The sequence below is a fragment of the Brachyhypopomus gauderio genome, chromosome 5 (genome assembly GCF_052324685.1).
Source record: "Brachyhypopomus gauderio isolate BG-103 chromosome 5, BGAUD_0.2, whole genome shotgun sequence".
NCBI classification, from domain to species: domain Eukaryota; kingdom Metazoa; phylum Chordata; class Actinopteri; order Gymnotiformes; family Hypopomidae; genus Brachyhypopomus; species Brachyhypopomus gauderio.
In genome coordinates this window covers 16,035,181-16,107,269 of record NC_135215.1, presented here as the reverse complement: position 1 = coordinate 16,107,269, position 72,089 = coordinate 16,035,181, and the positions used below count along the sequence as shown (strand labels likewise).

The 72,089-nt window shown below is 41.4% G+C and overlaps 4 protein-coding genes across 7 annotated transcripts; all 4 read left to right on the top strand.

The window, feature by feature from the left end:
- The first annotated feature begins 16,193 nt into the window (after positions 1-16,193).
- On the top strand, positions 16,194-22,056 carry LOC143514627 (sperm acrosome membrane-associated protein 4-like). The gene is made up of 3 exons (XM_077006046.1): positions 16,194-16,353; positions 20,004-20,111; positions 20,619-22,056. The coding sequence occupies exons 1-3, from the start codon at positions 16,302-16,304 to the stop codon at positions 20,834-20,836; spliced, it is 378 nt and encodes a 125-aa protein (XP_076862161.1). The 5' UTR covers positions 16,194-16,301; the 3' UTR covers positions 20,837-22,056.
- A 718-nt stretch (positions 22,057-22,774) lies between these two features.
- Positions 22,775-26,386, top strand: LOC143514626 (uncharacterized). Its single transcript, XM_077006044.1, has 3 exons — positions 22,775-23,102; positions 24,815-24,925; positions 25,719-26,386. Exons 1-3 carry the CDS (start codon positions 23,051-23,053, stop codon positions 25,961-25,963), a joined length of 408 nt encoding a protein of 135 aa, XP_076862159.1. The 5' UTR covers positions 22,775-23,050; the 3' UTR covers positions 25,964-26,386.
- Positions 26,387-35,151: 8,765 nt separating this feature from the next.
- Positions 35,152-44,422, top strand: LOC143514625 (uncharacterized). Of its 2 annotated transcripts, none has more exons than XM_077006042.1 (3): positions 35,152-35,373; positions 43,507-43,617; positions 43,910-44,422. In XM_077006042.1, exons 1-3 carry the CDS (start codon positions 35,322-35,324, stop codon positions 44,122-44,124), a joined length of 378 nt encoding a protein of 125 aa, XP_076862157.1. In that variant the 5' UTR covers positions 35,152-35,321; the 3' UTR covers positions 44,125-44,422. The 2 variants fall into 2 exon arrangements, with proteins under 2 accessions (XP_076862157.1, XP_076862158.1); XM_077006043.1 differs by lacking the exon at positions 35,152-35,373 and adding an exon at positions 36,430-36,811.
- A 19,402-nt stretch (positions 44,423-63,824) lies between these two features.
- Positions 63,825-71,758, top strand: clic1 (chloride intracellular channel 1). Of its 3 annotated transcripts, none has more exons than XM_077006066.1 (7): positions 63,825-64,141; positions 64,393-64,473; positions 65,555-65,664; positions 66,071-66,196; positions 66,412-66,518; positions 67,837-68,018; positions 68,240-71,758. In XM_077006066.1, the coding sequence occupies exons 2-7, from the start codon at positions 64,432-64,434 to the stop codon at positions 68,399-68,401; spliced, it is 729 nt and encodes a 242-aa protein (XP_076862181.1). In that variant the 5' UTR covers positions 63,825-64,141; positions 64,393-64,431; the 3' UTR covers positions 68,402-71,758. The 3 variants fall into 3 exon arrangements, with proteins under 3 accessions (XP_076862181.1, XP_076862180.1, XP_076862179.1); XM_077006065.1 differs by having other exon boundaries at positions 63,825-64,318; XM_077006064.1 differs by having other exon boundaries at positions 63,826-64,473.
- Positions 71,759-72,089: the final 331 nt, after the last annotated feature.

Here is a 72,089-nt window from a genome sequence, read left to right as displayed (position 1 = left end):
CACCTGGTAGGTAATGACTGAGAGTTAAGGAAGTGTGAAGTATGTGTTGACTTCTTGAAGGTAGGTTCAAGTGGCGAGCATTTATTAAGACAAGTTATATAAACAAAAAATACAAAGAAAGTTAAAAGCATTAGCCCATCTATAATCAGCACTGGTTAGTAATAAGGATCTAGAAACCATAGGGCCATGGAATACCTGATCTAGCAGTGTGCCCTTTGGAGTTAATCCACCTGTGTCTTACAGATGATAGTGTGTATTCACTCTTGCACACAAAGGGTTATTCGAGTAATGATAAAGAACAGCAGATCATACTGCTCTAAAGATTTTTTCAATTAATATTTTTTTGTAGGAGAAGACTTTAATTTCAGTCCTGGGGACTCACTGCTCTTCATGTTTTCTGGTATTTGCTGCCCCAACACACATGAACCAGTGTTTTTGTAAATGAAACTATGTTTATTTTTTATACTTACTTTGTCCTTTTTTAGTTTGCTTATGAATTGTTCCTCAATACCACGGTCCTGCAGGAACAGCAACAAGGGGTCCTCCTTCTCCATTTTCTGAGCTCCTTACAGAACAATTATTGAAATTACAATCAATTAAACTGTTTAACAATAACAATAGTATCAATAACAACAACAGTAATAATAATAACCATAATAATTATTATTATATAAATAATATTATTATAAGAAGGATAATAATAAAATAAATAAGCTATGCAGACGATTCATTCTCACACAAATAACAACTGACAAAACAGCCATGCCAGCTTTGCTTTCTGTCTGCTACATAGGAGGCTGGTGTGAGGAGTGAGTCTTGTATAAAAATTATTAAATTACCGTTAATATAAAAAATGTTTTATGCAAAGGTGTCCTACATTTTTCTAAAATAAAACTGCTTTATTATTACACACGAACAATGTAATATAGCTGTATTAAAAAATCTAACAAATCTACAAATCAGACAATGCCTAAAAATGCATTACTATTTCAGTTCAAATAAGAACTCAAGCCCTCCAAGACATATCATAAAAGTGCCCATAAATATTAATAAAAGACTAATAGACAATAATGTGTTAGTGAAATATAAAACAAATCAGGAATGTTAATTTGTGTATGCTTTTATCTAAATATATGATCAATTATCAAAGTCATAAATTTTAAGTTTTCTTTTTACCCTAAGAGCAGTGCTGCAGAGTTGTTATTTAGTTAAGAAAATGTGCTTTTGAACACATTATTAACTATTTGGCTATTTGTGTGAGGTCAATGTGTTGCTGTGTTTAGAGTTTTGACAATGTATCACAAGTATTGGGAAATGCACGTTAGCAGTCTGCATTTCACAATGCAAACAACTTTGTTAAAACACAGCAAACCTGGTTCAGTATCCAATCATTCTTTCAAACACTAGCACATATTCTCTTTTCGAGATGAACATAGTCAATCACTGCACAACCACTGTAAAAAAAAATAACATTTGATGGCAATACAGAAACAGTATTACTGTGACGTTCGTGGGTCGGCGAAGGACGAGACACAGAATCCTTCCTTTATGACTGACGTCACTTTTAATTCAGACAATGATTGCGCAATAGCGCACAGATAACAGAAACTCTCACACAGCAACGTGTAGACTTTAGACAACGACGAGCACAGGACACTAAATAGACAAACCACATTAGCCCCACGTGATCACGAGACGATTCACAGGTGAGACTTATCACACGACAAAACCCTAACCACATATATACACTGACGCAGGCAAAGCACGTGGACAACGTTGACACACGCCCAAAAGGGACAATTACATGTAATATTTTACCCTCTCCCAGCAAACAACAGACATTTTACAGTAACATCTGTTGTTTCCTTAGTGAGTTCATTTTTACTGTAATCTGCTTCATTTGGACTTTTTTCAAATGTACATTTTTGGCAACATACTGTCTACACAATGAGTGATATTTACTGTTAGGTACTATATGGAATGTAGATTAGACAAAAAAAGGAGTCAGTAACAGTTTTGCAGTAAAGGGTATATTTTACTGTATTAGGGACATTACTGTAAATTGTGGCCTAACCCAAAAAATAATTATCGTAATTGTAAACATAATTAGTCATGGTCCCACACATACAAAAAAAGCCACACAAGGGGGAAAAACAGAATACAAAACTGAACAGTCTTGTTAGGTCTAATCTAAACGGCCTTCGGCAGTTGGCCACATGTTTTCATCCACATCACATCTGATGTTGGCCCTTGCCATGGACCTGGGAAAGAAAAGCTTGGTCTGCCTTATTCACCCCTGGCAGTCTTCAGCTGAAATGTCTCTGCAGCCAGGATCCATTGCATTCAGGAGGGACATTTGGACATGGGGCCGATGATCATACACCTTCCACTTCCAGACTGAAAAAAGTTCCTTAGTGGGGTTGAGGAAAGGCGAGTAGGGCGGGAGGAAAAGGCACATCACTCTTTGTGATGACATGAGAATGACAAAATGCTACATCACAATTGTCCTCGTGTTTCCTCTCACCTGTTCCCTTTCTGCTTCTGGAACAAGTAGTTGGTAGAGTTCATTCAAAAACGAAAGAAGGAGGTCACTGTTATAGGGACCAATCTGGCATTTGTGAAGGACCAAACCAGCACTTGAGATTGCAGGACAAATTGTTATATTTGCTCCTCTCTGTCCCGGTACATTACTGTACTTCATTTTATACTTTTTATAAATATATATATATTTTATACTATACTTCATTTATCTATATGTGCAAAAAATGTGTACAACAGTAATAACTTTTCAGCTGCCTTTGTTTTTGCAGAACTTGGCATTTTATACGATATTTAAGGTTTTAAACCTTAGGTTTTCATTTTTGGCATGCTGTGTACAAGCAATTGTAAATAAGACAAAAACGATCCAGAATTTTGTTATTGGATAACCTTGTGTGTATAGAAAATTTAAGCATTATAAAAACATGTAAAATGACTGCATTTTGTGCCATAACAACCTGAATTGAACTAATAGTATAGCCACTGAAACTGATGTTGTGTTCACTGTGTTTGGAGTTTTGAAAATGTGACTACAGATTGGACAAACGCACGTTAGCAGTCGTCAAAAACTGTAAATAGTAATAATAATAATAACTTAAATATGATAATATAGGAGAAATACATTTATTTTTTATTGTAGGTAGATGTTTTTGACTTGATTATCTTTTAAGTAGCTCGCAAGCTGAAAAGGTGTGGGCACCCCTGCTGTAAAGCATACTTTTCAGTCATGATGTAGTTCTACAATGTGGCCAGCAGGAGGCAGGTGTGTACCTCAGAATGTCTTTTTAGTCATGCTTTAAGTAACACCTACACCTAGCAACAGTGCACTTTCATGTTTGCAGATATTAAAATGTTAAATATATTTACTGATTTATTGGTTTGCTTTCTTGAACGCTTAAATGGTGTGTGTATATAACAAGTGCATTATCATGTCAAAGGTCTCTTATGTAAAGTGGGTGTTTACATGGTAAAGCCTATAATTGCTAACTGTATGTGTCTCTGGTCATCTTAGCATCCACCCCCACTCCACCTGCACTGCATTCATTGTTTATACAGAAGTATTAAAGCCATAGCGTTGCCCCTGGTATTACTCAGGTCTTCTTCTGCATCTGTCTGACATCTGACGACTTCCCCAGGGAAGGGTTAGATGACAGTGCCCACATATGGTGTCCATACGTGGCCACATTATAGTACCTTTACCCTACCAATTCCACACATCAAATCAGCATTCCTATAAAACTGTTCATAAGATTATAAATGCATGGAGCGTGATGGCAATTGGTAATATGGCAACGGGTCTCTGAAAAGACCTAGTCATTATTATTGCTGTTAAAATGACTGCGTGTGTGTGTGTGTGTGTAGTCATGTCTCCTTATGACTATAATTAGTCCACAGTTGCCCAGTGCTGTGTCAATTCTATGATCAGGTTACAACAGCTCCTTAATGCTTTAATTGTCTGCCTCTCTCTGTCATTCTCTTTGCCCCTAGGGTCCTCTATGTTGTTGAATGAATGAATGAATGTTCGATTTATATAGCGCCTTTCAGAATACCCAAGGCGCTTTACAATTTAACACAGGTACAAGTCACAGACAACCAATCACACACACACACCGGCGAGAAGCGGCAGCCGATTGCGCACAGCGTATTCTCTACCGGAAGCCACAGCCCCCTGGGGGACTGAATGGGGTGCAGGAAGGGGAGAGAGGACAGACCCTAGTGGCAGAGCACCATCCACCACTGGGCATACAAGCACACACACTCAGACCACAACTTGTTTTTATTGAACAGAGAGAGACACAGACACACACTCAGGGAGAATTTGTCAGCACCCCAGTGCTGAGAGGCAAACGTGCTAACCACCAAGCCACCGTGTTGCCCATGTTGTTGTGTTTCTGTCTTTAGGGTCCTAAATGTCTTTGTGTTTCTGTCTCTAGGATCCTCAATATCTTTGTGTTTCTGTCTATAGGGTCCTCTATATCTTTGTATTTTTGTCTCTAGGGTCCTCTATATCTTTGTTTTTCAGTTTCTAGGGTCCTCAATATCGTGGTGTTTCTGTCTATAGGGTCCTCTATATCTTTGTATTTCTGTCTCTAGGGTCCTCAATATCTTTGTGTTTCTGTCTCTAGGGCCCTAAATGTCTTTGTGTTTCTGTCTCTAGGGTCCTCAATATCTTTGTGTTTCTGTCTCTAGGGTCCTCTATATCTTTGTGTTTCTGTCTCTAGGGTCCTCAATGTCTTTGTGTTTCTGTCTCTAAGTTGGTCCCTTGAATTCCATAACTTTGCATTTACTTCTATCTATCTTTTGTGTCACTCTGACTCTCTTTCTGCCATTGTCTCTCTCTCTATAGGAGTTTCCTGTGGTTTCAATTGGTTCGATCGTGACCTTAGGAGCACGAGACAGTGCTGACCTGTAACAACTGAGCTTCAGTGAGTCAGTTTGTTCACTTTCTCTCCCACTTCATAGAGCACGGTCCTCACGGTCCTCTGGTAAATAAGCACACACTTGCACAAATATTTGACTTTTAGGTGTGTAGATTAGATTGGTGTATGCAGGTTTAGGTGTGAATGAGTGTGTGAAAGAGTGTGTGTGTGTGTGTGTGTGTGTGTGTGTGTGTGTGTGTGTGTGTGTGTGTGTGTGTGTGTGCGTGTGTGTGTGTGTGTGTGTGTGTGTGTGTGTGTACAAAGAAGTAAGACAAACTTACCTCCTTCAACATTCATACAATTATGTTTAGTATGTCCTGCTCTAAACCCCTGAGTTGGACTGCGACCCTCTGATTCAAACTGCAAACCCCTAAGTCAAACCAAACCAAGTGCTTCTGATTTCAATTAATTTTGGCCAAAAAGAGAGATTTTAAAATGTATTAAATATAGAATATTTTGATATAATTTTATTTATAAAATAATAAAATATATTTTATTTTAAGGAGAATTAATATTTTAATTTTTATTTCTTTGTTTTCAGAAAACTACTTTCAACCACACCCAGAAAATAGTGTGTGTGTGTGTGTGTGTGTGTGTGTGTGTGTGTGTGTGTGTGTGTTTATAGATTAATTAAGTGGCAGGGACAATACAGGGAGATCAGAGAGGCAGAGGCAGCAATGGGTGTCAAGTATATAGATGTAGGAGTGTCTGAAAACATGATTCAGGAAACCTTAAAAAATAATTACACACACACACATCAGGTTTGATTTCATAGAAAACCTTTGTTACAAGTCTTTAACCACCCTTCCAGTCTCATCTGACCAGAGCAGCAGAGTGTATGTATGGTAAACAGTTATGATGTATTTCACTGGCACAAAAACACAAAGGACTGGTCAGTTGATAAGGATTGGTCAGTTGATACTCTATACAGAACTTTATCCATTCCAGTTTAGCTGGACTAGTGCCTCCTGTCTCAGTTTAACAGATTTGTGTCTTTCATAAGCAGTAATAAACAGAAATAAATAATATTTAAGTATACAGCATCATTATTATTTGGTTTTTGTCTAGTGGTTGACTCATAAACTCCTAAATATAAAATCTATATTTATGTTATTTTTTATGAACATAGCTCTTACATTTAAATCTTGATACACTGTGTTACAGTAATATAAATGCTTGTGTGGCTGTATGTCTAGTAAAACATCATGCCATCTTAGTCACAAGATAAATCTCTCTACTCCTATTCCAGTTTTTCATGTTTGTGTGTGTGTGTGTGTGTGTGTGTGTGTGTGTGTGTGTGTGTGTGTGTGTGTGTGTGGGTGCAATGCCATTTAGTGTCATATTTTGGTTTGATACCTCAAGTTGTCTTTGCATATAAGCTCTAATCACAATGGAAGGAGCCCCACAGATGTATTTGTGTCCAAGCGTTTTACTGTTTCCAGCTAGACATTAAGATTTGTCCCATTTTAATCAGGTAGAGCAGGCAGGTCATTTATGGGGACATTTCCCACAAACATTTGTACTCGAACTGTGAAAAATACAGTAGTCACTGTGGATAAGAGGTTTTTTTCTCTGCTGCTACTGTCTTTGGTGAGTTAAATTAATCTTCTCATCCAAAGCTTTTCATTGCATTGTTGACCTGTGTTAACCTGCATATGACAAATAAAGAATTCAAAAAAAGTGTCTGCCAACGCCATAAATGTCATTTCAGAGCCATGGCCACATTCATTTGCTTGTGTGAGTACTGCGAGGGAACTGATTTAATCTAGTCTGAAACTCACACCTTACTTTACTGCCCAAATCCACATACAGCAGACCAAGCAGATTTGTGCTGCATGGCGTATAATGAGTGAGTGAATGTGTGAACCCAGACTGTGGTAGAGAGAGTAAAACACTGCACACCAAACACACAATGAACACATGCACTCCAAACACATGCACTCCAAACACATGCACGGCCACACACCGAACACATGCACACGGAACACATATACACCAAAACATGCATACATTTGACCTTTTACCTTTTACTTGACTCAAAGACAAACAGGCTCATATTTTTTCTATTTTATAAATATGAGATTATCTGACAAGTTATAGTGGAAAATAATTATTTTTTTAGTATGTATCAGTCAGGATTTTTGAATAAAACAGAGCACAGACACACACACACACACACACACACACACACACACACACACCAGAGCACATTTAATGTCTCATAGTCATGTGAAATGCTTCTGTGCCACTCCCTAAATCATGGAGTTCAGTTTTTCCATGTCTGTTATTATTTTTATCTGGATGGTTTTTCTCATTTTTGTTGTGTTTTCTCACCTTGATTTTCTCTCTCTTTTCGCACCTTCTCTTCTTTCTGTCTCATTCTCTTTCCAGCTCTACTAGAAATGCATCCATTCACACACAGCCTCTACAATATCCAAAAAGAGATTTCAGCTGATTCACAGCAATTTGTATTTTGTCTCTTTCCCACTGCAGAAAGTCTGACACAGTGGAGTTCAATCTGCTGAAACAGTGTATGTGTTTGTGTGACAAACAGTGAATGTATTTAACTCAGGCCAAAACAACCTCCTCCCCATCACTGTCTCCTGAAAACAGCCTCCCCCTCTCCCTCTCTCTCTCTCTCTCTCTCTCTCTCTCCCTCTCTCTCTCTCTCTCTCTCATTCTTTCTCTGACCTCAAAAATACTGCTTGGTGTATGACTCATTTCAAAACATTTTAACCATTTATATACCAACCACAACACACACACACACACACACACACACACACACACACACATTAATGAACTGTTCTGCTTAGGTGGAAAGTGGCAAGGTTTCTGGCTCCACACCCTGTTTGCTGTATTCAACGTGCTTGTTAAAAACCCTATAGGTACTTTGTCAGAGCATGTGTAACTGTGTCTTGGTACTAATGCGATCAGTCTGACAGTGTCAGTGTCAGAAAAGATGATTCATTTATCTTTCATCTGCAAGTGTACAATAAAATATTTTTTTATAATACTGCATTCTTCATATTCCGACGAGCATACTTCATATGAGTTTTCTGTATGGGCACAGGACTACAGACCAGTAAATTACCACAGAACCCCTCCTTTTATCAATATAACAGTTCTCACATCTGAAAACAGCATCAATATCAGCTTACAACAAACTCCACTCACTTTACGACTACTTATAACTGCCTGCACAACCAGAGACACAACTAGATGATCCATGCTGACACTTCAAAGGAGGGGTTTCTACTACTCCACTGGTGTGTATGTAAGAAGTGGTGTCAGATATCTAGGGTAGAAGATAAATATGTAATCTCACACATTCACCTATTCTTATAAATATGTATAGGTTATGTGTGTATGACACTCTCTGGTTTATTCCTTCATCTCTCAGGCATCAAATTAAGTGCATCAGTACTTCTGGTTGGGTGACTTGGAACAAGTAGGAAGGTTTAAAATAATGGTTACATCAGTTGACAGTTGAAATGACTGGATAAAGGTGGAAAAACACAGGGGAGTGCTTCATGAGGGGAGTGTTTTGTATGAACAGAGGGGAGTGCTTTGTGTGAACACAGAGGGGAGTGTTTCATATGAACAGAGGGGAGTGCTTCATGAGGGGAGTGTTTTGTATGAACAGAGGGGAGTGCTTCATGAGGGGGGTTTTTTGTATGAACAGAGGGGAGTGCTTCGTGTGAACACAGAGGGTAGTGTTTCATATGAACAGAGGGGAGTGCTTCATGAGGGGAGTGTTTTGTATGAACAGAGGGGAGTGCTTCATGAAGGGAGTGTTTTGTGTGAACAGAGGGGAGTGCTTCATAAGGGGAGTTTTTTGTATGAACAGAGGGGAGTGCTTCATGAGGGGAGTGTTTTGTATGAACAGAGGGGAGTGCTTCTTGAAGGGAGTGTTTTGTGTGAACAGAGGGGAGTGCTTCGTAAGGGGAGTTTTTTGTATGAACAGAGGGGAGTGCTTTGTGTCAACACAGAGGGGAGTGTTTCATATGAACAGAGGGGAGTGCTTCATGAGGGGAGTGTTTTGTATGAACAGAGGGGAGTGCTTCGTGTGAACACAGAGGGGAGTGTTTCATATGAACAGAGGGGAGTGCTTCATGAGGGGAGAGTTTTGTATGAACAGAGGGGAGTGCTTCATGAAGGGAGTGTTTTGTGTGAACAGAGGGGAGTGCTTCATAAGGGGAGTTTTTTGTATGAACAGAGGGGAGTGCTTCATGAGGGGAGTGTTTTGTATGAACAGAGGGGAGTGCTTCTTGAAGGGAGTGTTTTGTGTGAACAGAGGGGAGTGCTTCATGAGGGGAGTTTTTTGTGTGAACAGAGAAAGGAGTGTTTTGTGTGAACAGAGAGGGAGTGTTTTGTGTGAACAGAGGAGAGTGCTTCATGAGGGGAGTGTTTTGTATGAACAGAGGGGAGTGCTTCATGAGGGGAGTGTTTTGTATGAACAGAGGGGAGTGCTTCTTGAAGGGAGTGTTTTGTGTGAACAGAGGGGAGTGCTTCGTAAGGGGAGTTTTTTGTATGAACAGAGGGGAGTGCTTCGTGTGAACACAGAGGGGAGTGTTTCATATGAACAGAGGGGAGTGCTTCATGTGGGGAGAGTTTTGTATGAACAGAGGGGAGTGCTTCATGAAGGGAGTGTTTTGTGTGAACAGAGGGGAGTGCTTCATAAGGGGAGTTTTTTGTATGAACAGAGGGGAGTGCTTCATGAGGGGAGTGTTTTGTATGAACAGAGGGGAGTGCTTCATGAGGGGAGTTTTTTGTATGAACAGAGAAAGGAGTGTTTTGTGTGAACAGAGAGGGAGTGTTTTGTGTGAACAGAGGGGAGTGCTTCATGAGGGGAGTGTTTTGTATGAACAGAGGGGAGTGCTTCATGAGGGGAGTGTTTTGTATGAACAGAGGGGAGTGCTTCATGAAGGGAGTGTTTTGTGTGAACAGAGGGGAGTGCTTCGTGTGAACACAGAGGGGAGTGTTTCATATGAACAGAGGGGAGTGCTTCATGAGGGGAGTGTTTTGTATGAACAGAGGGGAGTGCTTCATGAGGGGAGTTTTTTGTATGAACAGAGAAAGGAGTGTTTTGTGTGAACAGAGAGGGAGTGTTTTGTGTGAACAGAGGGGAGTGCTTCATGAGGGGAGTGTTTTGTGTGAACAGAGGGGAGTGCTTCGTGTGAACACAGAGGGGAGTGTTTCATATGAACAGAGGGGAGTGCTTCATGAGGAGAGTGTTTTGTGTGAACAGAGAGGGAGTGCTTCAAGAGAGAAGTGTTTCTTGTGACATATGGACACCACAGTGTCTTCAGTACATATATATCAGCCCGTTTCATTTTTTCAATGCCATTTTCAAGCATTTCCAGAGTTCTTACTGAACACATCTGTACTGAAAATATCACAGTTATATTTTTATTTAAAACTGAAAATAATGGCTTCTGTAATTCAGTAAAGTTCAGTATGTGCCAGAAATTCCAACCCCACCGCAACCCATCATTATATTATTAGAGTTGTTATTGTGTTCTGGGTGTTTTGTAATCATGTCTTTAGTTCAGGGTGTGTGCCTACATTTATTCACATCATATTGAGTGTGCAGAAAAACTCCTCCCATTACCTATCAGGAGGAAAGAAGAAATTACGTTTCTGCTTCTTGTATGAGAAAAGACCTTTTTAGTACAAGAGAACTTTATTCTTTTAATTTAAATGAACACTGACTTGTATGTCAAAACACAGTGTGGTTTATATTTCATGCACCAGGCCATCTGTCCCATCTATCCCATGTGACCAAGGTGACAGGTGACAGGTGAGAGGTGACAGGTGACTCCTCACCTTTTGTGTGTGCTTCATTTAGCTATTTTTACTCTGGAAATCCTTATATGTAAACTCAAAACTGGCATTACCACAAAAGGTTTTCTGAAATGCAAACATTCTTACCATGTCGGCCAATCTGACTGAGTATAATCACAGTATTCCATGCAATGGAGAATTATTATGAACAATTAGGCAATTATTATCACAACATGAGACCGGATGTCCTGTGGAACTGGAGATCCTCATTACCATGAACGAGATCTTTCACATAGAGCACAATGATTCATGCTGAAAAGAACTATGAATATATGTTAATAGTGTTATTATTTATTTAACACCTACAGTGTCTGTTTAAAGATAAGGCACCAGATTCATATAGCGTGATGGTAACTGAGCCATGCAAAATGTATGACATGGTGTTTAATCCCTTATCATAAAACGTCCATGGTGTTACACCACTGTACACTGCAGTTTACAGTGGAGGAGGATCGGAGTGGTGTTTCCACTTGATTTCAGAGCTTCACCACCTTTGCTGAGCACAGCTTGGATGGCTGCCTTCCTACCCCTGCTGAACTGTTGAAATGTTTTCCACAGCCTCCAAACTCCTCCCATGTCCTGGTTTTTTGCTGCCAAAACCACAGTCGTTTTTTTCTCACCAGGAACCCTCAGCTGCATCAGGACTTCCCTGGAAATCCTGGACAGCCTTTATCTTCTGCATAATGGTATCCCTACTGCATTTGTGCACTCACGCAAACAAGGCGCACGCAAACAAAACAACTCCATGTGCCATTCTGCCTCTGGGACATCCAAGAAGGTCACTCTGAGTTGAGAGTTGACACTGATCTGGAGTCCTCTGCCAGTCTTTTCCAGAAGACCCTCAGTACATTTGTACAGTACCCTATTATTAATCCTGTTGGAGTAAGAAGGGTTAACCTGTCAGAGCACCCCATAACCCATAACCTGTCAGAGCAATCCAAACACTGCATAGATAAATAAATATTTCTGAGTCCTCATTTAAAAACACCATGCAGCAGAAAAGGGCCAAACACCATGATCCTCCACTGGAGGTGTTTCAGTCCACATATTCCATCCACATTTTATATTCACGTTTTCAAAATGTGTGAAACTCCAAGAAAAAATGCAAAAATTGTTGTGTTAGCTATAGAAACCTTCCACATTTTGGAATTCCAAAATCGATCAATAGTTATAAGGGCAAACTGTTCACATCAAATGTAATACAAAGATTTTGAGATTGAATTGTCATATCCAACATCCCCCTCAATCATTAGGTGTACAGGCTGACACTGCTGCCCCCCCCACAGGACAGCCAACATACCAGTTCAGGTTTTTTTGTTTTTCTTGGGAAATTTTCAGGGCACTCAGCAGACTGCCTATCGTTGTCTGGTTAAAGCAACCATGCTGTGATGACTGTCTGAGTGAATGTATATACAATGCTAGCAGAACAGAAGGGGACCCCAATTAGTTCCTCGTGCTGTTTTTCTTCTCTCTACTCTCTTTCTCTCTCACCTCCTCTAAATTAAAGGGAGTGGAGATCCCCAAAGATGATTCATTCAACTCGATCATCTGTATGATACCCCCAGATCACACAACCCTCGTCTCCTCCACACCGTCCAGACGGGACGGAAGACCTTCAGATCACTGCCGGAGGGATTCAGAGGTCATGAGAGACCTCCATGCAATTGTGGGAGCCAAGTATGGGAAAAAGATTTGCTTCTATCAGTTTCTGATGTATCTTCATGAAATTGCTAATGGACAAAAGCATCCAATGGAAGAATAAGAGAAGGGGAATTTTCCCAGTGTCCTCAAGGAAGTTCTAGCCAGGCGCTGAGAAATTACGGCAAGGCTGGTGATGTCCGCTTTCTAAGTCACCTTCCAATAATCTCCTTCCATTGTTTGTTGCATTCTTGTTTCATTAACTGTGTGCAAGCTTTTATTTCTGGTATTGTCATAGCACCTCCCTCATATGTCCGCAGGTTTTGTTGTAGCAACACAGAGGAGTGACACAAACAAGTGGAAGCACAGTGGATCTTTCACATCAAGTTGGTTGCTTATAGGTCAAAACTTGCCTCATAATGTTAATACCTTTTGATTTACCCCTGATGCCTTTCAAACTATGGCAGTTAAAGTCCGTGAGGACACCTACATAGAAGGGCTGGGGTTTCCTAACTCCATTATTAGTAATGCTTATTGACTGCATAACTCCACCTGGGGTTTGAACCCTGCCACACAAAATGTGGGTTTGCTGGGGCATTTTGTGCAGGAAAGCTTGCACGAATAAGGGAACGTTCACCCAGCACTGGTTGGAGACTCTCCTTGTATGTGTTATTCCTGAAGTGTTAAAGGAGAGTGTTTAAATGTTTTACAATGGCAAACTCTTTCTGTAATGTTAACACTTTTGTCTCCAAATGGTACTGTAGCTGGTTCATGTACTCACTTTGTGTGTTGTACAGATATAATAATAATAATAATAATAATAATAATAATAATAATAATAATAATAATAATAATAATAATCTTTATTTGTATAGCACCTTTCACACATACAAGCAACTCAAAGTGCTTTACAGTATAAATGGATGGCATCATGTCATCGTGTCCTCTTTTGGCAACATCACACATGCTATCCGGTGTATCATGGTGACGTGGCGTGAACACTGTGAGCGAGGGAGGAGAGGCCGAGAGAACGATGCAGACGAATAACATTTATTAAACAAAGACAAACAGACATAGACAGTGAATACAGTGGCAAATACTAACAATGAGGGCCCAAATATGAGGGTTTAAGTAATCGTACATGAAGAGGGGGAGGAGAAGAGGTGAAACAGGCTAACAGAGGGTATGCTAACAAGGGGGTGTGGCAACACAACGACAACAACAACACTGTGGACCAACACACAACAACCATTAAAAAAAACAAATTATTTACAAATTCCCCACTGGGGTCCTCAGTTTGGCCATATATGCTTATTTATATATACTCTGCTGTTACATGAATAAAGTGTACATGCTTCTCGGTGTAACTCGGTGTCTGTCATATTGGGAAGTGGTGTTGCCCAGGGCCTTAAAGAAGGAAGAGGCAGGCAAATGAGGCAAGATGCTGAAACTATATGGGCAGAAGAAGGAAAATGCAAATACAAGTGTTCATTTGAAATTTGTTTGAGCAATTGTGGTCAGACTTTTATTGACATTTCAGCACAGTTCTCAGTACAGTTTAAAAAATATCCTACTGTCTACTGAAATGGGTCAGAATGTTGGCTTCAGTTTCTTTCATTTTACTGGTTAATTTTCATATATTCAAAAAGAGAAACCTTGGATTATTATTGATGTTCAGAATCAGTGACAATAACACAGGTTTGGCTGTGGTGAAAACATTTATATTGTTATAGGCTATTCATCCATTCAAGAACAGAACCATTTCGGTTTTGTTAGTCAGTGTCTTCTCCTCCCAGGCAGTTTTGTCCCCTAACACATTTCATCCTGCTCGACCCAACACTATCTAGGGACATACGAAGGATTTTAAGCTTTCAATTACATGCACAAGATCATTATGGCCAGACAAGGAGGAGTTCACTGGTAAATCTGTGAATACACTAATAGATTAATTTGCAATATTGTGTTTGCTGTTGGTAGCAGGCTGACATGCTTATATTGTGGTTTAAGCTACTTCATGCATAATGAAGGTCTGAGAGACAGTCGCTCTGAGATGTGGTGAGGAGGTTTGCTATCTCAATACAAACACAGTAAGGTCTCTAAAGTATGGTTACATCAGTGAGTAGGTCCTACCACGTTCTGAGGGTTTCCCATACCATTTATTATGTATGCCTTATGCTTTTTCTTTCCTTCCAAAAGGATATTAGATAAAAAATTGATAATAATAATTATTATTATTATTGTTATTCTTATTTTTATTATTATTCATAATTTTATATAATAATAATAATAAACATATTCCTGTGACATTCATTGGCAAAGCTAAAATCCCTCAGGTGCATTCCTAAGCAACCGATCACTACTCCATACATATGCTATAATTTGTGAATGCTTCTGTGCATGCTAGGGCACGTTTCACTTAGCAAGAAGGACTTTGTTGGGTTTGCATGTATCTGTGCTAGGACGTGTGCAGGTTTAACCCTGAGGCTGGGGAGCGGCCACTGAACCTTCAGCTCTCCTTACTCAGGCCTCCTTGTGTATTTTTATTCTGATACACTTGAATCGGCTCATGAAATAATCAAGGCCTGTGTGAGTTGAGTCAGGTGCGTCAATAGCATGGGACCTGCTCTGTGATGGAGGAGCACTGTGTTTGTACAGACTGTTTGTGAAAGCTTGCCTGCCTGGCACTGGGATATCTGAATATAATGGATGGCAGTTCGGACTCCCATGTGATATTCTCACACTTGGTTACAGGAAGCGAACAAAACAAAAGGACAACAAATTATTACTTCATTTGACCAGGAAATTATCGCCACTATGATTCTGAATCCCCCCTGCACCTACATCAACCCTGGGACTTGAAGTACATCCATCCTGATCAAAGAACATCCATTCTGACAGCCACCCAACTATTTATGTTTATCTCAACACTGAGTAAGAAATAGAAACTAGTGCCCTTTACAATTTAGACAGTTTTTAAAACCTGTTGAAGAGGCTCAGTAGTGATATTATTACTGTGGAGTAGCAGAGAGCAAACACAGACATGTAGGTGGAGAGAACATGAGATGTTTACTCATCTATAACACACGCAAGGTACAACACGTTTATTTCTATAAGACTTATTATACCCTGTAGAAATTCAAAGGGATTCTCCCAGACATGGAAGAAGAATAAAGCTTGGAGATCATCTAAATTTAAGTTATAAATCTGGCTGATTTAAATAGAAAACAAACTTTAAAGAAACACAATAGAGGTTTAAAAGTGTTCAAATTATTTAGTAACTGGCTGACTGATTGACTTTACTGCCCGCTAAAACAGAGATTAGAGTCCATTAGTATGCTAACATTATGAGCTAACATGCTGTGCCTCTCTATCGCTATTGCCAAAAATAATAAAATTGCCAAAAAGAATAATCAGTGTAGTGATGAAGCAGTAGTGGTGAAGCAGTAGTGGTGAAGCATTAGTGATGAAGCTGTAGTGATGAAGCTGTAGTGATGAAACAGTAGGAACAAAGCTGTAGTGGTGAAGCTGTAGTGGTGAAGCTGTGATGAAGCAGTATTAATGAAGCAGTATTGATTAATATTATTATCTTTTACAAGTGTCCGTCAGTACTGTAATACTGTATTGTATTGTATTGTGTACTGTAATATTTTACACAATCTTTTGTCACGAAGACTCGTGTACAGCACGAATACTTTGCACAGTGAACTTCCTCGTTCTTTAAAGTAACGGACAGTGACGCCCAAACGTGGGTGGGCCAATGTATAAAACTAGCGGATCACTCCCTGTCAACTTACTTTGGACATTAACGGGGTAAGACCAGAGGAACAAATTAACCTCGGAAAATCTACCGTGGCAAAAATGAATAGAGTTCTTCTTGGTATCTTTACAGTGGCGCTGGGTTTCGCAGTGGGTGAGTGACGAAAATGTTTAACTGTTTTATTTACTGTTGTGTCATATTATTTATTATAATCAAATATTATATTAACATTACAAACTTGTTTAACAAAGTCTAACAAGTTACAATGTGTAGTTTCACACTTTACCGCATTGCATACACAATAAAAGTCCGAAGAGCTACTCGACTGCTTTGGTTTGCAACAGTTTATTTGTTGATACCTGACAGGGTGAGTTTCTTTCGAGAGAGAAAGTGTTAATGTTCCATTGGGAACCACGACATCTAAACGTCTCGGAATAATGAAGAAAAATGTTGAATGCTTTCCAGGTTGTTTTAAAGTGAGGATTTTTCTCCTGATCAAAATCGCATGGTTGCTTATCTACAACAGAATTAGAAGGATTAGACTACGCCCTACATACCTTTTTTGTTTAGACGGTCTACATAACTGTATTCCGTTAGTCCACATACTCCTCAACACTGCGAGCATTTAAATGTGTTTAAGAATGTGGCTCGACATTAATAGGAGACACCCTATGATTCATCAACTCATTACCCAGCTGAAAACAGCGTCTCTCTCTCTCTCTCTCTCTCTCTCTCTCGTTGTTGTTCGCTCCTATGTTAAGTCTGTTCTAAAATAGGCCCCTAAAATAGGCCCTAGCCACTAGATCGGCGCGCGCCCTTCTTAAGTGTCCGTCCTGTTGAACTTGTTCTATATTGCGAGGCGCAGTAACAGTAGCTTAGGACAGTAGCTTAGCTTGTTTGTCTAAAACATTCGCAGGCGAAGACTTTTTTACGTTCTCAAATCTAAAGGCGATTAAAGCAAACTCCATTCATAGTGTAACACAAATTTAAGAATAACAGGTACTGTCGAGACCCACCCAGTTCACAATCTTAAAGTAAGCTTGTCTGGGCAGGTCCACGCACGAATAGCAAATTCATGACACAGGTATACATACTGCCGCATACGTCTAGAGCTATGCTTTAGAGATAGTTCTAAGAAAAATTCTAATAGTATAATTACAGTGAACATAAACATTACCAACTGCGCATATGAATAGTCATTAAGAAGAGTTTTAGAATTCTATAAAGTTGCAAAAATATTCAGGAGCCACAGGATGCTTTTTAGTTAATTTAAACACGGGCTTCATGCAAATGATTACTTGTGGCTGGAAAGTGTCTTAGAGGTGTCAGACAAGTTCCTTTTATTAACACAATTTCTGCTTTCTTAGCGTGTCCTTCAGCCGCGTCAACACGCACAATAATAAAACGTAGTTGCGTTTCATGTCCACCAGGTGTCAGCAGAGCTCTAGGCACAGGTGTCTATGTCCACATCAGCTTCTGCTGATCAGCGTTCTTCACACAGGGGTGTTCTGAACATTATTCAGCTAATACTGAATAATACTCCCGTGTATTAAAGTAACACCAGTAATTGTTCCATGTTTGTCTCAACTTGTCTTATCGTGTGTGTACTGCAATACTGTCCATGTCTGGGCCTTATAAACAGACTGTTTCTCTAGGCAGCAAATCCCATTAGTCAGATTTTGAGTTCTGTTGTATTACACAAGCATGGTGTTTTTCAACCTGTTTATCATATAGAAGCAAACTGCTCTCTTAGTGTATTACTGCACATCTCATAGAACAGGGTTTCACCAGCTGCTAATGTCTTAACACGCACAAATACACATGAACACACACTCACACTGTTCAGTTGTTTAATGTTCATTAACCTGAACTTTAACCTCCATTTTATTTCCAGGATGTGGTGCTCCAGATTAACTATGGTACAAATTCAATCAGGGTGTTACCAACAATCGTTAAGAACCAGTAGGACCAGGTTACACTCATGGAAGCAGAATAATGTAAACTTGTGTGTCACTTATTTAGTACCAGGCTTGTTGGATGTTAATGCTGAAAACCTTATTAAGTTAATCGGAACCCATTAAACTGACTATGTAATATTACTCGGGTAACAGTTTTTACTTCTTGAGAGCTCAGATCAGTTAGGTGTGTTATTGTATCTTTGGTGGTTGTTTTGTTGTCAGTTCATCATAAGCATCGGCGCCACTCATGTGATATGAGTCTCATGGGAGGGTTTTTGACTCCAGTAAATTTTGCTTGTGCGATCATGTGAAGACACTCGTCTTCATGACACCACAGAATGTGTGCATGCTTGAGTCACTTCACGTCATTCATCAGTAACATATTTACGCCATTGAGTCCTCTGTAAATAGCACACGGGTTTTGTCCTCAAACACACAAACTGTGTGTGCAGTGTGTTCTTTTTAGTTCTCCCACGCTTTGAGGAGATGTGTCAGCACTGGGAGTTTCCCAGGTGTGACCGAGCCAACTCTAGCAATACTGTTGCTACTCCATCAATGATGACTAGTTACTGCAAAGATGGTCACCTGCAGTTTTATGATTTGTCTAAGAGCAACCATGATTTTAAGGTGTATGTATAAATGATGAACCTCTCAGCACTGGCTCGTAGTTTTAGGCAGATGGGTGGCCACTCAGGTTAGCAGAAACAATGTGGCCACTGAAGTTTGAGAAACACCAGTCTAACTGGTTCCAGGGTCTCCACCCTAGAACAGAGCCTTGTTATTGTCTCCTGGAGGAGGGTTCTCTCATCCCACCCCAACCATCACCACTGCTGGACAGATCAAATAAAATCATTATAAAGTGCACTTTACCTGATAAAGCTCCAGCCGATATCTACAAACAACCAGGCTAGTTTTAATGTTGTTTGTAAATACTGGTTCACAATCATGTTTCTTTTGCATCTTACCTCAAAACCCAATTTAAATAAAAGAATGTGGAGACATTCGTGCCATTATCCAGGTGCTGACCACATAGGCACAGTTTATCAAAACCATTGCAGGCCTAAGAATATGTCATGATGCCATTTAATGATGTCCTATATGCTGTAATGATTTGGGAAGCCAAGCTATGGTTAGTGAGTTGTTAAACGTGTAATGATCTTATGAAGACAGAAGATTAGGAACAACATCTAATTACCTCAAAATAACCTTTGCTTACCGGTTAAGAAAAATAATGAATTTAAATGAATTATTATCTGTGGAAATTGCTCTGTACCCAATGTGTATCTCTGAAAGATGGGACATTGCAAATTTTGAAGAACTGATAAGAATGTCTCCTGTGCTGAACTGAAAGACAAAGTTGACAGTCATGTTACAGATGAATTCAAGGAATCTTAAATCACATTGCAACACAAATCTATTGTAATTAAATTTGCATTTAGTTCTGGGATCAAACTTTCCAGCACATTCCACAGTCACCACAAAGTGCCATGATGTACATGTAATTTTGAATATCTCTAATTACTACCTTATACTGCAGTTACCAGGAATTGTCTTTGTATTTATATAATCATCTCATGCATAGTCACATGGCAGCCAACAGGAGAAGCACCACACACACACACACACACACACACAACCTTTGTGTACATGCATATGTGCTCACATATTAACTAATATGTCAAGAATTCAAACTATGAAAACCCTTGCAAGTTATGAGCACACACATGCACAGAAACACAAACACAAAATGTATGCACACACTAACATGGCTCTCATAAGTTGAATTCTTGAGATAATATTGTTAAACCTCACCATTTTCTCTCTTTCTCTCTCTCTCTCTCACAGCTCAGAGTCTGCAATGCTATGACTGTGATGGCGTGTGGGGTCTTTGTATCACCAGTATAAAGACATGCGGTACTAATCAATTGTGCTACAGTGGTGTGGGCACAGCAGGTGAGGAAACCTGGGGCTCTCCTGGCCTGCACAGATGGTCCTCTCTCGATTCAGTCAGTTCCAGCCAATTATGTTCTCATTTGATTTATGATCTGGTAAATGTATGCAGATATGCAGTAGATACCTCACTGAACACACTTCACACCCAGTCTTGAAGAAAGACACATTATGTGAAGGCAGCCAGTCATCGTTAACTTTGGCCTAGAATATCACACATTACTGCCTGGACACAAAGAGCAGTATGGAGTTAACTTTGATATTTCACCCACTACAGATCTTTTCCCCTGAATGAATAACAGCTACATGAACTAAAACCCTGAAATTTAAATTAATCAAGTTAAACATGCTGATATGAAATGTGTACCTTGGCCAAGAAAAATGTGATTTTGATTGGCTGGCAGCTGTCTATTCTTTTCTTATATAGGGACTGACATAACAATGTAAGCATATACTGTATGTATGTATATATAGATGTGAGACAAATGTGCTTTTTTCCCCTCATTACAGTTGGATTCATTAAAGTCACAACGAAGGGCTGCTTAGAACAAAGTCTGTGTAACCAGACAACTGATACGCAAATACCTACTATAAGCAACTCAACCGTGTACAAGGTGACCAAGACATGCTGCTCTATTGACCTGTGCAACGCTGCTCCTGGCCTGCACACACTGTCCCTGCTACTATTGTCTCTTCTCTCTGTCTTCTTAGCTAAGGTTTTGGTGTGAGGACAACACACACACACACAAACACACACACACACACACACACACACACACACACACACACACACACACACACACACACACACACACACACACACGCACGAATAATCAAGCCATTGTATTTAATTAGCATGCATTTGTTTATAACACCGACATTCACTAGTGCAGTGGTTCCCAAACTTTTTCTGCCATGCCCCCCTTTAGTAGATGAGAATATTTTTGCCCCCCCCCCCCCCCCCCCCTACACACACCCCCCCCATTTTGACACATGTGCACATGTTTTACTTCCAAGCTCCACGCCCCCCCCCCCCCCTGCAATAGCTCCGCGCCCCACCTAGGGGGCGCGCCCCCCACTTTGGGAACCACTGTACTAGTGTAAAGCAGGGAGCTATTCTGACAGGATATACCAGTGAGTTAGGAATCCTTCTGCTTTCTCTAGTGTTCATATATTTTACACACACACACACACACACACACACACACACATTACCCCTCTCATATAAACACAGCCCTTTTTTGCATACAGATATGTAATGTTGTTTACTTTCAAGCAACACTGTTCTTTCCTCAGTTTAAATGCTCATTCATACACATACTGACTTGGTGGGTTTTATTTCCTTCCACTGAGCAGTGAAGAAACTAATGTATTTAGTGTAAATGCAAATGTTCATCTGGATCCATATGATGCTCTCCATCCAACCACACTATATTTCACTGGTCACTCAGCTGACTCTCCTATAATCAGCTAGAGGACTCAGCACTCTGGGGTTAAATCGCCCTGCTTAGACTTCCCCATCAGGAAGGTTGGCCTTTGTTTCATATCATTTTGGGCTATAGATTATCTTTTACGTCTGTTTTTACTTGGGTAATGAGGCTGTAGTAATTGACGAGAATCATACTGCTCTTTTTTTGAACCAAGATGTTTTCCAAAAGCTTTACGTGTCATCACTTACAAATGTTTATTTTGTTGTTGTTGTTGTTGTTCATACGCTAAGCAGACTACTTGCAAATATGTATTTCTACACAGTTCTAACCACATTGTAAGTTGTCTGTTTATTGTTGCTTGTTACAGCCATTTGAATGATTTATTTAGAGGCCAAAGCTTTGTAGAAACATGTAGTGTTGTTGGTTTGTTTACTTTTTTGATTGGCTTCTTTGATGAACTGGAATCATTACAGCCCTATGTTTCATGCATAATATCTAATAAATATCTGTAAACTTTACTGGTAAAAGGAACAAGGAAATGCTTGAAATGATGTTGGCTGTGTACTTCCTACAACCAGATCAGCTGATCAGGGTTTTATGATTTCTTCCATAGCTAATAGTTAAAGGTCACATGATCACATGGGAACTTCACTGTAACAGTATATTTGTGTTGTGGACAGTGAGGACAGTCTCAGTTGGGGCCATTGCACTGTACCACACTGCTGAACGGTCATTCAGCTCATCAGCTACTAACTAGCGCAAGATACAGTTAATGTGCTGGGGTTGAATAAATCAACACTGCAGTGCTGTGGCTCCTGGGGTCATATTCACCTGGAGCACCACCCAGTTCCCACAGCATAATGCAACATGAAACGATTAAAAGATATTCCAGTGATCGCATGTGGTGAAAATAATAATGTAATGAATATACGGAATGAACCAAATAAAGTGGACTTCAAAGCAAACACCACGTTTACGCCCTGTTTCCTGGGTGCACCGGCTGCAGCGTCGTTTGGACATACAACGCTGCAGGTTCACGTGTGTCAGAGCAAATATTTATAAAGCTCATATGTGGAAGCTGTGTCATTGAAAAAACAATCAGCGAGCACCTCGATGTGAGTACAGTGACTAAACCTGCCAGAGGGGAAATATGTACATACACACCCTGTATGTGTGTGTGTGTGTATGTGTGTGTGTGTGTGTGTGTGTGTGTGTGTGTGTGTGTGTGTGTGTGTAGCACACACTATCTGACTCCTCTGGTTTCAAAGATGAGATAATAGTACTGAATAGTGGCCTGTCCATCAAAAACCTCCCAGACAACATTACTTTTCTGAGTACCATTTAGAAGTCCACCTCTTAGCCAACCCCTTATATCCATCAACTCCTTCCAGCATAAATCTCCGGGGGCCCATAGTTTCTCAGCTTCCTAAGCTGCTGAAAGATCTTGCAACACCTGAGAGAATTTTTTATCCTTCTATTATTCTCTTTTGATTCTATACATCAATCTTCAGGATGAAGACGGTTCTAACTGCTACGATTGCACTGATTGGATTTTTTGCCCTGGGTAAGTCACAATGGCAGGCCAGCACTGAGGTTCTCTTTCCATCTTATGTTAATACGTTTTATGCATATGAAAGTTTTTAAACAGACAATTACATTTTGTGATTGTTTTATGTGAAATTATGTTTTACACAGAACAAAAGCCATGTGTACTCTTTAGATTAGATTAGACAGAGCCAATGCATTCTTTAGATTAGATTAGATTAGATTAAACTTTGTCATTGAGCAGAGTACAAGTAGCCAATGAAACACAGGTAGCATTTAACCAGAAGCAAGAATATAATTTACATAAAGTGCAAGTAACCAAAACCGTGGCTACAATATGAACAAGGGCAATAGAATATTAAAATATTCTATCTTGCACAAGTATAATATAATATTTAATAGTTTATATAATAATAATTATATAGTTATAATTATATAATTATATAGTATATAGTATTTCACCTTAAGATCCACCTAGAAAATAGTTTTTTTGTAACACACTGAAGTCTATGAAAGGTTTCAGACACCACTTTGACACTGATCTGTGCGACATCCACACGGATCCTGGATCAGTGGGCTAAGGCAGAGAAAATCATTTAGAATTATTTCAACCATTTCTTATATAAAATAATTTAGCAGTTGGTTTTTTTCTATGAATTAGGGGTATTTGTAAAGTCTAAGTAGAACCACCTTTTGTCCACAAATACAGACTCATGCTAACGGGCCGCCCAATGGAGGATGGGTTCCCTTTTGAGTCTTGGTCTTCCCGAGGTTTCTTCCTAATCCCCACCATTATAGGGAGTTTTTCCTTGCCACTGTCACCTTTGGCTTGCTCATTAGGGATCTGGACCCATATAATTGTAAAGCTGCTTTGTGACAAAATGTGTTGTAAAAAGCGCTATATAAATAAATTTGACTTGACTTGATTAAGTAGTGTAAGGTAATCACTGCAAGAGGAACAATAATCTTGCATTATGACAATTTTAATATTATACAAAGTTCATCTCTTAAAAAATCCATAATTATTGAAGATGTGTGGAGGTGACAGCAGCTGTACTTTATCATTATTACCAATAATCTTTCATCTGTCTGTGTTGGTAGGACAGATTAACTGAAGACTCTCCTGTGTGGGTTAGTCATTGTTGCAATCAATGCCAGGGTGGGACAGTTTCAGGACAAGAGAGTCCTATGTAATGATAGGTTGGAGGTCACTGTTCAGTCTTCATGGCAAGAGCAGAAAAACAGGATTTTCCAGTTGGTCAGAGAGTGATGTCGGAGAGTGATGTCAGAGAGTGATGTCAGAGAGTGGTGGTGTGCCCAACGTCCTCAGCAGTCAGGGCAGTTTGTATAAAAGTGCTCAGAGGCTGTTTCTAGATCTTTGACCGCACCCCCTTACACCTTTCAATATCCATTAATCCCTGAACGTTTGCATGATTCATCTGATGAGTTGCTCTTGTAAAATGGGCAAGTATGGACCACAGGATGCTCTGTGGTGTCCTGTGCCACTTGGCCCCTGCTATGTTTACCAATGCTACCAATATCGGTTATCTTCATTTTCTTTGTCATAGGTTTAATCTCTGACTGTATATGTTATCTCTCTCTTTCTCTCTTTCTCTCTCTCTCTCTTTCTCCCTCACACACACACACACACACACACACACACACACACACACACACACACACACACACACACACACACACACACACACACACACACACACACACACACAGCGGAGTCTCTGAACTGTAATAAGTGCTCTGTGGGCCTGGTGGGATTTTGTCTGATCCCAAGTACCACAGTCTGCAGCAATGATTCAGCCAACTGCCTTACAGGAAAAGCTAGTAAGTCTCAAAACAGACACACACACACACACACACACACACACACACACACACACACACACACACACACACACACACACACACACACACACACACACACACACACACACACACACACACACAATACAGAGTCATACCTCAGAAGATTCTCTGTTTTATTATTTTGCCTAGGTATGTGGGGTTTAAAAATAAATATACTTTATTAAATGGAAGTGTTCAGATTACGTCTACATAACATCCACATAAGCCATGCATTACAACTGAAATAAGCATATTTAAACTCTAATTCCAAAAGGTATTTGCCATTATAAAGGCCACATTTGTTCAATTTTAAATGAATGTGTAAATACCTCCTTCTCTCCAAGACACATTCAACAACCAAAACCCCACGCAATACAACACATCACAGTGCACATGGCCCAATGCACAAGTGTAAATAACTCTGTTGGTCCAAAGCTAAAGTAAAGAAAAATTTGTAAACAAATTTGAAATTGAAATAAATTATGGTTTTCAAAATAGTATTTATCATTTACATATAGCACAATGGGAAAGAAGGAACAAGGACAATTCACAGCAATTCACAAATTGACAAAAGCTGATATTCTAAACGTTCATGCTGGTTTATGTCAATATGTATTTATGAAGGGATTATGTGAGTGTCATATAGCTTTACAAACACCACCATTACATAAACATATAAAAACATTATTTGAAATGGTGTGTACAGCAGTCCTCACCTGGGAGGAGAATTTCTGTGGCAGAACCTTCACCCTGCTGCGTTTCTCTTCCACAGCTTTCCCGTCTATCTCTGGTTTCCTGGGTTTCAATTATCAGGGTTGTGGGTCATCATCACAGTGTAACATTACTTATAACGGCACCATGATGACTACCACCTACATCGTCACTCAAACCTGCTGCAACACAGACACCTGCAACCCCATCCAGATTAGCAGTGATGCCGTGTGCATGAAGGTGTCCCTCACTGCGGCCATCAGCGCCGCCCTGGTGTCTTTCTGCTGGGGCAGTTACATCAATTAATTACCCCTTACATTGAATGTTTTGGTTTTATTACTCCATATGTTACTTGCAAATTTCAAAGTAATCTGAGCATAAATTACAGCTATTATAAACTAATGATGGAATTTGTTATTATTTTTTTGGTATTGGTTATAATGGTATTTTGTATTTTGTCATTTTTCCTCATTGTCTGCACCACTCTGCTGTTATGTTAAATCTGTGGTTAAACCTCTGCTGTATGATTTCATAAGCACGCAATAACACAGCACAATTTATCATTAATAATGTAGTGTTTTTCTTTATTATTATTATTTTTGTTGTCTGATGTTCTATGTATGATAAATGGACTGTTAATACTACTCATTTAATGGCATACTAAAGGAAGAGAAACCAAGCAAGAGTAGGGTTTTTAATTTTTTAATTAAAAAATGCCAGTAAACTCCAGGTTACTGAAATGTTCCTTTTGTTTAAAAATGAACTAGTTATCTGGGAAGCAAAGTAAATTATTACTTTTGTAAATATCTCTATGACTGGCTGTTGCTGTTCACCTCTCTTGAGTTGCTTGTCAAACACAGGATATATGTACACAAGCTCGACAAGGATAAGTAGACACAGATGAGAACAACCAGAGAAACCAAACTAGGGTGTGAAACCAAAACAAAAGCACATGGACACGAAAACCAGGAAGTGAATAAACTGAGAGGGATGATAAGAGTTCATGTGGGAACTACGACAAAAGGGGAGGGGCAACCATGATGATAAAATAATTATTACTTTTATTGTAATATCTTATATACAGTAAAATACAACTCAAAGTGTTTTAAAGGAAATTCACATATGAAACACAAAATCCATTATTTATTTGTATTTGTTCAAGGTCATGGAAATTCCAGACCTATTCCAGTCTGCTATGTCACAATTTCTGCTTGTGCTGAGTCAGAATTATTCAGATGCTTGAATTAGATGGTAAAATTTGCTGATATTAGGACCATCCAGGGATGTAAACAATAAATATGTGGGAATCAAAACCGGAGCAAAGAAAACATTGCCAATAGGGGCTTTCCAGAACATAAATAAAAACTGGCAAAGTTCACTACTGAGCAGGCTGTAAATAAGTGACGAAACCAAGGAGCAGATCTAATGACGTAATCCAGAGAACAAGCAAAGTCAAGACCAGAGGGCAAACAGAACAGAGAAACCACTTATTTAGGCACAAGGTTACATCACAATGAGGAAAAGGAAAGGACAGGTAGGTATTTAAACAGGGTAATGAGCAACAGGAACTAAAATAGATCTCTAGAGAAGTGGATTGCAGACGTGTCACTAGACAGTGGGGTCTAGGTGGAAGGCTCTCCATATGACTGGGAATGAAGCTGCTCATGAACATCACTTTAAGAGCTCAGAACATATGCGTTTCTGCTAAATAAACGATAAGGAAACGCTACTTAGCTAAACCAGACACACAAAAAATGTATCTCCAAAAATGACACTTGATACATAAATCCAATCATAACACAAATTAAGCTCCCTCTCTCCCTCCCTCCATCCCTCTTGTTTCAGCCCTCATTTTGTAGCCAAGATCAGGGTTGTGCTCTGTAATGTTATACTTAACTACAGAACCCCTCTTACCATCTGGTTTTTACCATTTAGTGATGCTATTGCCTGCTATGCTGATGATGTGATTTGGAACAAAAGCAAAGCCTTGGAAAACCCTGTTTTACCACTGGGCTTCAGCTGTGTTTTGGAGGACTGAAAACATTTAGGAGTCTTCTGGGGGGATAAGACAAACTGAAGAGAAAAACTGGAATGGATTCTTAGAGAAAGGCAGACTTGATAGATGGAACTAGACACAGGCTAAACTGTCCCACAAAGGTCGGATCTTGATCTGTAACAACCAGGACACAGCGTCAACTGTCCCACAAAGGTTGGATCTTGATCTGTAACAACCTGGAGACAGCCTCAACTGTCCCACAAAGGTTGGATCTTGATCTGTAACAACCTGGAGACAGCCTCAACTGTCCCACAAAGGTTGGATCTTGATCTGTAACAACCAGGACACAGCCTCAACTGTCCCACAAAGGTTGGGTCTTGATCTGTAACAAACTGGACACAGCCTCAACTGTCCCACAAAGGTTGGGTCTGTGTGGTGCTCACAGATTTGGAGGTTGGGACAAGGACTTGTCATTGTTCCTAATGCACATTAAAAGATCAGCTTTACAGTGTTTGTCACTCTTCTACGTTGGACTGATTTAAAGTTCTTACTCTGTTCAAGATTCAGCAGTGGGAGAGGTCAGTCTCCTAGGTGCTGTCTCCTGAAGGAACCTGTGTGTGAAGTAGCTCACCTGGACATCACTAGTGGCTAGACTTGGGTATCAATAACATGTTGTACTTTTCCATGGATAGAATTCTAGGAGATTTGGTAACCCTAGTGGGTCTTGAGTTGGGTGATGTGGACAAAGTAACCACCTGAATGTAAGGTCTGTGTGTTTTATATCACAACTTCTGGGCAAATGGAGACAAGCTCCGACAGAGGAAGAACACATTCTTCTTAAATCTAACCTCAATCACAGTCTAGTGCTGGTTTTGGCAATGACACATTCCCTTTGCTGCCACTGTCACCGGACCTTGGGTATTGGGAAAGTCAATTTTCTCAGCTTTCAAGTGTTGAGAACATGGCCAAGGAAGAGGTGTCTGGTACGATACTTAGAGGTAAACTAAACGGCAGGGTCGATACACCCCTGGTGCAAAAACTGTGGGACGTTTTTAACCCAGCCTGTAGCATTCTACAAACCACCGTTAACCAGGCCCTCGTGGTGATTTGGCTCTGCATCAGTTATACCTGACTATGAGTCCTGCGTTCCTGTATTGTGTCATGCTTTAAATAGTTTTTCATTGCTTCCTGGAATCCCCCCAGGCTGACATCTTTGTTTAGTTTTTTTAACTATTATTTTTCAGTTTCCTGTTTTTACAATAGCATTTCACTTGTGGGTTTAATTATACACAGCAGAAGAAACCACAAGGTCAGCACCTTCATTTTTGGGGGCAATATAGGATGGTGGTGTGGATCAGTAGGAAGCATTTGGTAAGGGCCAGACTGACATCACCACTGTCACTGGACTCAAAAGACCTGAAGAGTCAAATAGAGTTAGATGTTCATTTTATTCTGAAAATATTTGAGGCTGCAACAGTGTTTTGTGTGCTGTAAAAATGGGGGTATGGTTTTTGGTGATTTTCTATGATGATTTGTTTCATTCAAATTTGTTTCTGTGCTTGTAGATTGTGAATTGGTTAATAAAGTTTATCTGTAACTCTCTGTCTCTCTCTCTTTTTTGTGGAAACCCCAAACTCACAACTGGAACAGTGCAAATCTAAACTAGAGGAGAACTGTCCTTGAGAAAGGTGAAAAGTCATGTCTGTAGAAACAGGCACTGTGCTAGACTTTATATTTGCTAACATTATATTTTGATACACGGAAAGTAGTTTTGTTGTGCTATTTAGAGAACGGATGGAATAGGTACTGTTGGGGGGGAAGTGGTTTCTTTTTGAGCCATTGTCTATTGCCAAGGCACAGATCATACACACGAGTCATTCATCAGCTGTAGTCTGTCAGGTGTGTTGGATTATAAACACACAAACACTGGAGTCAGTCTGTGAATACAGTGAGCTGACAGAAGGTGATTATTGGTCGCTCACAGCTGACATTCAGGACTTCGGTGCAAGTGTGGTGATGAGATGAAGAGCTTGCAGGGTCATAGCGGTGTACAATTGCTCGACATCACTGCCACACCCAGCCTGTAGAACCGGTGTCTACGATGTTTTGTTCATGATGAAATGGCCCACTCTAAACATCAACGTCCTCTCTCAGGCCCCCACTGGTAGCCCCACGGCTTGAGGCTTACAACAGAATTTGCACTCTGGCAACTGGTTTTACTGGTTTCACTCCAGTTCCCAGTAATGTGGCAGCTTATTGCGCATACAACAAAAACAGTGGATTAGGTGTCTCTAAAAAGCATCACACACCCATGCAGTACAGATAGAACAGAACTACGACAGGATAACACTGACTAGACAATGAAAGGGAGAAACTAGGTGTACATGGTTAATGCAGGAGATGCAGGATGATTGAAGATGGACATTTATATAGTGCTCCTGTAGGCCACGTGTAGGGGAAGGGGCTGGCAACACTGGCCTCATAGCTTTGACTCTTAAGGACCCAAAATGGACAAGTTAAATTGATGTAACATAAACTGTCCATTGTACCAGTGTCCTTATCCTTGATTATTCTATTCTATGTTGTAAATAAAAGCAGCTGTAAATAAAGTGACAGTCAAAAGTAGCCAATAAAAAAGATCAGATAATAACTGCCGTGTCCTGACCTGCACACCACAGCCAAAAAATCTTACCTGCCACAAGGTGCTTTAGGTAAAGTGTCTGACGGCAGTGGGCATGAATGAGTTCCTGCGCCACTACTTCATATAGCATGACTGCATCAGTCTAGACCTGAAGATGCTCTGTGAAATGTAATTGATGATGTTTGTGCTACGGCCACTTATATTATGTCTATATATCCTCCCCCATTGGGCAGATCCTACAGCACTTTGGAATATCTTACCACAGCTATGTAGATGGTGCTCGATTTATTTGACTCTTTCCCTAAACATCTATGATCCCATCAAATGCCTATTTGAGTCCTTTGAACCTGTTGGAGGATGTGCCAAACATTACTCCAGTTGAACAGAGATAACATTTATGGCTATTTTATTTGGAAACAAGAATGAGAGACACAGATTTGCTGCATATCTTAAGCCCTTTGTGACGCTGGGGCTGTGGCGAAGGATGAGACACTGAATCCTTAGTTTCCACTGACGTCACTTTATTCTTACAGATATTGCGCAACAGCGCACGAATAACATATAGCAAGCACACACACAACGTGTAGACTTTAGACAACAACGAGCACAGGACACTGCGCGAGCGCACATTAAATAGACAAACCACATTAACCCCATGTGATTACGAGACGATTCACAGGTGAGACGGATTATCACATGACATAGCCATCACCACGGAATATCCACAGACGCAGACGATGCACGTAGACTACGTAAACACACGCCCAAAAGGGAGGGGCCGGGGTCCTCAATGTGACAGACGCCCCCTCCAAGGGCACTACCCGTCCCGGGGTGCCAACAGGACCGAGTGCCCCGAACCCACGACGATGGGCGGATCCGACGCGCTCAGTCCTGCGTCTGGGAGGTGACTGCCCTTGGCGAAGCGTCCATCACGAATCACCTAGCACACCCTCCCTGGGAAGACGGGGGAAAAGACGTTAAACACATTAAACGGCACATTCACAAACACACACACAGGCACGTTTACACTAAGTGGCACAAGAGGGAAAAACGGGTTAGGTACACAAAGGGGAAGACTGACAAACACAGGAACACACACATGTAACATAGGCGCCAGGCTTCGCGCCAGGAGAAGAGCGAGTAGGGGAGAGAGCTCCGGTGCTGCTGGCGCTGTGTTGGGCAATCCCCCTCCTGCCTTCGCTGCGAACTCTCCGCCGGGTGCAGCGCGGCGGGCGGACGTGCCGGGTGCAGCGCGGCTGTAGGACGTGCCAGGTGCAGCGTGAGGAAGCTCCTCCTCGTAGTCCATCAGCTCCTCCTCACCCTCCAGGACCCCTTCCATGGACTTAGCCGGACTCTCACCCCGGGAATAGTCCATGGGGCTGGCCCCGGAAGGACTGGAGGACGCGGTCTCTCCAGGAGTCCTCCTCCCTTTAACGGTTCTCACGGAGGAGGGAAGGCTCTCCTCCTCGTCCTCCGTGTAAGAGTCGCTCTCGGGTGTTCCCGAGCCCACAGACGGGGAATAGTCCTCTGCTCCGTACTCCACTGTGGACCTGTCGTCCTCCAACGGAGGGTAATGGTCCCGCTCCTCCTCCTGGCCCTTGGGAGAGAGACCCACAGGCGGAGGGAGGTAGTCCTCCTCCTCTGACTCCTCCTCCTCTTCGCCGTAGTCTATGGTGGTGTCGGTGTAGACGGAGGGAGGGTACTCCTCTTCCTCCTCCCCCTCCCCAACATAGTCCACGGTGGGAGCGGAGTAGATGGATGGAGGGTAATCCTCCTCCTCCTCCTCTGACTCCTCCTCGGAGTCCCCTTCCCCGAATTCGCTCTCTGGGGTGGACTCCGTAGCACCGAAGACGCAGGAGTCCACCCTCAGAGGCGAGAGGGCGCGTGCTGGATGGGGGCGTCGCTGGCGCTCACGCCAAATCCGCACCACCCCCTCGCGGAGCTCCTTGGCCAACTCGGGGTCCTGCGTACTCCGTGCTGCGGCAAGCTGGAACGCGCAGACAGGATCCTGCTCCAGCTGCTCCTGCGTCGGGGGGTCCTCCTCCTCTACAAGCTCGCCCTCTGGTGGCGATGCCTGGTAGAACTCTGGGACGCTCACTCTTATGGGCGAGCCCTCCCGGGAAGGTGCGGGGTGCCGCTCTCGCCACACTCGGACCGCAGTCCGGTAGTACTCCTCCTTCAGCTCGGGAATAGTGGTCTCCCGAGCCGCGCAGAGCAGGTAGGAGCACTCCGGGTCCTCCATGAGCTGCGTCCGAGTCGGCGGAGCTTCGTGGCGTGGGGGAGAAGACGAAGAGCGGTGATGCCGCTTACTGGGCTTCTTGCCCTTCTTCGGCTTCCCCTTGTAGCCTGGCATTCTGGGTTGGTGTCTCGAACGGCTCGTCGTTCTGTGACGCTGGGGCTGTGGCGAAGGATGAGACACTGAATCCTTAGTTTCCACTGACGTCACTTTATTCTTACAGATATTGCGCAACAGCGCACGAATAACATATAGCAAGCACACACACAACGTGTAGACTTTAGACAACGACGAGCACAGGACACTGCGCGAGCGCACATTAAATAGACAAACCACATTAATCCCATGTGATTACGAGACGATTCACAGGTGAGACGGATTATCACATGACATAGCCATCACCACGGAATATCCACAGACGCAGACGATGCACGTAGACTACGTAAACACACGCCCAAAAGGGAGGGGCCGGGGTCCTCAACGTGACACCCTTAAATCAAAGAACTTGTAAATTAGGTGCTCTAATGGAATCTAATCTCAGATTTAAGCAATGCAGTCAGTACTGTATATACAATATTCAATCATGTCAAGAACATTGAGATTTTTTGTAAAATAAGACCTTGAGAAACTTATTGTTGCATGTACTGTATGTCTAGCAGGATTGATTACTGTTATGGTCTATTTATTTTTCTTCTTAAAACACCATTAAACTAGTGCAGTTGATTCAGATTTTAGCTGTCATATTTCTTTCTACAAGAACTAAAAGAATGAAATATCACCCTGATTCTTAAAGCAGCTCCGAGTTTGTTACAGAATTGTGTCACGAGAGGGAGGAATGCAGGATGCCGAGACGAGCACACATTCAAATTATCACTTATGTTTAGCTGCGCAGTTAGAGCACACAAGTATCACATAGAGCACAAACAACAGACAAAGACTCGACGTGAGGGAGACTCACAATGACGAGCAACTTGACACGACATCGACATACATATATATGCCTTTCAATTGTACTGCATGACATTGATGAGACACAGGTTAGATGGATGAACGCACACACATTGAACCACACCCAAAGGAAGTACATATATGGACAAAAATAGATGCAAACTACACATACACATGCCCGGAGTGGGGGTGATCAGGGGCTGTACCATGACAAATTAAGTTTAAGGTACTATTACTTATCTATACAATTAGGTCTAGCTTTCACATAAGCTTGTTTTTAGCTCTCAGAGACAGTACTCATCTGTCATCTTCTAACTGTAATGTAATACACTTTAAACAATAAAACTAAATTCTTATATTAATTCAGATTACAAACGTCTGGGGCTTTGCAACATTTTAATAACTAATAATCCAGAATGATGCCTGGATCAGTCTAACAGTCCTGTCCCAGGGGTCTCAGCAGGTCAGCACGGTCATTACATCCTTATGTCTTTACACCTACTGTGTCATTCCTGCTGCTACATTCCAGAGATGAAAATTCTACATATTTGTGCTTGTTTTAACTTCTACCAAAGGTTCACTTCTACTAGACCAAATAAATAAGCAGTAACCCACCTACCAACATACTGGTTACCCTGATCTACCTTTGTAGTGCTATAGCAACTTAGCCAATGAGTGAAGTTCTTGAAATGTCAGATAAGAAGCTTGGGGCATTTCAATGAGCTGCCATCACTTATTCCTCAGAAATCATGAAACTCAGAAACTCAAAGGTAAAAGATTAAAATAAAAGGGAAAGTGATATCATTAAAATGAATATAAAGACCTTAAATGGAAGTGCTTCAGTAAAGATGGTTTTTAAACCTTTATCCAGAGCTGTTTCTTTTGTATGTAGCAGCAAATAATGGTGATATAAAGTTTAACAAAAAGCAAAACACAATGAGAATAAGTTACATTTATAACTTCTTGGATTGTGAAGTGATTTTTAAGCCATTTAATTGATGTCTGCTGTTCATATGCATCATGATAAATCATACAGATTTGAAAACATTTGTGTGGCATGTGAAATACACAATACAATATTTTGTCTTAGAACAACAGTACACGCACACATGGTATATATGATACTAATCCTGGACTGAAGGTAACACTAACCCACAGAGTTTAATAAACATTATTTTAAGTATAGATAATTTTGTTCTCTACCACCAATGGCTTCAACAGTCTCAAAAATAAAAAAAATATTTTCTGCGTCTGTACAGGTGACAGGTGTGCATTGTAAAAGAATGATATTCCATCATGCACTCTGTGCCGTAGCCATGGAGACGGCTATGTGAACCCTGACTCCATGCCTCAACCAGAAGAATAGAAGCATCAGGTTTATTATACACTATTATGGTTTTTATTTGCTTTTATTTGTTTTATTAATTAATTTATCATACATTAATCATCACTAGGTCATGCATCTGCCATATTTAGTCAAATGGGTAACTTTGTTCTTCTGTCCCTGGACAGGTGATGTTAAAAAGTACAAATGGACAATTTTTCCAATAAAGAATCTCTTAGCATTCCACAAACAATACATTTCTGCTTCTGTGTAAAAATAACAGGTTTGGGTGGTTTCTCTCACTGGTTTGCCTAGCTCTACTCACCTATGTCCAGGACATCTTAAAACAATCACACCTCTTACAAAACCAACACTTTTCCATCTCCGCCTCCCTTGCTTAGAGGATATAAGTAGGGTCAATTATCCCTGATATTTTTACCCTGCTTGTAGACCTCTTGGACTCATCTTGGATGAACAACAACAAATTCATTTTTCTACAGAAAAAAAAGAACCCTCAGAATGAAGAGTGTTTTGGTGGCTATCATGGCTATCTCAGCGTACTTTGTTGTAGGTAAGATCTCAATTCTCATGTCACTGAGATACAGTCACACACCAATTAAAATAATGTATTATAAGTGTTAGAATGGTGCAAGGTTTATAATATCTTGCTTTTTTCCAGCTAAATTAATTATTTTGTATAGGTTCCTAAAAATAGATTAATTAATTAGGCTAGCTGTGATTTAAACATTTGCCCTCATACTTTGATAGTTTTCTAGCCATTTAGATGTTAAAGTTGTAAAATAATGCTTAACCGCTTGAAATTGTTATTATTGGTCATCTATGAGTGTAATGATTAACTGAAATGAACTCAAGGAATACAATACCTACCATTCGTGCCATTCTGGTATATTAAAGTTTGAATGTATCTCACAGAGACAATACTGTCATAGTCAGTGGCTAAGCTAGACTTTTTCTCAAGGGGTGGCCAAAGGGGTATTTCGGAGGGGTCCATATACAAATGATGAATGAAAGGAAACAAATATTTTCTCACACACACTTAACAAAGATTTGTCATGACCAAACAAGGCTTTACATGTAAATGTAAACTCAGAACCCAGAATATGACTAAAAACAAATTCTCAAAAATAAATAAATAAAACTGGCTCTAAATAGTAAAAGTTTTATAATGACATTTCAGTCATAAAACTAACGACAATGGTTTTTTTTCACATATACTTACCACACACATTTCAAGCAATAGCTGGGAGTAAAGCTTTGCAAAATTAATAAAACATTTACAGGGTGTGCACTAAAACATATGCTCAAATAATCTGTCTGTCACGTAGGGCAACGCCCCCTCTCGTAGTTGTCACTCTGGGTTCCCTCATGTCCGTGTTCCCTGCCTGTTTGTCCCGCCCTGCTTGTTTGTTGCCACGTCCCAGTGTCATTGTTATCACCTGTCCCTAGTTAGTCTCTATGTATAAAGTCCTAGTATTTCCCCAGTCCAGTATCCGTGATTTTGTCTACTCTGTCGGTTTGCTTTGTTCATGCTGTTTGGTCGTCTACTCTGTGCCTTGTCGGTTCGTACGTCGTTTTGTCTGCCTGTTTGATCCCTAGTTCGTGAGTCCTCCTGGTTTCTGTTGTCATTTCTGTTTTTCGTTCCTGTTCGGATTGCTTGCCTGTTATGACCCCTGCCTGTGTTATCGACTCTTCTTTTGGTATTCCCCGTATTAAATCTCGCTCATCTCAGCAATTGTGTCCGTCTCCTCGCTCCGTGGCGCGAGCCACGTTACACTGTCTAAAACATCAGCACTAGCATGGCTAATTTAAATAATAAATGAAGCACTACGGAGCGGTGCACGACCGTTTTTTTTTTTTTTTAAGAAATTTATGACAAGTTCCACCTTTCATTAGTAAGATAATACAGCGGTAAAATATTGTAAATACCTGCAAAACTCCTCAATGGTGTACTGTAATGCCGCGTGTTTCGGATCAAGCAGGAACCACGGGTAAGACTTGTAACTGTGTTAAAATTGTAAAGCGACCTTGGGTATCTTGAAAGGCGCTATATAAATTTAACATTCATTCATTCATTCATTCATGTCAGCTTAACCAATGAACAGCATCAGCTTAACCAATGAACAGCATCAGTGAGCCGCACGTAGGCTGCTACAGCATCGGGCTGCGTCCAGGGACAGTCGGAAATTACAATTTCCTCGCAAATCTTTGCCGATCTCTTAAGAATTATATTTTAAAATTACAATTTCCAGTGGGGTGGCAAGGGCTCTGTTGGGGGTGGCAATTGGCAATTTGTGGTCATAGTTCACATGGTCACTGGTCATAGTTCACTCTCAAAAGAGCATTTTCGATATATTTGTCGAATTTTAGTTCTGTTAAGCGCATCTTTTCCCTGTGAACTATGAATGAACTATGAATCATTACATAGAAGAGTAATAAAGATGCACTGTGAGTAATTGGCGTTTGCGGTCCCCTCTCCTCCCCTACGTTACTGTTGTGAGGGCGATTTAGAAGACTTGAGAAGTTGAATTGTTAATTTGTCGATGTACCATAAAAAATAAAGAAAGAACTACGAAACGCTAATCCCTATTAGAGGGATTGTTTAGTAGGATTGTTTAGTACGGTACTTTGGTAGGATTGTTTAGTAGGGTAGTTTAGTAGAATTGTTTAGTATGGTACTTTGGTAGGATTGTTTAGGGTAGTTTTGTGGGATTGTTTGGTAGGGTAGCTTGTTAGGATTATTTAGTTAGTTAGTTTGGTAGGATAGTTCACATACTTACGTTTTCCTTTTTCTTAGGTTCTTCAAATTAAATGTTGTTTATAGTTTGGTGCAAAAGTCAGTCCAGGAAAGTTTAAGAAAGCCAGACTTCTGCTATTGCTCAAGGGCGGTCACAAAGAAAGAGACCAAGAATTAATTAGATACGACCATTAGATAGGCTAATGGTCATTTACCATTGAAAAATCTGGTGGCCTAAGGCATTTGCACAGTACAGTATATAAAGTATAAGTGTGTAGATATATATATACATACATACAGGTGTTACACACACACATATCTTGCTTGTACTGGTTTGGGCCTCCTTTTGCCTTCAGAGCTGCTTTAATTCTTTGTGGCATACCTTTCCACAAAGATTTTAGCCCATACTAACTTGATGGTGATGATTCATGATGTGATCTCCTGATCTGCTACATCCCAAGTGTGCTCTATTGGATTGAGATTTGGTGACTGTGGAGGCTATTTGAATACAGTGAATTCACTGTCGAGTTCAATAAACCAGCTTGAGATTATCTGAGCTTTGTGATATGGTTTATTTTGCTAGACGTAGCCATCAGAAGATGGGTACACTGTGGTCATAAAGGGTTGGACATGGTCAGCAACTATACTCAGGTAGGTTGTGGCATTTAAAACGATGCTCAGCTGGTATTAAGGGCCCCAAAGTGTGCCAATAAAACACAATTAGACAATCAGCCTGAACCATGGATACAAGGCAAGATGGATTCATCCTTTCAAATTGTTTATGCCGAATTCTAACTCTACCATCCAAATGTCACAGCAGACAGTCTCAACAGAACAGGTATTATTCCATTTTTGGCCAGCTAACCAAAAATTGGATATTTTATTTTACCATTCCCTGTAAAACCTAGATATGGTTGTGTGTGAAAATCTCAGTAGATCAGCAGTTTCTGAAAAAAATTTGATCAACACATCTAGCTTCACCATCCATTACACATTCAAACATTTAAAGTCACTTAAATCACTTTTCTTCCCCATTCCGAAGCTAAATCGACTTGACCATGTGTACATACCTACATGCACTGAGTTGCTGCTGTGTGTGTGTGTGTGCGTGTGTGTGTGTGTTTGATGTTGGAAATGATCAGAAAAACATAGGGAATCCTACCTGACAGTTTGACATTGGGGCAGGATGAATCAGGCAATGTGTATCACACCATGTGTATCACACTTCACTTTTAAACCCTAGGAGCAGTGCTGCTTTGTTACAATGTTACAATGTTAAAGAACTGAGTTATTCAATGGTGTCTGATAAATACTTGACATACTATAGGCTAAGTAAAAGAAAGCAATAAATTCAAGAGCCTGAGCTGCCCTTGATACCCCATACCCCAACCCCACCTCCTGGCCAATCACCCATACTTCAAAAAAACACTATGCACAAAAATGCAGTAAAACAAGACCAAACATGTAAATAACAGCACATAGTATCAATTGAATTCTCTGTCTTGAAGGCGTAATCTTAGGAATGCTCCCTAACTGGAGATGACTAGGGCGGCTGCCACCACTGTGTCCTGAACAGATAAGAATGGCCATGATGCAGGCTGTGTCTCAAACAGTAAGTTAGCAGAAGTTCAAATACGTTTTTCGAGTTGCAGAGCAAGTACGGTGGTTTCTTAGAAAGTTCCGTCATCCCTGCTGTCAGCTTTCACCTCTGCAGGCCTAGAGTTGCAAGATTGCAACTACAGCATGGTTTCCCGCACATGTCCGACATTGTTTTGTTTATGCTTTTCACACGGGAAACCACCTTGTTTTCCCTCATCAAGTGTAATGAACGGAAGTGTTGTTGGCAACAGTGAAAGCAGTAAACAACAACAAATCCATAGGAACAGTTGGTGGGGCTCTCAGCTTCAGAGAGAGACAAAGGAGAGACATCTAGCACTTATGTTGCAGAAGAGACTTTTTATCTCCTTCTCTTTCATTCGTATCTCAGCACTATGGTCTTCCCAAGCTTCCTGACCCAACATGCCTGAACAAAGCAACAAAGCTGCGGAGGGGGGGGAAGTCATGTTTGGGCTTGTAGTGGGAGTGGGAAGACAACAGGAATCTGGACTGGACCAGGAGCTTCAGGTCCATGAACACTGAAATAATTTCTGAAGTGTTTTTTTCACTTTTTTTCAGTTTTCACACAATTTTCAGTTGTACGTTTCCTTAAAAAAGATGCATTTCTATTTCTTTTTTTTCTTTCAGTTTTTCAGTTTTCACACAATGTTCAGTTGTACGTTTCATTAAAAAAGATGCGTTTCTAGTTTTAATCCAGATCAGCTGACACAAGCATCTCATGTTGTTATCCATCAGCACACAACACACGCCAACCTGCTGTTGTTTTTGACACTGGTATCCATCACGGAACAGCCCCTCAGGGCTGTGTACATATGGTCACCTCTGTGTGTGTCGTCATGTGTGTGTTTGTCTGTATATACTGTATGTATATGTGGTCACCTCCGTGTGTGTCTTGGTGTGCGTGTGTTTGTCTGTGTCGTTCATGTTATTCGTCGCACCTGTCTCTTGCCTAGTGATCGTTATGTGCTGCACTTATGTGTTTTTTGTCAGTCTTTGTTGACTCATGTTGGACTTTATATCGCTACTGTGTTTTTTGGATAATAAACATTGCATGTTTAAAGTCACTGTAAAGCCCTACGTGACAGAATCCCCCCTCAAAGCGTGCCACTCCAGGGCACGCAAGGGCAGACAGGACAGGGAACCAGACTAGGACAGGACAGGGAACCACGGCGCATGGCAAGGGACAGGGACAGCGGACACGGGGCAGGACAGACCGGAGGGACAGGACCGGGCAAAACAGGACCTGGGGCAGGGCAGGGACAGGAGATGCGGAGGCAGGCCAGGAGCTGGGCGTGGACGCGACATGACAAGGGACAAAGGGAGAACGGACAGGGCCAGGGCAAGGCACAGGAGCAGGACTGGACGGGACAGGACCGGGAGCGGACACAGGAGTAGGGCCAGGGAACAGGGCAGAGGCAAACACAGAGGTAAATATGGACGATAGACATGGACACAGGGATGAAGTGGGTCACGACTTTGGGAACAAACATGGGGACAGGGACAGAGACGACACCACCAGACACGGGAACGGGCACAGAGACTCGGGCAGACACAACCACGGGAACAGGGACCAACACAAAACCAGGAACGGGACAGAGGACCAAGGGGAACATGGGCTCAGGGGACAAACAACCAAAATGAGCAGCAGGCACAGTGCGTCCAAGCCCACACGTGGGCAGCATAGGCTCCGGGGAAACAGGCGTGGCCGGCAGATGGGCAGCGGGAGCAGGCGACGATCCCCTCTGGGTCACGGGAACAGGAACAGGCGACGACCCCTTCCTGGGTCGCGGGAACAGGAACCGGCGACGACCCCTTCCGGGTCGCGGGAACAGGAACCGGCGACGACCCCTTCCGGGTCGCGGGAACAGGAACCGGCGACGACCCCTTCCGGGTTGCGGGAACAGGAGGCATGGATGACCCCCTCCGGGTCGCGGGAACAGGCCGCTGAAGCGAGGAGACGTCCTTGGGGGGCGGGACCGCCAAGCCAACGTCCTCGGGGGGCGGGACCGCCAAGCCAACGTCCTCGGGGGGCGGGACCACCAAGCCGACATCCTCAGGGGGCGGAGCCGCCATGCCGACGTCCTCGGGGGGCAGAGCCGCCATACCGACATCCTCGGGGATCGGAGCCGCCATACCAACGTCCTCAGGGGCAGAGCCGCCATACCGATGTCCTCGGGGGCGGAGCCGCCATACTCATGTGTCTCGGGCTCATTCGCGCTGTAACACATGAGAGTTAAACTGCACGGAAGTAGCCAACAACTCGTTACAGCGACTGAACTCACCAGAGTTTCGCTCCCTCACTGTGTCCTTGTAGGATCGGTTATTATGTAGCGTTCTGCTTGAGACAGAGCAGGGAGGTGGACACAAACGCTGAGGAGAGCGAGATTTATTAAATGGAATTCCATAGACAGAGTCGAAATAGCAGGCGGGGGTGATATTGAGCAGGCAGTCCGAACACGAAATATAGACAGGCATACTAACAGGGAACGAAAACAAGGCAGGTTAACTAGGGAAGGACAGGCAAAACACATGTATGACGGAAAACACAAAAGAGCAAACTCACGAACAGCGGCAATCACAACGAACAGGAATGTACAAAATAACCGATACAGACATTGGAGACACATGGACTATAAATACACGGAACTTAAACAGACACAGCTGGAAACACTGATGACAAGGGCGTGGCAGACAATGGGAAACCAGGGCAACAGACAAGCAGGGCGGGACTAATGGGCAAGGAACAATACAGACACGAGGGAACAGGGAAACCGGAGTGACAGCTAGGAGAGGGGGCATAGCCCTACGTGACAGTCACTCTCAACTCAAGCCTCACGCATTACAGTATCCATGAGTGAAATATTCATTAGAGATCAAAGACTCACTCTGCATCAATGTTATGATCACTCTGATCTGCTATATTAAGCAGTATTGGTGGTTTCAAAATAAATTCTCATAAATGACACTAGGTTGGAAAAAGGCAAGGCGAGACATTTATTTGCATAGTACCCTTTGTACAATGTGGTCACTCAATAAAAGAGATGGTATAGGGCCAAACTCTAGATCAAAAATAAAGAGAAATCTGCAGTGCAACACAATGTATTAAGTAGAATCATTATAGATTCATAGACATAAGTCTACAGCAGGGGCGGACTGGGGAGAAAAAGTGGCCCGGGAGTTCCTGACAGACTGGCCCACTATATATATAGAGATCAGAAAAACAAACCAACTTGTCCCAGAAAATCCGGGCTGGATTTAAATTGTAGATAACATGTTATTTTAAATGTACTGCTGTCGCCTCTGCAATGTCTAAGGCACCATTTACAAATTACCTTAACACGGTTAACACGAACGTGGTCTTAAAGGTTACAGAGCACTGCACACAGTTTTTTTTTTTTAAAGCTATTGAAATTCTTAGATTAAAACTAACCACCACAAATAGGTAAGAGGAAAAAATACCCACGTTAGAGTTGTAGGTTGTTCTTTAGGATGCACTTTGCGTAAAACAACTTGTTTGGTGGTCTTATGATGGACTATTTGCTTGTAATCATATTATTGCTGAAATTAATATTGTCCATATGACAATAAACACTGTCCATATTGTGCATATGACAATATACACACACACACATACAGATATATATATATATATATATATATATATATTGGGCCAGTCTGTCAGGAACTCCCGGCCACTTTTTCTCCCCAGTCCGCCCCTGTCGTCAGCCCGCATCAACTTTACTGATCTCTGATTGTCACTGATTATAACAATGTCTGTTCTACGCAAATAATTTGGTTTGTTTTAAAACTTCAAAAAAATATGCTCTTTGTTTACTTTTACCAACAGTATATCTCTATATATTTTGATAAAATTATTTAACAATAGAAATCCTCAAAGGCAACAGTGGCAAGTAAATGCTCCCTTTTCACATAAGGACAAGGCCTTTGGAGACTGACTGAAAGGGTTCTCATCCAACCTTTGAGATGAGCATTGTTTTAAACAAATAATCATTAAGGAGTGCAAACAGTGTGAAGTGAAGTTTAGAATGTCTCTTCTAAGGTACATGGAGTGATTTTGGCAAATATTGACACTATGGAACTATAAGATACATTCATCCTGATTTCATCTTTGATTTTCACTTCCTGTTCTGTGCGCTACTCAGTGGCGTTTATGCTGAAAAATGCACCTATCCCAAATTTCTGTCCTTTCCATTCTCCTCATTCTCTCTTTTTCCTTCCTCCAAACCTTCCCCCTTCTCTCGCACTCTGTTTTCCTTCCTTACATTCTCCCAATCACATTTAATATCTGTTCTTCTCTTTCGTTTCCTTTAGCTCAAGGTCTGAAGTGTAATACTTGTCCCGTGGGTATTATTTCAAAGTGTTTCCTGGGCTCCGCTCAGACCTGTACTGGTGACAACAACAACTGCTACACAGCAACAGCAGGTAAGAGAGAATGTACACACACTATTCACACAGGACATTCTTGCAGAAGCCATTCCTTTACATATAAAGAAAACTAAAGCATTCTTCTAAATCACTCTGGATAAGTGGATAAGCATTGGCGATATCCATTACTTGATGTTGTGGTTCATCGTAACCTTAATAAAAAAAAAATTGTAATTGATAAACACCAAACAACTAATCTACAAAAACTGCAGCACTTTCAACCATAATTAACTACACAAACAAAGACAAACACTGATGAACTTAGTGCTTCTTCTCTGCTATTTCTCAGTGTTCAACGTCACAGGCGTCTTAAGTATGTACACAAGTGGCTGCACTGCCTCCACCAACTGCAACAACAGCGTGGGCAGTGTCCTTGGTGCAGGCTACACCATCACTCGGACCTGCTGCTCCACAGACCTGTGCAACGGAGCTGATGGCGTCCAGCTGTCCCTCGCTGCAGCTCTCAGCGCTGCCCTGCTGGCAACCGCGTGGAGTTACATGTAGAAGAACCTGCAGCTCACTTTCCCAGTCTCAGTTCTTGAGACATAATGCTCAGTTTAGTACCAGCTTAAGCAGGTTTAGTTAATAAATATTGTTGTATTTGGGTGGATTGTGTCAGGGGAACACAGAAAAAACACAGTCACATGTGAAAGCAAGAGACAAAGTCTAATGTCTAATGCTTGATATACTAGAATATCTTATCTTCTGGAGTTATGATACTTCAGTCCTTGTAAAATACTAACAAATTCACCTTGTTAAATATTATTGAAATCTTTTATTCAATAAAGAAAATAAATATTAATTGGATTAGAGTTTAGGATTTTTCGTGTGCGGTTCATGAATGAATACATGGAAATATAATGCTCTACAAAAAGCTTCCAGATCTAATATAATATTCAAAGTGAAGTTGAACATGAAAGGTTTAAATACAATTAACATTAAACAAGCAGTGACACGGAATCAAAACACATGAAGTCAAAACAAAGACTGACAAAGAAAACAGACAACACAAACACTTAAATCAGGGGTGCTCATTACGTCGATCCATTAAGGAAGTGTCGGTCGATCGCGAAGGAATGTGCGTAGATCGCGTCACATAAAATAGTAGTAGATGAATCGCACATCTGCACTGACGGTTGTATTTTGATTGACATTCACGGTAGCCAATCTGCAATCCACTCAACATATTACGTTCGCCACCCCCCCCCCCCCCCCCTCAACAAATTACGTTCGCCACCCCCCCCCCTCCCTCCCTCCCCCCCGCTCAACAAATTACGTTCGCCACCCCCCCCGCTCAACATATTACGTTCGCCACCCCCCCCGCTCAACAAATTACGTTCGCCGCCACCCCGGTAGATCTTTCTGACTGGGTCATCTTATAAGTAGCTCGCAAGCTGAAAACTGTGGGCACCCCTGACTTAAATACACTGACGATAACAGGACATGAGTGCAGCACATAACGATAACGAGACAAGAGACAGGGAGACAGGTGAGACGAATAACACGAGCGACACAGACGAATGTGCACGCCAAAAAAAAACACACACACACACACACGGAAGGACCATACACGGACGAACATAAACACGTAAACACCCAGGAGGAGGGGTCAGGGCCTGTACCGTGATACAGCCCTTAAAAGGTTTTCAAGAATTTTCTTTACAAAAGGAATGTAAATAAGATACACTCATGTTTAGCACTGAGCTGTAGTTACGGTCTCCTTTATATCAGAAACACATACAAAAAAAGAAGAAAGAATAGAAAGATTCATTCATTACCTGCTGATCAAAACCAACACAATAAGGTTTTCAAGCTATATGAACAATTACTGTAGAGTCAAAACAAATCCAGAGAATAACAAAATTATTAGTTAGGGAATAACTACCAAAGTCAACAGAGGAAAGCCATAAACAAAACTGAGAAAAAGCCAAAAGACTGTCAGGGAACAGTAGAAGCACATGGCTCACTCTGAAATAACAGAGGCTTCATAGACAGGGACAGGTGGAAACAATTAGTATTCCAGGGAGGATGAACGTGAGGCAACTGTAGGGTTGGTTGGGTTATGCTTCAGCATGGAGGTACACCAGACTCCCCTGTGGATAGTGAGAAGTGTAGTGTGGTTTAGACTGGCATATGGGGCCAGAGCACTCATTTATTTTATGAATAACTAGAATCACTAGGTTGAGAGTGATCTCCTACATAAAAGTTTCCATCCAACCATGGACAGAAACCAGCCTGGTACCCAAGAGATTCCATCCAGCTTTGGTCAGAAACAGAACCCAGATGAAACTAGAGTCTGGAGAGTTTGGAGTGGTGCAGCCTTCAACGACAACATCATCTTAATACTTTATTTTTTATCATATATACCTGTCCTCCAAGGCAGCATTCTACCTGTCTCTGAAAAGCGGCAGGTGCATTACACAGCCAAAATGACATTCTCTCAAATTGGTACAGATCCACAGGGGTGACAAATACAGACTTCTCCTTATCTGCCAGATGGACTTCGACTTGCCAGTACACATTGGCCAAATCCAAGGTAAAGTACCATGCAGCCTGCTTCAAACACGTTAAAGACTCCTCAATCCTAGAAAGAGGGCAGGTGACTTTATGGGTTACTGCAGTTACAGTAGCTTCTGGTAGTCTACACAGAACCGTCAGGAGCCATCCTTTTTTACAGGTGCTGCCCAAGGGCTTGCACTCTCTCCAAGAAGTCCCCCATCCTACATGTTCTGAAGCAAAGCCCTCAGTTCAGCATACAAACTCGGGCCACCAGTCGATACCACTCATGTGGGTGCTGCACCTCCTGTGGGAGTAGTACGATAGAAGGAACTAATAATAATCTTTATATAGCACCTTTCATACATACATGTCACGTTGAGGACCCCGGCCCCTCCCTTTTGGGCGTGTGTATACGTGGTCCACGTGCTTTGTCTGCGTCTGTGGATATCCGTGGGTTAGGGTTATGTCGTGTGATAAGTCTCACCTGTGACTTGTCTCGTAATCACGTGGGGCTAATGTGGTTCGTCTATTTAATGTGCGCTCGCGCAGTGTCCTGTGCTCGTCTTTGTCTAAAGTCTGCACGTTGTGTGTATGTGCTTCAGTGTTCTCATGCGCCATTGCGCAATATCTGTTATTATTAAACGTAACGTTTGCTACGTAAGCGGGGATTCCGTGTCTCGTCCTTGGCTGCACCCTAACGTCACAGAAAGACGAGCCATCTGAGACACCAGGACTATGCCAGGCTATACTGCCCGTCCCAAGAAGGGTCAGCGCACCAGCAAGCGGCGCCATCGTGCCTCTTCTCCGGCCCAGCGCTGCCGAGCCACTGCCAACCCCGAGCTAATGGAGCAGGACCCGCTATGCGCCTATATGCTGCGTATGGCTCGGGACTCCTCCGTCCCCGAGATTGACGCTACCCGCGTCAACCCCGGAGGAGGAGTTCGGGGCGGAGGACTCGGAGGAAGAGGATCACCTCCCTCCGCCCGTGTGCCCTTCTCCCCCCGTAGAAGACGGTGAGGAGGAGGAGGAGGAAGAGGACTACCCTCCGTCGGTGTGCTCCGCGCCCACCGTGGACTACGGTGGGGGAGAGGCGGAGGACGACGAGGATTACCCGCCGTCTGTATCCTCTGCTCCCACCGTCGACTACTGCGAAAAGGAGGAGGAGGAAGAGGAGGGCTACCCCCCGTCAATATGCGACGCCTCCACCGTCAACTACGGTGGGGAGGAGGGGGAAGCCTACCCCCAGTCGGTGAGCGACGCTTCCTCCGTCGACTGCGATGAGGAGGAGGAGTCGGAGTCGGAGGAGGAGGACTACCTCCCTCCGCCCATAGGTCCCTCTCCCACCGTAGAGGAGGGTGGGGAGGAGGAGCAGGAAGACAGTCCATCCCCCTCGGAGAGATCTGTTGGGACTGGTAAGGGGAGTGTGGAGAGGAGTCCACCCTCCGATCGCTCCGGCGAGAGCGCAATGGACTACTCCCGGGGTGGCAGCCCGGAGCAGTCCATGGAGTGGAGCCGGGGGACAGAGGAGGAGATGGACACGTACGAGGAACTCCCATGCGACCCGCACGGGGCATCTGCCAGTCGCAATGCACCGAGCGCGTACGCCAGCCACGCTGCGCCAGGCACGTCCGCCAGTCGCGCTGCACCGAGCGCGTCCGCCAGCCACGCTGCGCCCGGTGGGGGATTTGCAGCGAGGCCAAAAGGGGGACCACCCACCGCAGCGCCTGCAGCACAAGCAGCACCCGGTCTCTCTCCACTGTTGGCTCTCCTCCTGGCGCGCAGCCAGACGCAGGACACCCCGGGACGGGTAGTGCCCTTGGAGGGGGCGTCTGTCACGTTGAGGACCCTGGCCCCTCCCTTTTGGGCATGTGTATACGTGGTCCACGTGCTTTGTCTGCGTCTGTGGATATCCGTGGGTTAGGGTTATGTCGTGTGATAAGTCTCACCTGTGACTTGTCTCGTAATCACGTGGGGCTAATGTGGTTCGTCTATTTAATGTGCGCTCGCGCAGTGTCCTGTGCTCGTCTTTGTCTAAAGTCTGCATGTTGTGTGTATGTGCTTCAGTGTTCTCGTGCGCCATTGCGCAATATCTGTTATTATTAAACGTAACGTTTGCTACGTAAGCGGGAATTCCGTGTCTCGTCCTTGGCTTCGCCCGAACGTCACAATACATGCAACTCAAGGTGCTTTACAGAATAAATAAATAATAAACATTAAAAGGAACCAAAGATAAGACAAAAAGGAAATATTAAAAGAAATTTAAGATAAAAAAGGAAACAAACACAATAAAATAATGTAATAAAGTGACAAATTATAAAATAATAGACAATATAATGTAATAAAATAAATAAAATGGAACAGAGTTAGAGTTTTTTAACTAAAAGCAGATCTAAACAGGAAGGTTTTGAGACTCTTCTTGAAGCTGTGCAGGGAAGAAATGCCTCTGAGCTCTTCAGGAAGAGAGTTCCAGAGCTTTGGGCCATAGTGGCTAAAAGCACCCTCACCAATCTTTAATTGGCTTTTAGGAATCACCAGTAGATTACTGTTTGAAGACCTAAGAGACCTAACATATCTAACCATAATTTCACTGGGGTAAAGGAGCAAGACCATGAAGACGTTTAAAAAACATGACTAGAACCTTAAAATCTATTCTAAAAATGACAGGTAACAAGTGCAGTGAGTGGATTGCAGGTGTAATATGATCTCTCTTTCTTTCTGAACAAATAGAAGAGCAGATAGAACAGCGTTACAATAATCTAGCCATGACGTGATAAATGCATGGAAATGTTTTTCACTGTCAGCAGGAGAGAGCATATATCTGACCTTAGTGATGTTTTGAAGGTGAAAATAAGCTGTCTTTCATGTAGTCATGATGTCTGATGATGTCTGAATTGCAGAAAATTCAGACATCCATGTACAGTGGGGAAAATAAGTATTTAGTCAGTCACCAATTGTGCAAGTTCTCCCACTTAAAAAGATGAGTAGGCCTGTAATTGACATCATAGGTAGACCTCAACTATGAGAGACAAAATGTGAAAAAAAATTTGAGAAAATCATGGTAACACTTTACAATATGGTTCCTTAATTAATGTTTAAATACTTATTAACTAAGCAATAGGTAATGGAGAATTATCGTCATAGTTTTACCTGAATTACTCTTCACTATAATAAACTACTATGTTAGGTCACATGTAAGTAATTAATAAGTAGTCTTCATCAATTTTCGTAACTACTTACTTTCGGTTCCTTAATTAACGTATTAGCTAAGCAACAAGTAATAGAGAATTATCATCATAGTTTTCATTAATTACTCTTCACTTCACTGTTAGTTCACATATAAGTAATGAATATGTTGTCTTTATCTATTTTTGTAACTACTCACTTAATCAGTCCTTCATTAATGCTTATGTACTTGTCACTCCAGCATGTCTTTGTGTGCATGTGCGCTGGTTTGGGTATTATTGTTGAGATATGTAAGTGTGTGTCCTGTACATGTCCTTCATCAGTTGTTGTTCGACCTTTGTCATGAGTGTTGTGTTGTTCATTTTCATCACTGCTTTAAACGCTGCTCCCATCTCGGTATCCTGCCTGCTCGCAACGTCACAGTAAGTAACTTCAGAATAAGTAATCACGTATTTACTTAACAGTGGTGAGTATCCTGAAACGTTCTTAGCGCTAAGTAACCTCGTATGAAACGTACGAGGTTACGAAGTACTTAGCGCTAAGAACGTTTCGGGAAACCCACCCCAGTACGGTTTCCTTAACACTAAGTACTCCTCATTGTAATGACCTGTAATTACAATGAGGAAGTGTTATAGTGTGCAGTGTATAATAGTAAAGTGTAGCCTGTATGTAAGGATGCGTTTAAAGCAGTGACGAAAACTAACAACACAACACTCATGACAATGTCAACAATAATACATAACGTGTGCAACGAGACTAGAGATAGGTGAGAGAACTTACAAAGGCGATTGTCTAGACATCGCTAGACATTCAAACAGGGGCGTACCCAAACCAGCGCACATGCACACAAAGACTACTTATTAATGAAGGACTGATTAAGTGAGTAGTTACAAAAATAGATGAAGACAACTTATTAATTACTTATATGTGAACTAACAGTGAAGTGAAGAGTAATTAATGAAAAATATGATGATAATTCTCTATTACTTGTTGCTTAGCTAATACATTAATTAAGGAACCGAAAGTAAGTAGTTACGAAAATTGATGAAGACTACTTATTAATTACTTACATGTGACATAACTTAGTAGTTTATTATAGTGAAGAGTAATTAAGGTAAAACTATGACGACAATTCTCCATTATCTATTGCTTAGTTAATAGGTACTTAAACATTAATTAAGGAACCGTATTGTAAAGTGTTACCAAAATCATTTTGTCTGACTTTTAAAGAATTTATTTGCAAATAATGGTGGAAAATAAGTATTTGGTCACCTACAAACAAGCAAGATTTCTGGTTGTCACAGACCTGTAACTTCTTTTTTAAGAGGCTCCTCTTTCCCCCACTCATTACCTGTATTAATGGCACCTGTTTGAAGTCGTTAACAGTATAAAAGACACCTGCCCACAACTTCAAACTGTCTCACTCCGAACTCCACTATGGTGAAGACGAAAGAGCTGTCGAAGGACACCAGAAACCGAATTGTAGACCTGCACCAGGCTGGGAAGACTGAATCTGCAATAGGCAAGCAGCTTGGTGTGAAGAAATCTACTGTGGGAGCAATAATCAGAAAATGGAAGACCTACAAGACCACTACTAATCTCCCTCGATCTGGGGCTCCACGCAAGATCTCAGCCCGTGGGGTCAAAATGATCACAAGAACCGTGAGGAAAAATCCCAGAACAACAAGGGGGGATCTAGTGAATGACCTGCAGAAAGCTGGGACCAACGTTACAAAGGCTACCATCAGCAACACACTACAACGCCAGGGACTCAGATCTTGCAGTGCCAGACGTGTCCCCCTGCTTAAGCCAGTCCATATCCAGGCACGTCTGAAGTTTGCTAGAGAGCATTTGGATGTTCCAGAAGAGTATTGGGAGAATGTCATATGGTCAGATGAAACCAAAGTAGAACTATTTGGTAAAAACACAACTCGTCGTGTTTGGAGGACAGTGAATGCTGAGTTGCATCCAAAGAACACCATACCAACTGTCAAGCATGGGGGTGGCAACATCATGCTTTGGGGCTGTTTCTCTGCAAAGGGACCAGGACGACTGGTCTGTGTACATGAAAGAATGAATGGGGCCATGTATTGTGAGATTTTGGGTGCAAACCTCCTTCCATCAGCAAGGGCAATGAAGATGAAACGTGGCTGGGTCTTTCAGCATGACAATGATCCCAAGCACACTGCCAGGGCAACAAAGGAGTGGCTTCGTAAGAAACATTTCAAAGTCCTGGAGTGGCCTAGCCAGTCTCCCGATCTCAACCCCATCGAAAACCTTTGGAGGGAGTTAAAAGTCCGTGTTGCCCGCCAACAGCCCCAAAACATCACTGCTCTAGAGGAGATCTGCATGGAGGAATGGGCCAACATACCAGCAACAGTGTGTGCCAACCTTGTGAAGACTTACAGAAAAACGTTTGACCTCTGTCATTGCCAACAGAGGATATACAACAAAGTATTGAGATGAACTTTTGTTATTGACCAAATACTTATTTTCCACCATTATTTGCAAATAAATTCTTTAAATGTAAGACAAAATGATTTTCTCAATTTTTTTTTCACATTTTGTCTCTCATAGTTGAGGTCTACCTATGATGTCAATTACCGGTCTCTCTCATCTTTTTAAGTGGTAGAACTTGTACAATTGGTGACTGACTAAATACTTATTTTCCCCACTGTATGTATATCATCTATGCAGTCAACCAGTGAGCAGTGATTTTAGGGCTTTAGGTTCTAGAGAAATGTAAAGTTGAGTGTCATCTGCATATTGATGATAACTAATACCATGTTTGTTAATGATATGTGGTAACGGAAGCATGTATAGATTGAAAAGTAACGGCCCAAGAATTGATCCTTGGGGGACGTCACAAGTTATTTTTTGACGTGTAGAGAAAGAGGTACCTAATGCAACATAGTAATCACCCCCAGTTAGATACGATCTAAACCAGTCTAAGACTAAGCCACTAAGGCCTACCCAGCTCTGTAGTCGATCAAGAAGTATTTCATGATCAACAGTGTCAAAAGCGGCGCTTAAATCTAGCAGAAAAAGGACTGAGAGTTTGCCTGCATCCTTATTCAATCTCAGGTCATTTACTACCTTAACTAGTGCTGTTTCAGTGTTGTGGAGAACTCTGAAACCAGAATGAAAAGTGTCATTTATTCGATTTACTTTGACATGATCATTCAACTAGATCAACACAACTTTTTCAATGTTTTTGCTAAGAAAGGAAAGGTTAGATATAGGTCGATAATTATTGAGAATTGTGGGATCAAGATTTCTGTTCTTTAATAGTGGTTTAACCATTGCAGTTTTAAGAATATTAGGGAATTCTCCCAGTTGCAGAGACTGATTAACAATCATTAACTAATGAACTCAGAACCTGCTTGAAAAAGCATGTTGGTAAAGGGTCCAGTTCACATGTAGAGGATTTTAGTGATGAAATCACATCAAGTAGTGTTACCATGTCAACTTCTTGGAATTAAGAAATCAGCATAATAAAGGGCTGAGTAACTGATATAAGGGTTGATAGTCTATTAGTGCTTGTTGCTATGTTCTGCCTTATACTAGTAATCTTGTCCCTAAAAGATATTGCAAACTCATCACATTTTTCAACTGAAACAGTTTCAGGGAAGACACAGGAGGTGGGATTTACTAGCTGGTCTATACTTCTGAACAGGGCAGCTGAGTTATTATTGGATGAATCGATTAAGGTAGAGAAGTAATTTTTCCTTGCTGATTTCACTTCACTATTGTAATTCTGCAATGTTGTTTTATAAATATCAAAATGTACTTGCAATTTTGACCGTCACCAACGTCTCTCAGCCTGCCTACAGTCTTGCCTAAATTTAACAATAGATGTAGTGTTTCTCCAGGGCATCTTAATTTTACCAGAGATAATTTTAGTTACCTTTGGTCCCACAACATCAATACAGTTCCTAACTCTGTGTGTGAATGTTTCAACTAACTCATTCCCATTTTCTGAGAGAGGAGGGAGGGACTGTATCATGTCTGTGAAGGCCACGGCACTGCCAGCACTGAGATAACGCTTGGTTATTGTGCGCTTTTCACCGAGTGTTCTAATAAATAATGACATATTGAAAATGCACTCTCAGAGATTGAAATAATCAGAGATTGCAACATCAGTAATGTCAGTATTATTAACCTCTATGTGTTTAGAAATTATCTAATCTAAAATGTGGCCATGCTTATGAGTTGGACCTAATACATGCTGTATGAGATCAAAAGAGTTAAGTATCCTCATGAATTCTGATGTGATTGGATTTGTGGATATATCCATGTGAATACTAAAATCCCCAGCAATTAAAACATAATCAAAATCAATTAAAATCCTTGAAATCATATCTGCAAAATCTTCAAGAAAATCTGTATGTAGTCTGGGAGGATGATAGATAACAATCACAAGAACTGAATAAGTACTGTTGAGTTGTACTGCCAGATATTCAAATGTAGGATGTTCCCCTAATGAGACTTGCTTACAGCGGAATGCTTTATGGTAAAAACATGCAACACCACCATCTCTCTTATTTACTCTAGAGACATTAAAATAGTTAAAGTCGGGAGGGCGAAGCATCATTTAGCACTATTGCTCCATTGCTATCAAACCAAGTCTCTGTTAGAAAAAGAAGGTCCAGACAATAATCTTCAATTAATTTAGCTATTATAAAAGACTTCTTTGTGAGTGAGTTGACAATTAGTATGGAGACTTTGAAGACTTGATGTGTTTGATCAGCATAGCTTACACCACTTTTGCATTTCACTGGTATCAAATTTTGTTTGTTACAATGTTTTGTACTAGTATGTTTTCTTCTGATTACATTTTTATTTTGATTCTGAGAGCCATGCCACCAGCTATTTAAAAGATCTGGAATATAACACTGACTATAAGCATGGGTTCCAGTGTGTCAGACCTGAGAATTCACTGAGAAGAAGTAAATGAGTTACTACAAGACTGCAGACTGTAGTGTTGCAGAACCTCATCAATCTCCTGGAGTTTATCTATGAGACTGTGGACAGATTCTCTGACAGGAGATGGTGAGCTCCTGTGACTGACATTACTGACATTACTGTTGGCTGTTGGGTGCAAGTTTCGCATGTGAGTAATTCCATACATTACATTATCCACAAGCATTTGAGTCCCAGCCTTGTTAGGGTGAAGCTGATCAGGTTTAAAAAGCTCAGGATGCCTCCAAAAGATGTTGAAATTGCAATCATAATCTTCCTCCTCTTGCACAAATACATCCTTCCACTGCTCCAACAATCCCTGCAACTTCTGTGCCTCTCCCACTGATAATCCTTCAGTGTGATGGGACAGAGAGCTCAACTGAGTGGGAAAAGCGCTGCATACTGGTCACACCTTCACTTCCACCTCCTTTTCATCCCTCTGATTTAGCACCACATTATAAGGATTAAGGATTAGGATTAGCATCCTTAATGATAAGGATTAAGGATATGTCGTTTCCAGTATCAAGGCATTCTAATACTAATGGACATTGTATTGACATATCTGTTTGTATAGTATAGCCAGTTGTTAGTATCAATGAAATTAGGAAATTCAAAGAAAAATAACTGATCTACACTCTTGGAACCCCATGAAGGATAGGGGAGCTGCACAGAGAAAGGGTGATATGTGACACAATTTACATACTGCACAGAGAAAGGGTGATGTGTTTACATACTGCATGGCAACATATTTGTGGCACAACGTGACCCAACATGTTTGTTTTTGACAGCAACCTAACACCTAATATCTGCTGTGATTACATTTGATAGTGTGATTGTGGAGGGAAGTGAGGTAATGAGTTAAAAGAGGTAAAGATAGGTAAAGAGAAGTGGCAGGAGGCAGGGGGCATTTTAACTTGTCAGTTAAGCTTTCAAATAGTGACATTAAAGTGACATCTTCCCACATAGAAGAAACTCTCGAGAGCATAGAGCACAAGTTTCATGTTGTCTGTGTGACTCACCCCACCCTCACAGTGACCCCACCCTGTTTCAGCTACACCACAACGTTTCTACAGCTGAGCTACTGGGGTTTATAGAGCAATTGCTCTAACAAACAGGCTTGGTCTTGATTCCACATCTTGTGTGTTTGTTTGTTTGTTCTAAGGCTGAATTTAAGTTTTGAACTACTGAGTCAGATTTTTTATGTTATGGCTTCTTAAAGGTTTTCTCAATTGCGAAAACATTCAAACCCATTGGCTGAACAAAATTCTCAGTTGCCTGAAATCATTTAGCTAAATTTTCGTTCTGTTGTCCTTAAACCATTTAACATGGTAAAACACAATTTGTAGATTTCTCTTACACTTTTCTTAAACACATTCTCATTCTCAAAACACATTCTGCACAAGTCTAATGCACAAGTTTTATTTTGCAAGAGGTGTCAGAGGTTTTGCAAATACTGCTTGAAGTTTTGTGTTAAATTTTTTAAGAAAATGGAGCAAGGTTTCAGAAATTCTGTTTTAGCTATTGAGATAAACTGGAAACACGCCTCCTGAGCTGGAGGAGAAATGGCAGGGCAGTAGCGCCATCTAGTGTGCGTTTTAGGGTGTTTATGTAAATATTCACAGCAACCATCAAAAGCGGTGACATTGAGCGCAGAGAAAGGTGCGAGATTTTCTTAGGATGAGTCCGTAATCAGGGTCGTTGAGACTGTGCAAGGTCGGGGCACCGATACGAACAGGTCCAGAAAGCATAACGAACAGAAAGCAAAACACGAAAACCGAGAAATAGACAAACAGGCTAAAACAAAGTACAATCAACGGAGGCGCGTGACAGGTAACCATGACAACCAGGAAGCTAGGAGGGGTGAATATATTTTAATTATCTGTATGAATGTATATTTTGATTTAAAGGTTCACACTTAAGCTTGTTTTTGTTTCTTTTTTCGTGTGTTTTTATTTGCAAAGCAGAAACTTGTTCATTTAAAAATATATTTTGAAATGCCCCCTTATGTCTTTTATTTAGCACTTTAATATCTAAACAGATAAATGCTCAGTACATGTGGGACCTTCTTGAAGAGCATGGCAGGTGGTACCTTGCGAGGCTGGCTGAGAGACCATTTGAGAGAGCTATTGTGCGTTTGTTTGCATCATGTTTTATTGTATGTTTTGTAGTAATGTCTTTTATGTATTATATGATTTGTACATTTGAATAAACGCTTATTGCCCAGGTAATATTTGGATGTCCTAAGAAAGTATTAGACTGTCAAAAGCTTTAAACATAAGGTTGTATGGATTTCTTGTTTACTAATTAATCTGCTCTGCTTGCTTGTGGCAATGATATAACACAAGGGCAGCTAAGGTGTAATTTGTATCAAAATTTTAATTAACAAATTGCTGTTGTATGTTAATAAATATAGATATTACCTACATGTAATTAATTCACCTCATGCTTATCGGATTTTTTTGTCTTGTGTGTTAGGGTGGCTTTGCAAAGGATAGGCTTGCAATAAAAAATAATCACATTTTATTTCATTTAATTGTTAATTGCTTTAAAGATGTAGCTAGAGGGGACCACCTGCTATTTGTGGCCTACTTGTAAAATGTAGTGTATATATGAGGGAACGTAATGGAATTGATCATGAATGAAATTGTCAAAATATTCAGAAAAAAAGAAAAACCCAGTTCAGTGATACTGATGATGAGATCTAAATAAAAACAGTCAGGTCTGTTCCACGGATGAGTCAATATTTTCGAACATTCATATAGTAACGACATGGACGTAGTTTTGATTTCATAAGTGGGGGGGACACAACCTGGGGTGGCGAACTGTTAAGCGGGGGGGGGGGGGGGGGGGTGCTGCATGATCCTAGTGCTAGATTTGTCGCTATTTGAATATTGGTTTTTTTACCGTTAAAAAGTGGGGGGGACATGACTTCGTCACTACTTAAATATTTGGTTTTAACTGTAAAAACTGGGGGGGACCAAAACCGGCTTTTGAAAAAGTGGGGGGGACATGTCCCCCCCGTCCCCCCCCAAAACTACGTCCGTGAGTAACGAAAGGTTTTAGTGGATCAGCAGGTTTGATTATATGATATATATTTGTTTATAACTATGACGTCTAAATTAAAAATCTACAAGACGTGTATGAACTCCAGTTATCCACCAGAGGGCGCTGTAGACCGCTTCACAAGAGCCTTTCGTGTGGAACGTCATCGAAATCTCTACTCAAGGTACATTCCAAAAATTGTCATGTAAACAGGGTGCCGTTTCGTTCGTTTTGCCAATAAAATACCCGATAGAGACATACGTAACTTTATGTTACAATTAGCATGATTGGCTATTGCGTGAGCTCATCTGACCGATTTATAACTTAAACCACTCATAAATATTGTGTTTTACATCTGATTGCTGCAAGGCCTTATGCCATCCTCCACACTATACACTGGAACATATAAAAGTGATGATCATCTTTTTTATTGAATTTTGAGTGTTTGTTTTACATCTGTGTTGTTGCCGGTCAAGCGTGACCGTCACAGGAAATGAATGGGTATTCAGAATATATTCATCTATCAGACAGAAAACATCCCCATACACACTCACACACACACCTACACACACCTAAACACACCTACACACACACAGACACACACACCCACTCACACACCCACTCACTCACACACACACACACCTACACACACACAGACACTCACTCACTCATTCGCTCACACACACACACCTACACACACAGACACACACACACACACACACACACACACACACACACAGACACACCGATGGACGTAATTTTGATTTCAAAAGTGGGGGGGACATGGATTCGTCGCTATTTAAATATTTGGTTTTAACCGTAAAAACTGGGGGGGACCAAAACCGGCTTTTGAAAAAGTGGGGGGGACATGTCCCCCCCGTCCCCCCCCCCCCCCAAAATTACGTCCGTGGACACACCTACACACAGACACACATACACACCTACATACACACACACACACACACACTCACTCACACACACACCTACACACACATCTACACACACACCTACACACAGACACACATACACACACACACTCACTCACACGCACACACCTACACACACACAGACACTCACTCACTCACACACACACACACAGACACACCTACACACAGACACAGACACACGTTATGCCTATGTTTGCAAGGCCCACTCTGATCTGAGTGTGACATGCCACTCATGTGCATGAATTCACATGTGCGCGTGCACACACACACACACACCTACACACACACACACACACACACACACACCTACACACACAGACACACAGACACACAAACACACACACACCTAAACACACACACCTACACACACAGACACACACACACACAGACACACAAACACCTAAACACACACACACCTACACACACACACACACACACACCTAAACACACACAGACACACCTACACACAGAGACACACACACACAGACACACAAACACACACACCTAAACACACACACCTACACACAGAGACACACACACACAGACACACCTACACACAGACATACACACACACCCACACACACACGTTATGCCTATGTTTGCAAGGCCCACTCTGTCATGTGCATGAATTCACATGCGCGCGTGCACACACACACACACACACAGAGAGACACACAGATACACACACACACACACACACGGTCTGTTTTTTTTTTTTTGTGTTAAAACAGACCGGTCTTTGGAGACCGGAAACACTACAGGTAGGAGACGTGAGGTCAACAAAACCCAGATTTTCCCACTGTAAGCTTTGGGTAACAGTTATAGTGTTGCTCAGATATAATCGTTCTTATTTAAGCCTGTTAGTCAGTTGTTTTAATTAACATTTTTCCACGGATTTATGTTCTCATGTTATCAGTTTTATAATTCCTGGATTATAATGAGAACTAGCTAAATAAATGGCGATGGTCTGCCTAGATAAAATTCCATACAGCAAACGTCTGCTCTCCCAACCCCATAACAAATATTAACAAACCGAATGTTAATCCAAAAGCAGTGATTATCTACCTTTTGTGTATTTTATCAGATTTGCTGGCTTGGCGACTTCCACCATTTAATAGTTCTACACTGATGATCCACGGCTGAACTACAGGCGGTAGACGATGACGTCATGGCACATGTCCGTATGAAAACGCCAGTAATAAGGTTTTAGTCTTCAGAGCGCACCTGGAGTGGGACACAAATCCATGTTTCTCGCGTGTACATTTATGGCACAAAATGGCAAGCACGTCGACATTTATACAAATAAATTGTTGCATTTTACAAACAATTTGTACTGCATAATTACTCAGATGTTTACAGTATGTTTATTTTTTATTGGGCTGACGATAACAATTCTGTAAAACAAATGGTAGAGCGGGGATATAGTCATTGTTTTATCCTGATCAGGGGAAGTCTAGGTATCATTATTCATGTATCAGACAGGGCTAAAAATGCAGCAACATCTTATCATCTCAGGGCGTTTATCTCTGTATGTGAACGCATTGAGGATTACATGGGCAGCGCCGCCCTCCACAGACATGCACATACAACACCACCAGCACTTCAGTACACCGGCACTTTGTTCATTCACCACCAGATCATCCTTGCAGTCAGTGGCTGAGGCCCTCAGTAAGAACACATGCAGTGTTAGGGAAGCAGTGTTAAGGACACTATCTGAGACTATACGCAATTTTAAAGACATAGTATTAAGGACACGGTATCTTGATGCTATAAGCAGTGTTAATGAAACAGTGTTAAGAACACTGTCTCAGGCTATACACAGTGTTAATGACACAGTGTTAAGAACACCGTATCTGAGGCTATACACAGTGTTAATGACAGTGTTAAGGACACTATCTCAGACTTTATGCAGTGTTGTTAATGACAGTGTTAAGAACATGGTATCTTAGGCCGTATGTAGTGCTAATGACACTGAACGAGATGCTAGATGTGTTAGTAATGCCTCTGGGCCTCCTGCTTGTGAAAACCTTTATTAAACTGCAGGTAGATCTGTCTGCTGGTACTCATCCCTGGTGAAGAAGCTGTCAGCCGCTGTGGATGATAGTTGGGATGTTTTGCAGGACTTCATTGGTGCACTGTCAGCACACATGTTCTCATAATGACAGCCTTGTGAGCACACGAGAATTACTAAGTAATTCAAATATACAGATCAATGAACAGATATAAAAAAAACAGCTTCATACATGCTGGATATAATATATATTGACTCTGTTATGTTCTTTGCAACCCAAAGGTTGTTAATGTCCACAATTGTTTACTTTTCATACATCTGTTCCACAGAACCTGATTCATGTTTCATCAAAGAGTTTACACTGTACCAAAAACTGGATGCAAAAGACTTGAGTAAATGCTGTACACTTGTGTCAGGAACAAAACATGCTCCCTCGCTATGAATAATTAGTCTTGCACCTGTCTCTTTTCAGCCACGCCCTCTGCCTCTGCTATTTCAGACGGAAGTTCCACTTCCTCCTTGTGAAGTATTGCCGACTTATGCCGCATTCCAAGTGTTCCCTGACCTCTGCTTCCCTTATAGACCTCGTTCCCAGCCTGGCACGTTGCAATAAACTTGGCAATAAACATTTTGTGGATGACATTGATACAGTTCATTATCTTTTGCCACCCTTCCTTGCAAATCTTGGCAGAAGAGATGATGTTCCCTTTCACCATGTTTAAAATCCTCACATCTCATCCCTCTTTGAATACAAGTGGTTATATTTTTATACATTTTGTGAAACTCTGGCATCTCTACTACAACCTGCTTTATAGTGTACCCACCCACTGATCTTTATCACTAAAGGCTGACTGAGCAGGACTCATGGATTACTTATCCACCCCCTGCATGACTGGGAATGTTTGGTTTCCTGCAACATAATGTGAATATGTTAAACCTCCTTCATGACGTGTCCCTTCAGGGTAGCAGTGCTGGTGGGTGTAGCTCGACATTGTTCTGTACCATGAATCAGCCAGGTACGTACTACATATACATACTTAATGAACTCTGACAAACAAATTAAGCATGCAAATACAGACAAAACAGAAATCTCAATCAGCAAATAAGTATATTCCTGGCATGCGATGTGTGACAGACTGACAAAAGCACTTTTACTTTTGCCATGACCTCTTGTAGTCATCTTGTGTGTGATTTTATACAACAAATCTTTAAGGACAGAAGGGCAATGTTCCACCATTTTGCACACTATGTCTTGCCGAGAGCCTGAGGGTTAATGGTTCTATGTTTCTAAGTAACGTTTACACCACTAACCACAGCATTCACCATGGCAGACGGCCTGGAAAACTCACGTAAAACCAGTGTGTGTCACCACTTCAACTCCTCCCTTTTAGTGACTCCACCTTCCTTCTACTACACCACAACACTCCAGCTTTACTCCACACCAGGCTTTGTTATTGCTTCTCTATTATTTGTTATATTGAAGCTAAATGTATGTTTTCTGAGGCAAACAAACCCAGACTAATCAGACAAACCCAGTTTAATCAGTAAAATCTAGACTAATCAGACAAGTCCAGTCTAATCAGACAAACCCAGTCTAGTCAGACCAACTTAGATTAATGAGCTGCCCGCATGTTACCCCCCCCCCCCCCCCCCAAGTCAGTTCATATCACTGTAAATGTTTTGTAGAAATTTGTAGAAATGTCTGGGTATAAAAACAGCAATGCTTTCAGGTCAGTAAATGAAAAGATAGAATTTCCAAGTGAATTAATATATAAGTGAATTTATATATATATATATATATATATATATATATATATATATATATATATATATATATATATATATATATAGTATAGTATATATAGTATATATATAGTTTATGGTAGACTGGAGTGCTGGTGCTGTCATCCTGTCACTGCTCGTGGTCACTCAAGTTTGTTGACAGTGCAGTGGACAGATGCCATTGTCTCAGAATGCCCCCAAGCCTATGTTACCTTCTGGTTCTGCCTTTTTTTAGCTAGGCTGTAATAATTTAACTTAGTGCCGGAGTTGCTGCCACACTCCAGAAATATTTATAATTTTACCTGTCCTGTACATGTCCTCATACAGAGCTAATTTTCCCTGTTTCATTTCTCCACATGGCTGCCCGCCTGCTTGAGGAATAATGAGATGAGGAGAGACAAGCGATACATCCTGGCCGGCCACCTCCTGCCTAACCGGATGCCTACACCATGATGGACATTATTACATCTTTTATATTCTGTCTAAATGGACATTATTGCATCTTTTACATTCTGTCTACATTCTGTCTATATTGTTGTTGTTGTCATGGTGACCGGTGTTGGCCAGAGGAGGATGGGCTCCCCCCCTGAGTCTTGGTTCCTCTCAAGGTTTCTTCCTCATGCAAAAAATTAGGGAGTTTTTCCTTGCCACTGTCGCCTTTGGCTTGCTCACTGGGGGCTAGGACTCGGCACTTGTAAAGCTGCTTTGTGACAACAACTGTTGTAAAAAGCGCTATATAAATAAAATTTGATTTGATTTGAAATTTGATATACAGTGGGGAAAATAAGTATTTAGTCAGTCACCAATTGTGTGCTGTAGGCAATATCACTGTAGGTGATGGATTACCCCACAGACTATATTCAAACAGTCTGGGATGTCATTTAGGATGGGTGCAGAAGACAGTCCCAGTGATACACAGCCAACACCCATGTTATAGGTTCTTTTCTACACTTCTCTAGCACACCATTTAACCCTAACCTACATAATAATAATTACCTACATAACAGGGTTGCCAACTTTTCAAGATCACTTGGAGTGAGATTTGATCTTTGGGGGAAAATTGTGTAAATTATTAGCGTTGGGGGGGGGGGGGTAAAATGGACACAAATTAAGTATTATATCGCGATCGATCGATCGCCAGTGGTTGGCGAACTACTTTCAGAGAACTATCAGAGATAAATAAACTAGAATTTTTTCAGCGTGAGAAATCGGCTGTATGGCGTGTGAGCGTGTGAAGACAAATGCGTGTGTCTCACGCTCATTGAGTTGGCTACCCTGATACATAATAATAATGTAACCAAGTAATAGAATTAATAATTTTTTGCATATAATTGTTTAGGTAACTTTGTGTATATGTTTAAACTTAAACGATAAGTCTTATTCTGATTGAGTGTATGTTGTAGCTATAATAGTGGCTATATGGTGTCTTGTACATTAATGAAAGTAGGCATATTAGGCTATGTTACACTAGATTTGTGTTTGCGTTAAACTCTCTCTATTCACAATGGCAGTTTGTGCTTAGTGACACTGAAATAAGGAGTTGAAATTTTAAAACCAGTACCACTGAAGTGGCAATTTCAACTTTTTACTTCTGCCCACCTTCTTGTTTCAAATTACAACGTTTTTTCGCGTTTTGTTTAATTAATAATATGAATTGAAAAGGTAATTCTGTATTATCTGACGCCTTACTTAGAACACAATGGAAGTAAGTAGTTTCCATTTTAAAAAGTTAACTGTTCAGTTTTTTTTCAAGACCTTCCTTCCCAAATAGAGCCCCATGCGTTTCAGCAGCGAAACTCGCTGCTCACGTTCCGTCTACGAGGCGTCGCGCGCCACCCGCTCCTCCAGCACCTTCTGCGGTATTGCGTGGAAGAAAGCTGCTTGGGCGGATTGCAGTTAGTCTAAAGTTACTTTTGCAGTCGGCATTACAGGGATTTAAAAATGTAGTGGAGCTCTTCTCGGCCTACCATCGTCAGGAAACCGAGAGACGAGTGTCATTTGAATTGAGCGTAAAGGGAGGACACTGTGCGTAGTGTAGGCGTGTTAAATGTTAAAACTGCAATACAGGTCTTTAGGAGTGAAACGACATGTTGAGGTTAGTCCTGTTAAGACTGTGTTTCAAAAGCATGTGTAGTCGGACACTTTAGTTCAGTGTGTAGCATCGTGTCGGCGGGATCGTGTGCTTAAAGAGATTTGGGTCGAACAGATCAGTTCTGGACGACGAATAGACTAAGCGGAAGTTAACTCAGATCGGAAACAAACTAAGCCAGAAGTAAGCGCCACATCGGAGCTGCGTTATCAACTGACGTCTCGACGTGTTTCACAACTTTTCTGTTTATTTCTTAGGACTCTGGTTTTTTATTCGCAACGACTAACTAGATTAACATGAGCGACGGAAGTCAACCTGAGATCGAGCTCTTTGTGAAGGTAAGTTGCCCCGCGATTACAATAGGAAGAGAAGGTTTATCCTGCAGTCATTACTAACAGCCTACAACAGACTATAATTAGACCACAACCCTGATTCCAGAACAATACTCTTAAAAGCACTGCTTACTTAATTTTAAATAACTTATCAACAGCAAACTATTAAAAACAATGCTTCGTGATTCAATTTGTGATTTGAATGACTGAATAAAGTAACATACATCTTATGTGAGACAAGAGCAAGGTGCAACTGTCCATTATAGCGGGACGAGTAATACATAGGCCTGCATCAAAAACTACAATAATAACGAGCCTTCGCGGTGCGACTGAAAACCTGGCCTAAAATATCCTAATTCGCGTAAAGGTTTTTTTTATTCAAACGGTTAAATGTGAATTCTGATCTTTCTTATTGTAAGACTAACATCTAAAGTCATAGCTATACGGGGCGTTGTCCCTTAGAGGAACAGTGAATAGTATGAATCGAAGGTACATATTCTCATACGGTAAATGCAGTAAAACGTGGTAAAGGTTTTCTCCCCCCTCTCAAAAGTATGAAAGCAAGCATTGTTTACCAAGGTCCTCACACTGCCCAGTTACATTTATTTCCGGGCACAGCCTGATGATTCAGGTTGGCCAGAGGAGTGAATGCGAGCACTTTGTTCACATGTTGCGCTCAAGTCGCCCCATGGTTATAACATACTACAGCGTCGAGCACGAACGGAAGCGCAATCCCACGATTTCATCCGATCAACGGTCTCCTTTTTAATGCATGCGTCTGGGTTACACGTTGATGCGGATTTAGAAAGACACAGTTAATGGTGTACGCAACGTATGATTTGTATATTTTGGTAACACGCGCAGCTGATTTTCAAGATCCAATTAAATTAACAGCTGACACTTATTTTTTATAATGTTCTTACTCTGTTTACTTTATCTCTTACTCCAACTTTCTTACCACTATTACTACTTAAAGGCGACGTTTGCAAATGTTTTGTATCCTGTGAATACTTTGACGGTGAAATTATATATAAAACTTGCTTTAATCTGGAAGGTAATTACATCTTCATCGCGTGTGTTTGTGTAGGCAGGGAGTGACGGGCAGAGTATTGGGAACTGCCCCTTCTCCCAGAGACTCTTCATGGTACTTTGGCTAAAAGGAGTAACCTTTAACGTCACCACGGTGGATATGAAGAGGTTTGTTCATCTTTCATCTTCTTCATACATGCTTCATGGCTGGTTTGGTCCAAGTTGCAGAACATGTTCAGTAAATGCCCATTTCAGTAAAGACAAATGCTTATCCGGTGCATACTCTACTAGTACTTCTGTATTTTCTACTCTCTTTCACTTTGGCTGTTGCTCATTGTTTTGGAAACACGGAGCATAACATCTATCTCTCCTTATGAACTCAGTCCATCTCTCTCTCTCTCTCTCTCTCTCTCTCTCTCTCTCTCTCTCTCTCTCTCTCTCTCTCTCTCTCTCTCTCTCTCTCTCTCTCTCTCTCTCTCTCTCTCTCTCTCTCTCTCTCTCTCTCTCTCTCTCTCTCTCTCTCTCTCTCTCTCTCTCTCTCTCTCTCTCTCTCTCTCTCTCTCTCTCTCTGCAGGAAGCCAGATGTCCTGAAGGACTTGGCCCCTGGGGCCCAGCCTCCGTTTCTGCTGTTTGGAAGAGAAGTGAAGACAGACACCAACAAAATTGAGGAGTTCCTGGAGGAGCACCTTTCTCCTCCTAAGTATTCAGCCCTTCATTCTTTAACTTTAAGTCTGATCCTCAATTCATCCAACATGTTTTTTTTCATTCAGTGGTGTGCATTGTTGGATTATCTAAACTGTTGTCTGATTTATACTCTTTCATCGTTTTCCATAACCCTCACTGGCCATTCTTTGGTTGCTGGTCCACACTGAACCCCTACTCAACACACCCCTTCCCCCCCCCCCCCCCCCTCAGGTATCCTCGACTGGCTTCTCGAAACCCAGAGTCCAATACTGCTGGCATGGACGTCTTCTCCAAGTTCTCTGCCTACATCAAGAACTCCAATCCTGGGATGAATGACAGTATGTAATATCAATAGCTACACCTGTAGTAATGGCTACAGTAATAGTAATAGCTACAGTAATAATATTAGCTACAGTAATAGTAATAGCTACACTTATAGTAATGGCTACAGTAATAGTTTAGCTACAGAAATGGTATAGCTATAGTAATAGCTGCAGTAATAGCTATAGCTTTAATAATAGTTATGGCTACAGTTACAGTAATAGCTACAGTAATAGTATAGCTACAGTAATAATATAGCTACAGTAATAGTATAGATACAGTAATAACTATAGCTGCAGTAGTAGTTATAGTGGTAGTAATAGTTGTAGCTGCAGTAACAGTACAGCTACAGTAATAGAAATAGCTACAGTAATACTAATAGCTGAAAGCTGCAGTAATAGCTTTAGCTACAGTCACAGTAATAACGATTTACTGTTAATAGCTAGAGTACAGTACAATGGTACATATTACTACGGATTCCATACATCATCCATCTAAGATCGGCTGACAGCTGTTAATTCAGCCGAGATCTTCCAAATGATAGCCGCCATGTTGCGTGGCAGTTCACTCTCTATAAAGCCCAGATGTTGGTAGTTAGATAAAAAATCCTGTCACCTCTGCACACCCTCATAAGATATGAACAAAACATTTGCAAAAAGTCTGAATGGAAACGCAGTGGTTGTCTTGTTCAATCACAAAACAACTGATTAAGATTAGGATTAGGTGTCAGAATGCTACACACTGTTGTTTGGCATTACATCAGCTATACAGTATATGACCAATTGTGCACAGCAAGTGAATATGCAGTATTATTATCAGATAAGATTGGCCCATCCCAAAGAACTTAATTATCATGTAGGCGCCACGTGGTTTTGAACACTCAACGTTTCAACAAAAACCTCAGTTGAAATTGGTTTTGAGTTTCAGATTACAGAAATAGTTGGAGTATAAATCTCTGGGTGAACGGCCCATATTTATTTATTAATTTACTCATTTTGTAAGTGATCCACATTGAATCATTATAGGATATATAAGATCAGCATTGGGTCATCACATTACTGGTCTATTAGACGAAAGGAATAGGAAGGAAAACCTTGGTTAAAAACTTGGTTATCACTTTTGTTTGGTGGTCAGCAAATATTAATAATAATAATAATAATAATCTTTGTTTGTATAGCACCTTTCATACATACATGCAACTCAAAGTGCTTTACAGAACATATAAAAAAAACCATTAAAAAGAAGCAAAGATAAAAAGAAAAATATATATTGTAATATGTAGCAATCTGCACTCTGTGCGTGTGCGTGCGTGCGTGTGTGTGTGTGTGTGCGCAGACCTGGAAAAAGGTTTGTTGAAGGCTTTGAAGAAACTGGACGATTACCTGAGCACCCCTCTACCTGATGAGATTGATGAGAACAGCGCTGAAGATGTCGCCACGTCAACCCGCCCTTTCCTTGATGGCCAGGAACTCACGCTGGCTGACTGCAACCTACTGCCTAAATTACACATAGTCAAGGTAGCTAAATGTCCTGTTTGTTCATTGTAGCTAAGTAGGATAACCATGAGCTAACCATGAGTAAGGGAAGACACAAAAGGATTCCTGTACGTAGGTCTCACTTTATCATTAGCTCTCACACAACCTCTCTCTCTCTCCCATCTTTTACTCTCTCCCATCTCTCTATCTCCTCCCTCTCTCTCTCTATCTGCATCTCTTTCTTTCTCTCCTCTGACATTCAGGTGGTCTGTCTGAAGTATCGGGATTTCTCCATCCCTCGCACTCTTTTGTCGCTATGGCGATACCTGGATGCTGCATATGCGCGGGAGGAGTTCTCTTCCACCTGTCCGAGCGATAACGAGATCCATGTTGCTTATGCATCTGTTGTAAAAACACTCAAGTAGGAGACAGAAGACATGTGCATGCACACACATACACACACACAAAACAGGTATATGCTTGCTAGATACATAGATGGACAACATATGGTTAGGTAGTTAGGTAAGAAGAGGCAAGTAAGAATGATATACACACACACACCTGTATATAATCACATAAAATCTTTTTTATATGCATATAAGACATATCCATGTTGAGAGCTGTTGAAGGGGAGGATTACATTTGGCATATTGTGTGCATATTGTGCTGACTGTGCAGTGAGTGAGTGTAGCCATAGAGGTGTATGGGCCCAGGCTGTGGTCTGAGCCTTTAACCTGTTCAGTCACAGCCAGATAACAGGAATCCAGCTAGGACACACAGCACAGCAGCCAGTCACCAATCTGCTTGGGATGTTTTCTGAGATTTTGAAAAATATTGCTAACCATTCCTTTAACAAGCAGATCACTGACGTTTCGAGTATTTTTCCGGCACAGGAGACCAATTTGTGCCATAGTGACAAAGCCTGAATCATCTGTGTCACACTTCTTAAAAGTGGCTGAGCTGTTAAACACACACCTTCCCTCCTTGTTCCAGTTGCCTAGCTTACACTTTCACACCTATTCTGATACGTCAACGTCCCAGTTTCGTTCACTTGTTTTTGTTTATCGGTATGTATTTCCCTGAAAAAATAACTGGCTCTTTGTCAATGAGAATTTGGTCATTGTGTTTCATTCTGTTTGGACACGAGCCATCACTTCTGTTCTCATGCCTAACTGCATTCTAGAACCCGGGTAGTTTGAAACACATTCACAAACATGCACACGCACACACAAGTCCAAGAAGCCTTTCCAAATAAGAGCAAGTGTCCGTGCATGTGAATGCATGCACCATTCAAAACACTGGGCTTCTTCATTTGAAACAGCGTAGGCAGTCTGTCAGTTTTACTTCCCCATCTCACTAGGCTGTGTGTGTCATAGACAGCACATATTAGAACGGTTTGGAGGTCTGTTCTGACATCAGCTTCCTCTGAACTCAGCATGTGGATTCCAGCAGATGTCTGACCTCAGGTCAGTGTTCAGATGGGCTCAGCGCTTGGGCGTTTGCCAACAGGATGCAGTTGCCTCAGGCCCTTTGTTCTTTCCTCTTTCGGTTCTTCAAATGAAATTCTGCCCAGCCATGTCTTTAGAGTGCATGCCTGTGACCAAACAACACTCCCAGGGATGCTGCTTGTCCTGGGTGAGGTTGCTACAGCCTTAAGCAACTCTGACTCTCCTCACGGCCCTCCCGTCTATATCGTTTAGCCAGATTGCTGTGTGAAATGATGTAATGCGTAAGCACAGCCTCCAGCCATGCCTGCATGTGGGATCTCGGGGTTCGAGCAGGCAGCGCGTGGTAGAAACCTTGGGGAGGAGGGTGGCACTCTCGTCCGCTTGCCTCTGCTGCCTGAGGGGTAGCAAAGTACTGGGCGGGCGTTCTCTTTGATATTCTGCCCAGCCGCGTCTGCCAACCTCATTCACACACACACAGCTCTCTCCACACCCACAGGAGGCGAGCTGGTTCTGTCACATTACTCACTTACCTTCCTTCTCAGTGGAAGCAGACCACAGAATGCACTGATTGATACCAGCAACTGCTAAAGCACACATTTTGAAGGTGTCAAGTAGCGGTCACGTGTACAGACAGGAGAGGTGGCGTTAAGAGGTTGCTTTGAAAGATTATGTTAGGACTAACGGATCATTTTCCCAAGCTGGCCAGCATCCACATTTGTAAGGGTGGAAATGTATACAGTACCACGTCTCTTAATGTGGTCACTGCTGTTCACACCTATTGTTGAGATGTAACGGAAAAACCTGTCTTTCCTGTTTCAGCAATTTCTTATTGCGGCTTGAAAGTCTGAATGGCGGTGTGAGTAGAGGAGGGGCAGTATGGTGTGGGGGACGTCTCTTTGCGGGTTTAAGTGTTGTGTTGGTGGACAATAGTGTGTTACGCATATCAGTACGGAATTGCTCTTCCCAGACCACAAGAGAAAACAAAGGGTAATCCCATGTCAAATTCCTTTGTATCTATAGTAATCTTAAATCTAAGTCTTGAGGTCATCATCTCTAAGAGTTGAGATTGAATATAATTTTGTATTTGCTTTCATTTTAATGTTTAAAACATCTTATGAGCTCTTATCCATTACCTACTATTCCAAACTTCACCGTTTCTCACCACAACTAGCATGGAGGCCAAATTAAGATAAATCTGAGAGCTGAAAAGTTCAAACTCTCTCATTTGGCATCTTGTTTTCAGATGATGGTGTAGGTTATGTACAGTGTATGATCTGCTACTGGATCACACCAATCAGTCATAATCAAATACCAATGGACGTAGGTATTAAAAGTAAAAATAAGTGTATCTCCTGTTAAATATTTTCAGCAGAAACACAGGAGCTAAAACAAAGTGCAATCTAGGAATGCTGGTTCTGTCCAGCTTCAGCAAATGTACTTGGACAGAGAGAGTTGCCAGGCAATTAAAATATAAAAATACTTAACACACTAGCCAAACAGTGCAGACATGCCAACAGAGAGTGTACGTTTTTTCCATTGCTTGATTGAATCTTTTATTTAAAGTACTAGTTTAATTAGACAACCCCCTCATCCACATCACCTTTTCTTATAGTCTGACCCTGTGGAATTAGTCCATAGATTAAATACATATCACACATAATACATACATTTCAATATTTTACCATAGGGAAAATGTAAAGTCAGACAAATACAAGGACAAAACACATACGTTATATGTGTTAATGGACCCATAATAAACATGAAGTTGATTTTAGTGATTAGATATATTATTGCTATTTTATGGTTTGTGTCTGTTTATTTACTATAGTGCGTAATTACAAAATCCTTTCTGTCTAAGAAACTGAAATGTCAGATACTTCCATTTAATTCTTGGTTATTATTTCAGTGTAAATATCTTGCTTTTTATTCAACTGTAATGGATGGTATGTTTCTGTCCAGTGCCAATGCAGTAGTTTGACTGTGTTGCATTCTGTAATCAGAGCCTGAGAACCATGCATAAAACATTGTGAGTTGAAGATTTGCTGTGAGTTACACACCAGAAAGCAAACGCAGTTTGCTACAGTCATGAAATGAATCACCCACCACACACCCCTTAACATTTCCATGGCTTTCAGTCCATATGCATTGTACCTGTCATGTTCCTTTTCTTTTACTACTGTTTTTGTCTCTCCTCTTCATTCTCATCCTCAATTAAAACTGCATCTTTATTCATAACCTAAGGCAGCTCTTGCACCTAAAGCAAAGACATCATACATTTGAATGCAGTTGTCCATTAAAAAACAAATAGGTCTCAATAAAAACGTATGTGAAATATCTAGTGCGATTCTTTTTTTTCATGGATGATGTTTCAGTTTGCCTAAATAAACGGGATTGTTTTGCTGTACAGCTGAGGACTACAACCAGTTAACCTAGTCAACTACGTGGGTGCATCGTGGGGACCCGGACCTAGGTCCTCACAAGGGTTATAGATAGAAGTCGGTTTAATTTTAAAGGTTGCAAGGTTAACACAATCGTTCAAGATAAATCCTTCGATACATTGCGTGTAGATATATACGTTAAGCTACCATGAGAAATGCTACATGAACGCTTAATTCATGTGGCGTACATCAGTCAGAACTTAAATCACAAATGTCTGGAACATAAG

What these genes read in the sequence shown, in the direction of transcription:
- LOC143514625 (XM_077006042.1), top strand. Translation starts at nt 35,322, where the DNA reads ATGAAGAGTGTTTTGGTGGCTATCATGGCTATCTCAGCGTACTTTGTT. An exon ending in CTCAGCGTACTTTGTTGTAG is followed by an intron (nt 35,374 to 43,506) that starts GTAAGATCTCAA and finishes CGTTTCCTTTAG; the next exon opens with CTCAAGGTCTGAAGTGTAAT. An exon ending in CTGCTACACAGCAACAGCAG is followed by an intron (nt 43,618 to 43,909) that starts GTAAGAGAGAAT and finishes GCTATTTCTCAG; the next exon opens with TGTTCAACGTCACAGGCGTC.
- LOC143514626 (XM_077006044.1), top strand. Translation starts at nt 23,051, where the DNA reads ATGAAGACGGTTCTAACTGCTACGATTGCACTGATTGGATTTTTTGCC. An exon ending in GATTGGATTTTTTGCCCTGG is followed by an intron (nt 23,103 to 24,814) that starts GTAAGTCACAAT and finishes ACACACACACAG; the next exon opens with CGGAGTCTCTGAACTGTAAT. An exon ending in CTGCCTTACAGGAAAAGCTA is followed by an intron (nt 24,926 to 25,718) that starts GTAAGTCTCAAA and finishes TCTCTTCCACAG; the next exon opens with CTTTCCCGTCTATCTCTGGT.
- LOC143514627 (XM_077006046.1), top strand. Translation starts at nt 16,302, where the DNA reads ATGAATAGAGTTCTTCTTGGTATCTTTACAGTGGCGCTGGGTTTCGCA. An exon ending in GGCGCTGGGTTTCGCAGTGG is followed by an intron (nt 16,354 to 20,003) that starts GTGAGTGACGAA and finishes TCTCTCTCACAG; the next exon opens with CTCAGAGTCTGCAATGCTAT. An exon ending in CAGTGGTGTGGGCACAGCAG is followed by an intron (nt 20,112 to 20,618) that starts GTGAGGAAACCT and finishes CCCTCATTACAG; the next exon opens with TTGGATTCATTAAAGTCACA.
- clic1 (XM_077006066.1), top strand. Translation starts at nt 64,432, where the DNA reads ATGAGCGACGGAAGTCAACCTGAGATCGAGCTCTTTGTGAAG. An exon ending in ACCACGGTGGATATGAAGAG is followed by an intron (nt 65,665 to 66,070) that starts GTTTGTTCATCT and finishes CTCTCTCTGCAG; the next exon opens with GAAGCCAGATGTCCTGAAGG. An exon ending in CAATCCTGGGATGAATGACA is followed by an intron (nt 66,519 to 67,836) that starts GTATGTAATATC and finishes GTGTGTGCGCAG; the next exon opens with ACCTGGAAAAAGGTTTGTTG.